Genomic DNA, 60535 nt, shown 5'->3' with positions numbered 1-60535 from the left:
AGATGGAGAGATAAACCATGTTCTTGGATTGGAAGAATCAACAATGTGAAAATGACTTTACTACCCAAAGCAATCTACAGATTCAATGCAATCCCTATCAAACTACTACTGGCATTTTTCACAGAACTAGAACAAAAAAATTCACAATTTGTATGGAAACACAAAAGACCTCAAATAGCCAAAGCAATCTTGAGAAAGAAAAACGCAGTTAGAGGAATCAGGCTCCCTGACTTCCGACTATACTACAAAGCTACAGTAATCAAGACGGTATGGTACTGGCACAAAAAAAGAAATATAGATCAATGGAACAGGATAGAAAGCCCAGAGTTAAACCCATGCACTTATGGTCACCTTATTTTTGATAAAGGAAGCAAGAATATACAATGGAGAAAAGACAGCCCCTTCAATAAGTGGTGCTGAAAATATTGGACAGCTACATGCAAAAGAATGAAATTAGAACACTCCCTCACACCATACACAAAAATAAACTCAAAATGGATTAAAGATCTAAATCTAAGGCCAGACACTATAAAACTCTTAGAGGAAAACATAAGCAGAACACTCTACGACATAAATCACAGCCAGATCCTTTTTGACCCACCTCCTAGAGAAGTGGAAATAAAAACAAATTAAACAAATGGGACCTAATGAAACTTAAAAGCTTTTGCACAGCAAAGGAAACCATAAACAAGACCAAAACACAATCCTCAGAATGGGAGAAAATATTTGCAAACGAAGCAACTGACAAAGCATTAATCTCCAAAATATACAAGCAGCTCATGCAGCTCAATATCAAAAATACAAACAACCCTATCCAAAAATGGGCAGAAGACCTAAATGGACATTTCTCCAAAGAAGATATACAGATTGCCAACAAACACATGAAAGGATGCTCAACATCACTAATCATTAAAGAAATGCAAAGCAAAACTACAATGAGGTATCACCTCACACCAGCCAGAATGGCCATCATCAAAAAATCTACAAACAGTAAATGTTCGAGAGGGTGTGGAGAAAAGGGAACCCTCTGGCACTGTTGGTGGGAATGTAAACTGATACAGCCACTATGGAGAACAGTATGGAGGTTCCTTAAAAAACTAAAAATAGAACTACCATATGACCCAGCAATCACACTGCTGGGCATATACCCTTAGAAAACCATAATTCAAAAAGAGTCATGTACCACAATGTTCACTGCAGCACAACTATCCAGGACATGGAAAAACCTAAGTATCCATAGACGGATTAATGGATAAAGATGTGGCACATATACACAAGGGAATATTACTCAGCCATAAAAAGAAAGAAAATTGAACTATTTGTAGTGAGGTGGATGGGCCTAGAGTCTGTCATACAGAGTGAAGTAAGTCAGAAACAGGAAAACAAATACCGTATGCTAACACACATATATGGAATCTAAAAAAAAAATGGTTCTAATGAATCTAGGGGTAGGTCAGGAATAAAGATGCAGACGTAGAGAATCTATTTCAGGACACGGGGAGGGGGAAGGGTAAGCTGGAACGAAGTGAGAGAGTAGCATGGACATATATACACTACCAAATATAAAACAGATAGCTAGTGGGAAGCAGTTGCATAGCACAGGGAGATCAGCTCGGTGCTTTGTGACCATCTAGAGGGGTGGGATAGGGAGGGTGGGAGGGAGACACAAGAGGGAGGGATATGGGGATATATGTATACATATAGCTGATTCACTTTGTTATACAGCAGAAACTAACACAACATTGTAAAGCAATTAAACTCCAGTAAAGACGTTTTTTAAAAAAAGGTTCAACTGACAGATGTATGCATTCTAAACTTGTATTCACCTAATTAAATAGGTTCAAAATACAAAAATGAAGTTGATAGAACTAAAAGGAAAAATTTATAAATCTGCACTTCCCTGGTGGTGCAGTGGTTAAGAATTCACCTGCCAGTGCAGGGGACACGGGTTCAAGCCTTGGTCAGGGAAGATTCCACATGCCGTGGAGCAACTAAGCCCGTGTGACACAACTACTGAGCCTGCGTGCCTAGAGCCCATGCTCCACAACTACTGAGCCCGCGTGCCACAACTACTGAAGCCCGTGCACCTAGAGCCCATGCTCCACAACTAAGGTAAGCCGCCGCAATAAGAAGCCCGCGCACTGCAAGCAAGAGTAGCTCCTGCTCTCCACAACTAGAGAAAAGCCCGCATGCAGCAATGAAGACCCAATGCAGCCAAAAATAAATTAATTTAAAAAAATTTATAAATCCACTATCAGACTATATTTTAACACATATCCAGTCATTCCTCAATTATTCCTAGACCAAGGAGACAAAGATATCAGCAAAGACATAAAAGATTTGAATGACACAATTAAAAAGTTTGATATATCTTGGATATATCTAGAACCCAGCACCTCCAAATTAGAGCATACCCATTCTTATCAAGCGTGGATAAAATATTTTTTTAAGATGGACCTTGAGTTAGTTAACACATTTCAAATCATAGGTATGATTCAGATTATAGGGGTATCCAGTTAGAATAGCCCAACAATAAATTTTAAGAACCAAATTTGTTTGAAAGCCTAAAAACACATATTAAGCAACTCATGAATCAAGGAAGAACTTATAGTGGAAACTTAGAAATACTTAGAACTAGATGGGAATGAAAATATTGCCTATCACAACTTGTGGGGTTCAGCTAAATGATACATAGAGGGAAATTTATCATCTTAAATGAGCATCTTGGAAAAGGAGAGAGGTCGGAAATGAACAACCTAATGGTCTAACATAAAAAGTTTCAAAAAGAACAAAAAAAGAAAGTAGGGAGGTAATAAAGGTAAGAGCAGAAATTAATGAAATAGAAAAGTAAGACTTCACACATAACCCACGCCTTCCACGTTATCAGGAGACCGAAAATACAATGAACTTCTCCTAGTAGAGAAGTAGACAACAAATACTAACAGAGCTCTTGCTGTCAGCCTGTGGGAACAGTATGAGCCTGTAGGAGGGGAAGCTTAAGAGACTATATGCAAAAGAGTGCTGGGGAGCAGAAGACCTAGATTAAGTAAAGATAATATAACTCCTAGAACGACAAAATGTAATACTACTAAGAATCAAAACAAGGAAGACAGGCCAGGGACTTGGTAGTTTACAGTACTGGCTGGGTTTTGAAAGAAAGCAGGACCAATAGTGGTGGCAGCCTTAAAGAAACATTGCTTCTGGTGATAAGAGGTGGCACCTGGGACTTTCCTGGTGGTCCAGTGGGTAAGACTCTGTGCTCCCAATGCAGGGGGCCGGGGTTTGATCCCTGGTTGGAGAACTAGATCCCACATGCATGCCACAACTAAGAGTTTGCATGCTGCAACTAAGAAGCCCTCATGCCGCAACTAAGAAGCCCGCATGCTGCAAGGAAGATCCTTCATGCTGCAACTAAGACCTGCAGCAACCAAAATAAACACATAAATATAAATAAATAATATAAATATTAGGGAAAAAAAGAAGTGGTGTGTCTTGGAGCTATGAGAAAGAAAGACAAGAGGAAAAATTAAAGGTCCTGCAAAAACAAAAGTGAAACAAGACACATCAACTTATCCTCCTCACCCCAACTCCATTACTGCTTAAAAAAAACTGCACTTCATTATACTGACAGAAGAAGGTGCTCTTGAACTAGAAACCCTGTCCACAAAATGCTGAGAAATTGGGGGGCGAAGGGGGAGAATCAATCTAACTCCGAAGGAAGGAAGGAAGGAAGGAAAGAAGAGACAGGCATAGGGGAAATACCTGTTAATGCAGAATTTAAAAAATCAAAGGAGACTACTGTATACATCTCTATGCAGGTAAGTTTATAAAACTAAATGAAATAGAGAATTCCTTAGAAAAAACAGTTTACTATAGTTGACCCCAATAGAGACAAATGCTTAAAAAGACAAATTTCTACAGAAGAAAGTTAAAAATCAAGAACACTATCAATAGAACTACTATACCGGGCTTCCCTGGTGGCGCAGTGGTTGAGAGTCCGCCTGCCGATGCAGGGGACGCGGGTTCGTGCCCCGGTCCATGAGGATCCCACGTGCCGCGGAGCGGCTGGGCCCGTGAGCCATGGCCGCTGGGCCTGCGCGTCTGGAGCCTGTGTTCCGCAACAGGAGAGGCCCGCATACCACAAAAAAAAAAAAAAAAAAAAAAGAACTACTATACGACCCAGCAATCCCACTACCGGGCATATACCCTAAGAAAACCATAATTCAAAAAGCCATGCACCGCAATGTTCACTGCAGCACTATTTACAATAGCCAGGACATGGAAGCAACCTAAGTGTCCACTGACAGATGAATGGATAAAGTAGATGTGGCACATATATACAATGGAATATTACTTAGCCATAAAAAGAAACGAAACTGAGTTATTTGTGTTATGCTAACACATATATGTGGAATCTGAAAAAAAGAAGGTTCTGAAGAACCTAGGGGCAGGACAGGAATAAAGACACAAAGATAGAGAATGGACTTGAAGACACGGGGAGGGGGAAGGGTAAAATGGGACGAAGTGAGACAGTGGCATGGACATATATACACTACCAAATGTAAAACAGATAACTAGTGGGAAACAGCCACATAGCATAGGGAGAATCAGCTCGGTGCTTTGTGACCACCTAGAGGGGTGGGATAGGGAGGGAGGGAGGGAGGCACAAGAGGGAGGGGATATGGGGATATATGTATAGCTGATTCACTTTGTTATAAAGCAGAAACTAACACACCATTGTAAAGCAATTATACTCCAATAAAGATGTTAAAAAATAAAGATAAAAAAGAAAACTTTCAAGGAACTGCTCCAATGATGTCACTAGGTTCAGATAGTTTCACAAAAGAATCTCAAACATTTGGGGTTAAGTAAATGATCAAATTACATACAACAGAAAGCAGTAAGTGGTAGGAAAAAGGTAGCTGGGGAAGGAGACTAGGGAAAGAAGAGAAATAAAGGTGCTGAGTTCACAATTACAATATCTAAAAATGGAGGCACAGAAGGCCTCATTGAGATGAACAGTGACATTTGAGCAAAGACTTGAAGAGGGAGCAAGCCATGTGCATAGCCTTGATTACAAACCAGATAAGGACAGTAGGCTAAGAGAAAATTACAAGCCAATCTCAGTCATGAAAATGGACACAAAAAGCTGAACAACCCAAACACAGCAATGTGCTTAAAAAGTTAGTACATCGTGATCAACTTGGGTTTGTCACAGGAATGTAGATTTGGTTTAACATTAGGAGATGATATACATTTTTTTCACTACATTAAGAAATTTAAAAGATCGTTTCAATAGATACAGAAAAGAATTTAACAAAATGCAACACTTATTCATGATTTAAAAAAATAATAAAACAAACAAGCAAACAAAAAACTCTTAGAAAACTAAAAATAGAAGTTAAGCTTTCAAAAAGGGCAACTACCAAAATCACACACAGGGTATATGTTACCGAACCAGGTTTGTCTCGCCTGACGCCCAGCAAGATGAAACACTGAGATGCCGAGGTTTGCAGCAAAGAGGGTATTTATTCAGAAGACAGCCAAGCGAGGAGACAGGAGAACCAATCTGAGCTCTGCCTCCCAAGGCAAGGGGCTCGGGGTATTTATGGGATAAAGAATAAAGAAGAAGGGCGGTCCAAGGCCTGGGGAGTGCGGGGAAAGGTGATTGGAAAAAGGTGTGGTAACTGACATTCTGAGCAGGTTTAACTAGGCTCCAGGCCTCTGCATGTTCTGAGGGTAGAGTTTTTAGCCCTTTGATGTCAAAAGATCAGCAAGCAGACACTCTGGAATGCCCAGCTGAAGGGTGGGTGGTCCTATCCAGACTTACCCAGCTCAGCTCAAACTATAGCAACTGACTCCAAGTTCCTGGAAAACAACTTGGGCAAACACCTTATTGTCTAGGCTAAGTGCAGCCTGGAGGTCAGGCAAATCTTAAAACGACCTTGATTAGTGACGGCAGGTGAAATGGATTTAACGCACGGTTTCAGTATCATCACTGTTAATAGAAACTTTAGAAACATGCCCTTTAAAATTAGGAAAAATGTCTAGTATCCATGCTTTTATTCATCTTCGTACTAAAAATCCTAATCAGTGCAGGCGGAAAATGAAAAAAAGCCTATGAACTACAAAGACACGAGAATGTCATTATTTACAGATGATATTATTATAAGATCCCAGACTCTACAAATTATTGGAAGTAATAAAAGTGTTTAGCAAGTTGCCGGAGAGAAGAAGACCCAGGTCCCTGCTTCCGGGTCCATCCTCCCAACACACTTTACGGGGAAGTCCTCCTCACTGCTGACTCACCGTGACCCCCCATCCAGCAGACTTCTTCCACCGAGGTGGAGGCCGCCGTCAGCCGGCTGATCAACCTGCACCTCGGGCCTCGTCCACTTACCTCTCTCTGAGCTTCTACTTCGAAGGCGTGGGGCGTGGGCCGCTTCTTCCGGGAGCTGTCTATGGAGAAGCGCAAGGGCGCCCAGCGCTGTCCCCGGAGGAGTGGGGCGCCAGCGTGGGCGCCACGGAGGCCGCCACGGCCCTGGAGAGGAGCCTGGACCGGGCGCTCTTGGATCTGCAGGCCCTGGGTTCTGCGAGCGCAGGCGCCCAGCTCTGCGAGCTCCTGGAGAGCCACTTCCTGAGGGAGGAGCTCATCAAGAAGCTCCTCAAGAAGAAGGGCGTGCACCTGACAGACCTGCGCAGTCTGGCCGGGCCCCCAGGCCGAACTGGGCGAGTATCTCTTCGAAAGGCTCTCCTGTCAGCGCAACTAGGAGCCTCCAGAGCCCGGCGGCCTCTGCGAGACCCCCCTGCCTTCCCCCGCCTCGAGATCTCTGCCCGAGCCCCTTCCTCCAGCCAGGAGGCAACCTTTTTTAACCACCCTGAACCCTTCACCCAAGCCGTGGTACCACATGGAAATAAAAAAGTTCTTTTTGCAGAGGAAAAATAAGCTAGGCTATAAGAAGAAAACATAAGTGTCTGAATAGCATGAATGATTTGTAGTCTAATTCTGTAGATTTTCTAAAGAAATGGTTCCTAATTTATGTGTATCACCTGGGTACGCTGAGTGCAGTGTATCTGATAAACTATGTTTTCTCTGGCAAGAAGAATAAAGGCACCTATTCAGACAATGTTGCATAGAATTTTAAGGGTTTCAGGACTTCTCCGGAGACATTCTGGGTACTGGATTCAACTCTGTTGTTCCAAAATGTATCTTTGGTTTTGTTGAGCAGAGCAAAGAGCTGAGTACCTTGACCATATCATATTGTGTTCCCCCCATCAACCCCCAAACTCATGATAAAATTGCTTTTCCTGATTTTCAAGTTGATGTGATGCCATCTGCCTGTATTGAAGAAAGAGCCCTGTGAAATTCATCTTTGTGTCTCCCATTAGGTTGCTACTGAGAACACTGATTATTAATTACATCATACACTGACCTCTTTATGAAGCCTCTCAAGAGAAATTTCTTTCTGGTCTTAATATTAGGAATAACAGTGCTTCGCTTGGGTAACTGGTTTGGTTTTGCTTTATGAACACTGTAAATGATGTAACTAAGTTTCCTTTTCTGACTGCCTGCTGAAAACTTAGAGCCAAATTTGTGGTCCACCCAGAGTAAACGAGTAGGATTATATAAGCATTTTGCATACGTTTCATTCCTGGTTCTTCTATTACTAATTCCTTGGTGTATTTTATGGAGTCTTTTAAGCCACCTTAAACCCTGTCTGGAACAATGTTGTGTATAAGCAGATAAATAAACTTTTAAAATGTGGATTTAAAAAGAAATAAGACCCATATCGAAATCAATTGGATATTTATATACCAATTAGAACAAAATTATATAACAATTTGAAAAAAATAGAGACAAAATATAAGTTATTTATAAATAAATCTAATAAAAGTGCAAACTCTACACAGAGAAAAAAATGAACTTTATTGAATTATATTAAAGAAGTTCTAAATAAATGGAAAATATGCTACGTTCAAGAATCGGAAGACTCAGTTCTCTCCAAATTGATGTATAGATTTATTGCCATTCCAATTAAAATCCAGTAGGTTGTTTTGTTTTTTTTCCTGGAACTTGGAAAAGTGATTCTAAAATTTACTAGAAAAGCAAAAGTTCAAGAATACACAGGATACTCCTGAAGAAAAAATAAGGTGTGACTTGCCCTCTTAGATGCCAAACCTTTAATAAAGCTGGAATGATGAAAACTGACTTTGCCACAGGAATAGGCAAACTGACCAGTGGAACAGGCTAGGGAAGCAGACTCAAGAACATACAGAAACATGACAGATGACGTAGCTGTTAAAGGGAAAGCATGCACTATTCAATAAACTGGTTTCCACAGTGAGGGGCGGGGGCGGGGAGTAATTGGACCCTACCTGTCACCAGGCACAAAAATAAATTCTAGATGAACAAAGGCTTAAAAATGAAAACTAAAGCCTTAAAACTTTTGTAGGGCTTCCCTGGTGGCACAGTGGTTGAGAGTCCGCCTGCCGATGCAGGGGACACGGGTTCGTGCCCCGGTCCGGGAAGATCCCACATGCCGCGGAGCAGCTGGGCCCGTGAGCCATGGCCACTGAGCCTGCGCATCCGGAGCCTGTGCTCCGCAACGGGAGAGGCCACAACAGTGAGAGGCCCGCGTACCACAAAAAAAAGAAAAAAAGAAAAAAAGAAAAAAAAAATTTTGTATTTTTATGACTTCAGGATAAAAATAAATTCATTTAAAAAGATACAGAAAGCAGTCATAAATATTAACACCACTCCCATATATAAAGAGCTACAAATCAATAAGAAACACATAACCCAACTGAAAAATGAGCCAGAAACCCAAATAGATATTTTAAGGAAAAGGAAATGCAAATGGCCAATAAGCATAACAAGAGCTTAATCTTATGAGTGATTGGAGAAATACAAAAGCAGACCCTAAAGAAATATCATTTTACACCCACTAGAATGGCAAAATTAAGAAATCTGACTATACGAAGTGATGATGAGTGCATTGAACAATGGGAACTCACTGTTGGTGGGAGTATAAATTTGAAACCAATTTGGCTTTTACATCATCTAGCCTATGACTGAGAAACTTCACACCCAGATACTCTGTAAAAACTTTAGCATATATGCAGGAGATTAGAATATTCATAGGATCATTGTTTATACAGGCTGTAATCTGAAAATAACCCACATGTCCACAGACAAGAAAATAAATGAATAAATGGTGGAATAGAGGCACAATGGGATATTTTGCAGCAGTGAAAATGAAAGAACTATGGCTACATGTAATCTAGATTCTCTTAGTGACATAATGTTAAGTTTAAAAAGCGAATGACGGAATACTACATAGAATATGGTACAACTTTCTATACTACCCAAACACAAACAGAACTAAGCAGAGTTGTTTCAGGGCACATACATGCGGTAACAAAACTTAGAAAATGGGAGGGTCCAATGATTAACACACAATTCAAGATAATTAAAAAAAAAAATCTCTGAGTAGGGAATGAGGGGATGGGAGGGAAAGGACTCCCTGAGGAGATGCAACAGGCTCTGGTAAAACAGTACTTCACAAATTAAGTTGTGTGTTCTTTATATTCTTTTGCAACATTATTATTAAAATATTGTAAAAATTTTAAACTTAAATTACAAAAAGAAACTGGAAAGTGCCTCGTTTCCGGTGTACTAGCCATAGATGCCGCCCGCAAGGTGCTCTGGGTCAACACTCTCGTTGGGCGTGGCGTGCGAGGGAGCGGAGCCCCCAGGGTCGCTGCACGCATGTGCCCTCCTGCCAGCCAATCAGAGACGCTCCCGGACGAGGCGAGGTCGGCTTTTCTTCCGCGAGAATTCTGACCTGCTTCGGAGTAGCTTCGAGGCTGTGAAGAGGTTAAGTCTGAGGGGTTGGGGCAGGGGAGGCGGGAGCGGCGGGGACTCCTGTACTGAGGCGTAAAACTGTGGTCGTCGGCCATAGGGGTGTTTTTCAGGTGTGAGGAGGGGAGCGTTTGTCCCGTGCGGGAATGTGAGCCAGGGGTTATTCTTGACCTGTGAGGTAAATCTTACCCGCTGGGTCTCCCTGGGGCGCCTGACAGGAATTTGAAGGCAGTACAGCTCCCTGCGGGCAGGGCCGCGAGTGGGCGGAAAGGCGCTAGCTGCGCTGCCTCGGGACTGGACGCGACGCTGGGCGGGTGGACAGGTTGACAGCAGGCGAGGACGGTGGGCCCACACCCCGCAGAAACCATTTAGATGGAGCCAGGTCTCCCCTTCACTGGTCCTCGAGGCCTGGGTCGTGGAAATCTTACGGGACGTTATTTTCTGCGGCCCAGAACGCAGAACGTTTTATGTTGTATTTCTGTTGCTGGCAACTTCTTTGGGACGGGCTCGTGATCCATCCTGTCAGTAATTACGATTTTCACATTGTGACTGAAATCAGCTGGATCTAGATTTGCCCCGATTTAGCCAGAACCTGGCCGGGCTAGGATTCCGCCGCCCTCCCGGTCCTCAGAGGCGAACCACCGCCGGCGCCAGGGGCGGCGCAGTCATTATCTTCTTCTGTTAACTTTTGGTCCAACAGAATAAATGAAAAGACTCCTAAAGTGGTATTCGACTAAAATCATCTTTATTTGATATCTCTCATTTTGAAATTTGCCAGTTCATTTAAATGGTGTCTTTGGATTCAGCAGGTTTGATTTTTTTTTTTTTTTAATCAGAAAACATCGAAAAATGGTGCCCTCAGGAAGAAAACATACCGGGAAATCTGGGAGGACATTCATGGAGGATCAGGTTATAAGAGCCTGTGACTTTGAGAAAGTAGATAAAAAACATCTGATTGGTTCAGAGGATGTCATCGAAGGTACCGTATAGCTAATGTTGGGCGGTGACTATGTCCTGCATTTATTTTCATGTACTTCATGTTTCTTATGTGGACTTAGTGAAGCTCCTGTAGCATCTTTCGCCTGATGTCTGATAAACAGTACATAGATTATTATGACATGAACACAGGAAGACTTGCAAAATTGTTCCCATAAAATGGTCTTGGATCCTGATTTAATTCCATCTAACCTGCAGAGAAAGTAGTGCATTTATATGTCTGTTTTAAAAACTTGTCTTGGCACAAAGCCTCAAAAAACCTCGAAATTAAGATATTACTCCATTTAAAAATTACCAAAATAGCATACTTAATTTCAACTTTTTCTTTTTTTATTGTCAATTCAGGGAAGACTCCAGTACTTGATAAACATGGGAAGAAAAGGACTTCTGCAGGAAAAGTTGAAGACGTGGGGTAATATGCTTAAACAATTTTCACCTCTTAGACTTTAAGAAAAGTCTATTTGGTTGTCCAATGAGTATTGCACGTAAAATACTGGGCATGTGATATTTCTTCCAAAACAAGAATGATATTTTATGGATCCTTAATTAAAAGTTTTTTGATGTATTTTTTTTTCACAGGGGTGAAGTGCAGAATATGCTGGAAAGATTTGGAGGTATGTTTTAGGAGATATTTGTATTCAAAATTGTTTTAAACCATATAATTTGTATAATAGTAATAATCAGTGGAATATAAGACTGTTATTTAATGCTTTGTTCTCATATGTAAGATTTTGCACAAGTATATGTGGTTCGGCTTCATAGATTTCCTTACTAACTTTTTCCAGTTGTTGACGTGAAAAGAGATGGTGCTAACGATGGTGAGTTAAGAATGGTCCTGTTACTTTATAGGTGTGTGAGTTTAATGGACTATGAAATTTTAGAGCAAAAATGGATGGGAAAAGTGTCTATCCCTCTGTTTGGACTTTCACGGACTAAGTGATACAAACACACGCACATATCTGTATATGTCAGTTTTTCATTTTCTCAATTTAGTTATTTTCTATGGCATTCCTGTGTTCTTTAGGAAGGGCAGTGTAAATTAAAGCCTTTAAAATAACTTTATTTTTATGTTTACATTATTAAACTATGTAGTTGAGAATTAAAGACCACCTTGCTAGTAAGCAAGAGATCAGATAAAAAGTTCATAAACTTTAAATTGTATGTCAAATATCAGTTACGTGAACTGTGTTAGGGGATAGTATTCTTATAAAAGAGTCAATATTTGGCTCCTCTCTAGTATTATTCATATAATCAAGTCTTTTTTGAAAGCTTTGCCCTATTTGGTAGTAACAAAATGCTTGTTTTATAATCTGTCTTATAAGTTTATTATTATAGATGGATATTGGAAATACAAAATATTTATGTAATAGTGTAGGTCACCTCATCGTGATTACTGAAAAGTAACTATTGATGGTAGATCCCTATGCACGTGCCTAGCAAAGGATTACCTGAAGTATTAAAAAGTTTATGAAACGCAGTACTTATATTATTGGTAAAATGTCCCATAAAAATGTATTTAAAAGGGTTCTTTTTTCTTTTTCTTTTTTTTCTTTTTGGCTGTGTTGGGTCCTCGTTGCAGTGCGCAGGCTTCTCATTGCGGTGGCCTCTCCCGCCGCGGAGCACGGGCTCCGGGCGCATGGGCTTAGCAGCTGTGGCTCGCGGGGCTCCAGAGAGCAGGCTCAGGAGTTGTGGTGCACTGGCCCAGGTGCTCCACGGCATGTGGGATCCCCCCAGACCAGGGCTCGAACCCGTGTCCCCCGCACCGGCAGGCGGACTCCCAACCACTGCGCCACCAGGCCTAAAAGGATTCTTGAATGAATTTATTTAGATATTTACTTAAAATAAGATTTTCCTATGCTTGGTTGGTCTTTGTCTCTTTTAGTAAAAATATTTTTTAAAGTATCACTGACTATATTTTAAAAAAGTATTTTCTTTAACTATTTTTATTCTTTTTAGACTCTTAAAATAGTTTTGCATTTCATATAATGAGTTCTAAATTTAGCCTTTATTAGTGTTTTCTTATGAAGAAATTAAAGTCTGTCCTTCAGACCCTTTCTTTCAATTATTAGCTCTTTTTAATCACCTCTAAATTAAAAAATTATCTCTAGTTAGGAAAATCAGAATTGGGATACCAATAACTAAAAGTTTTCTCAGAAAAAAAAAAGCAAGGAAATAATCTTGCTTTTTGATATTATGTGTATTTTTAAAGATCTTTTCAAAACTCTTGAACCAGCTTTATCGATGTTTATTTGAATATGTGGGAACAAAGTAACTTTCTTCCACATTAAATTTAATGAGTATTTATTTTCAATATAGCTGATATTAACAAGGCTCTTCTTGCCAAGAGAAAAAGACTAGAAATGTATACCAAGGCTTCTCTCAAAACCAGTAACCAGAAAATTGAAAACATTTGGAAAACCCAACAAGAGCAAAGGTAGGATGTTGTTTTTTTCACTGCCACAACATTTGCATCATTTCTTAGTATTCATCGGTGCAAATTATGAGAAGTACTATCATCTTCTACTTATTGGGATCTCTAGTAAAAAAGTATATTTGGCTTGATTTTCCTCTAAGTCCTTTAGTCCTATAACTTCATTCCTTCACAGACTTGAGATATATTTCCTAGAAATCAATAAAGATGTCCTTTTTCCCCTTTTAAATAATGTTTGAGGGTTTTTTTTAACAATAAAGGTAATTTATATTCATTCTAAAAATACACTAGCTGAATAAAAAGTAAATGTCATATAAACCATTAGTCTTATGATAGTTAACTGTTTAACAGTGTAGAAAAAGATCAACCTTATGTATTATAAATAATTTGTATATTTTAGCTGAATTAACTATTCTTTTGTACAAAATCATTGTACCAAAATGAGGAAAAATTAAGTGAAATATTTCTATTTGGAAATGTTATATGATAAATATAATAACTTCAGTGAATCTATTTATCATATCACAACCTATATTCAGTAGGAGAAAATGAAAAATAAATTGCTTGGAGATAAAATGGACTTTTCTGGAAAATGTATATGTACAATAAAACTCCCTTAGTTTTCAAGAGCTTAAAGTACATGAGAGGGTTTTTCTGTTAGTTGGTTAGGAAAATAAATACTTCTGAATCATGATAAATCATAACTTTACTTCTTGGCTTCACATCTGAAAATTTGATATTATTTTCTTTTTTATTATAGTATAATTAGTCAAATCAGTTTTGTCTTGAAAGTCTTTCCATATTGATGTGAAATATGACAATATTCATTATGTTTTACAGGCAGAAGCTTAACCAAGAATATTCTCAGCAGTTTCTGACTTTGTTCCAGCAGTGGGATATAGATGTGCAGAAAGCTGATGAACAAGAAGAAAAACTAACTGTTAGTATTATGCTTAGCTTTATAGCTTTATAATTAATCTACTATTACCAAGTGTCAAGTAGGAAGGGAGAGGCCGGCCTTGCAGTACATCCATGGACCTTAGCCAGGTTCCATTGCCCATTGCTGGCTATATGAGTTTGGTTCTGCTGAATGCAGAAGTACAGGCACATACCATACTCATAAAAGCTGTTGGTCTTTGCTTCGTAACATATTGTTAATATCAAGTTTGCTATTATTAATACTATGCAGAGGTTATAGTTTTTGGTAATGACAAAATCTAGGGTATGCGTATGTAAGTGGATGGCTAAAGTAGGGTGAAGAACAAAAATCATTGGTGGAAAACAGGCCAAGAAACTGAAAGACCAGCAATATTGTAAGGATCATCTGTGTTGACACTGAAAGCACCAAGAATTAAAATATGTTTTGAGTACTGTTGAGATTTCCTACTCAATGACCGGTAGGGTTATTATATTATTGTATATAAGTGGTGAACACAAATTATGTAAACTCAGTCATAGTAAATGCTAAAATCTTAAAAATATTGATTTAAAAACTATTCTTTTTAAGTGTAATGTAGAATTAATTTTTGCTAAATTTTACCCAAATTGTTATTTCATAATTTTTTCTTTTACATTTGTAGAATATGTTTCGACAGCAACAGAAAGTTTTTCAACAGTCTAGAATTGTTCAGAACCAGAGACTGAAAACAATTAAACAATTATATGAGCAGTTCATAAAGGTTTGTTGTATTTGGTAACATAATACATTCTTATAAAATATAATTCATTTGTGGAAGTAGAAGATAAATTTTTTCTCAGTTTAAGGGAAGAACATTTTGCTTATACATTTTAAATTCTTAACAGTTTTCCATTTTGAATGCATTGTTTTCGATTTAATTTAAGTGCTAAATGCTATCACTAAGTATTACCACTTGGTGTAGGAACTTTAGTACTATATTTGACTCCTCCATCTCTCTTATTCTTCACATCCACTGCTACTGCCCTAGTTCAGAACCTCATTATTCTTTGCTTATACTATGAAAACTCTTAACTGATTTCTGTTTTCCAACCCATCCTTCGTGGGTCTGCCATATTATCTTTCTATAACATTACCTTTTCCCTCCTGAAAAACTGTCAGTAGCTTCTCATGCTAAATTCTTAGGTATTCAAGATTCACCCCCAAAAAATATGATTCTTTTTTTAATGCTCCAATTACTACATTCATCCATTACTTCCACCCCCTCCACATAACGGCTTTCTCTGAACTCACTCACTTTGCACTTTCATGCTTTTGTTTATGCTCTTGCCCTAGAATACTTTTAACCCCTTTTCCTAACCTTCCTTTCAGTCTTATTCTTTTGCCAACTAAATTGGAATTAAGTCCCCATTTTCTACTATATAGCTACGGGAAGTTGTGCTTCTATTCCTTTTATAAAATTTTGTGTGATTTTTGTTTGTTTCTTCCAGTGAGAAGGTACACTACTATTGTACCTCCTTTAATAATATTTGATTTATGTCTGACATTTTCTATTCCTTCAGTGGATATTTTGGTTTTCATGTATTAGAATATTTTTATTTGAGATAAATAATGTGCATTGATGAATATTAAAAAGTTCCTGCTTTTGAAAATTAATTGTATAAGTTTTGAACCTGAGATGAAAAGTGGTGGTTTGTAACTGAACTAGCCTTTTGTGTTTTAGAGTATGGAGGACTTGGAGAAGAATCACGATTATCTACTTACTGGTGCACAAAACGAACTTAGAAAAGAAATGGCTATGTTGCAAAAAAAAATTATGATGGAAACGGTAAGTTATTATATTTAAAATTGAAAAAATAAGGATTATTGTAAGCATTGAAATATTTTATTTGCTGAAATATGTATAACACTTATCTAAAAATTAAACAAATGTTTAATATCTCCTTTCATTTGACAGCAGCAGCAAGAGATGGCAAATGTTCGAAAGTCTCTTCAGTCCATGTTATTCTGATGACTCTTTGAAGGAATAACTTGAACCTAAGTAATATGATACAATTATAACATTAGCTAAGAGGCATGTAAGTTTTTAGAGTGGTTGAAAATTCTGGTTTAAAATATTACATCATATTAATCATTAGCTTAAGTGCAAGACCCTTCTTCTTCACCTCCAAATAAAATAATGAAGTTATGTGAGTAGCAGCAATTCCTAAATTATATGTACCACTGTGCTTTCAGCTCTTTAATACTAATAGTGATTTTTTCTAACATTTGTCAATTAACTCTTAGCAATAAATATGATTTAATTTCAAGTTTTGGCTTCAGTGTATTTGTATCACTTCCAAAAGGTAGAAAGCACAGGTATAGATGGTTAATTATTTTGTTCTTAAGGGAAAAAAACCCACAAAATCTGTTTTATACGTACACCCTTTCATGCATATTCATTAAGTTACACTACCAATTCTAATGAAAATAAGATTTCAAAAGAAAATACATTCTATTGACTTACAAAATTTATTAAACGCAACTTAAGTTTCCGTTCTGGAATAAATTAAACTGCTAAAAACCATTAACACAACCGAACAAGATATATAAATAATCCATTTTAAGACATGGATTTGTGAATGTCATTTCCACAACATCAAAATGCCATTTAATTTGGCTCAGTCCACAATTAAATGACACATGCCCTTAGTAATGACAAATTGCATCCTGCAATCTGTCTTTAACTATAAATTACACAGAATGTCTTTAACCATCTGTCTTTAACTATAAATTACACAGAATGTCTTATTTTTCAGTTTTAATATTCAGTAAGTATATGGATGTTTTTACATTCATTTCCAAATTTGAACAGTTAATTCCTACATCCTGTATTTTAAAATGTGCATTTTTAACATAGAAAAACATGAAACTCTTGATTTAATAAATATTAAATTGTTTCAGCATTTGTTTGAAATATTTGAGTTAAACTTACTATTTTTTGCTGAAACTACTTTCACTGAATCATTCAAAAACAAAAAATATGCCCAAAAGATGGAGAAAGGAGTGACTTTGTCCTGTTTTTCCATATTTTAAATTCTAATTTTTGCTGCATAACCCACACTTATCTTAGTTTTAGGTTTTCCAAGTTTTTAAAAATGAATCCATACTGATTCTCTTTTTCTAACTGTGCTAACTTATGTAGGAAGAAATTAGTCCTCCACCATTAACAAATATCTGACATTAAGGGGACAGTTTACTTCCTAAATTTTTGCATTTTGTAAAGCCTTTTAAGCCAAAGTACATGCTGGAATGTAAATTTTAAGTATTATAAAATTTAAGTTTTAAGTACTATTCAAATTAAGAAGGTCCTTATTGAATTTACCAGTTGTTTCAGAGGCAAAATAAGTCCTCCAGAGTATTTTCTGTGTACTTAATTCACATAAGTATATATTTTTTCCTTTTTTTAAAAAAAAATATTTATTTGTCTGCACCAGGTCTCAGTTGTAGCATGTGGGATCTAGTTCCCTGACCAAGGATCGAACCCGGGCCCCCCACATTGGGAGCATGTAGTTGTAGCCACTAGACCACCAGGGAAATCCCTATTTTTTCCTTTTAAGGAATATCAACTTTCACTCTTTTTCAATATGCCTTTTTCTTGCATATTAAGATATAGTACATGTTCATTACTCCTTTTTTAAAAAAAATTATTTCACCATATGGCTTATGGTCTACAGAACTGTTGGATAAAATTACAAACAGGTAAGATGGGAGTCCGAGGATTTGGATCACCAAAGACCCATGTGATAGTTCTATTATTCATAATGAGCAAGGTAAACACTTTTAAGTGGGAGTGGAAAGATGAGAATCAGTACATAATGTAGTTAGTTGTTGAATAACAGATACTTATTTTATCCCCATTTTACCTCAAATGAGTAAAAGTGTACTTGAAGTAGCTTTAGCTGATATTCTAAAGGGAAGATAGTTTTGCTATGTTTTCATAAATTACTAATTTTCTTACACGTCAGTTGTGCTTTAGCTATTGTTTTGTTTTTCACAAAGGGAAATGTTTAATGTCTCCTTTTTTTGTGACAATGAAGTTTAAACTCAGAATATCAAGGAACAAGTTGCCCTCACTGTAAAGATTCATTTGTTTTTCTGAACTGGTAAGATAAATTCCTCTTACTGACTACAAATTACAGAAGTTGGTACACTAAAGCAAGTATTTCGTTTTATACAATAGTAATTAATGTACCTTTTTTGAAAATGGCTAATAAAAAATACCTATAACATCATTTGACTCGATAATTACACTATTACAATTCATGCACTTATGCAATATTATGAACGCACTTGTCAATTTTTAGCGAAGTAAGCATCACCCTCAAGATGGATAAAATCCTTTAAGTCCTGAATTTTTATGTAATCCTTTGGCAGAGAAAACCCCAATTGTCTGATAAGGATTTCTGAGACAAAGAGATTGCTCTTTAGAACTACAGTGGTTCACTTTCTTATACTCAGAAAATTGAAATTTCTTTCTTTGGTTTTGTTTCTAATTAATTTACAGATTGTATTACTCTGATAATACCTTGATAAAAAATGTTGCTACACAACGAGGGCTTTGCCACTGAAACAGACATAATGGAATCTACAGGACTTAATGTTTATATTAAAATATAACCTTATTTGATAGTATACTAGCCTCCTGAAAAAGGGGATTCCCTTCACTCCTAGGTTCCCCTAACTGCTTCTCCTCTTTTCCTTGGGCTATTAGTCAATATGCTTGTGAACCTGTTCAGGTGCTTGATGACATGAAGTCTTGAAGATACTTAGATGAAGGTGTCTTGAAATTTGCAGGCACAAAGCACTAAAGTACCTCATCATATCAAATGAAGAAATGACCTTTAGAAGCAAAAAAGAAAACATAAAATGGATTATGGTCTATCTTTTCTAAAGCAGCAGCTATTTTTCTGTCCCCTCACCCCCTAAACTCAAACCTTAACCAAAAATTCTTCACCGAAAATATTACATTTTATAGTTCATATTTGGACCTCACTGTAGTCCTCTAGAATATGCAGGCTATTTCACAGTTACAGAAACTGAGGCTCAGAGTGGTAAAAGGTATAAATTACAAAAGCTGGAAAACAACAGAACTCAAGTCTTCTGACTCCATATCCTTTCAATTTTCTACTGTACAACAAAGCCTCAAATTTTCTACTAGAAGGGGCTATCAGTCATTATCATGAAATCACTTCACCATATACTTTTCTTATTCCTTTGAGAGTAGCTGTAAGAAAGTAAAGGCCTGGAAGAGACATCATAGTTGAGGGAAGGCATATACAAAATTGTGTTCTTTACAAAATTAAGCGGGAGGCACACTATTTAAGAACTTTCCCAGAGGCTGGGGGGAAATGCTTCCTTTTAGAAAAAGGAGCCTCACAGCTCTGCCGGTGGAGAGGGAATTCTCACCAATGGGGGGAAAAAATCTCCTTATCAGTTACTTGAAAAACTCCGTCTGACTCTTTTCTCTCTGAAGCAAGAACCTTTTCCCTAAGGATGCCAAAGGGCACAATACGCTTAATTTGGTACACATAGTGGTTTTTTGTTTGTTTTTAATTGTGGTCCACAAAGTGTTTTAAAGAAAAATTGAATTCGACTTTCTCACCACAATCTCCACCACTGATGTAAAACCAGGCCAACTCACTCATTACAAATGAGGTGCTCAAATTTTTAACACCTGATATTTTAATTCTGTTAATTCCATTTGGTAATACTTAACGTTCACTAAAAGAAACCCTACATTGAATTTTCAGACATTTTGAAAAATCACCACCTATTTCTTACATTTAGATTGTTTTGGAGCCCTAATAATATTTATAGTGGATAGCAAATTAAAAGAAATTATTCTGATTTTCAGATATTTTTTAGCATATTGCCTGAGAAACTTTCAAGGACTAAGATTTACATCTCACCACTATTTGAAGAATGGAAGACTTCTGAATGGATATTAAGTTATTAACTTACTCTAAAAAAAAGTATAATACTATAGAACCTAGTATAAAGGATGATCAGATGTACCCCAGGGGTCCATGCACAGAACAGACAGGCTTTGTTTTAATACCTCTATCTAACAAATAGTGTGAGATCATTTAAATTATCAAAAGGTTCAGTGTTTCTTTTAGCTCACTTTAATATTAGTTTTTGTATATCAATAACAATTTGGTGAAGTCCAGTGAGGTCTGAGGTAGCAAAATTGTCCAGAACTACCATTAATTGAAGACCAACCATAAAGATAATGTCTTAGTAAAATAAAAAATTTAGCAATGCCTCCTTTATCCACTTGTGTGATTAAAATGTTACCAACAATGATTTTCTTTTCCTCAGATGGCTAAAGCTTCTCTCTTATGCACCATAATTCTATTTTATAATCATTTTGAATAGAAATTAATATATGTATTATCCAAATCACTTTTTAAGCAGGATGCAATTAATGAGAATTTAATTTGCTTGATAAGAGGCATCATTATTAATATAAATTTTGCACTATCCTCAAGGGCCATACAGATACATAGCATTGCTTACTTCTAGCATAAAATGGTCCCAGAACCTTGTACTGGGTAGTCCTGTCTGTTCTGTTTTGTTTTGTTTCCTCAGTATTAGCTGACAGTTCTTGATACAATAGTGCCCACCTCTGCTAACACCAACTACATTTAATTTACCTGTTATCTGCTATAAGCTCATAATAATTCTAACAAGCTGGATTAAATAAGTCAGACACTAATACATGTCTGTAGTCCTTTGCCAGAGAGTTGAAGTGATTTTTGACATCTTAGTACTGGTTTTTTGGTACTATTTCTTTTAAGGTACACAGTTGTGTTGTTAAGGATTTAGGTTGTTGGAACCCTGATCTCCAGATATGTGGGCCGTTTTCAAACACAATATAAAGCAAGCTTTAAAGAAGTAATTTTAAATGTTCAGAAACAGTTACTGTATAGATTAGAAAGTAAGGCTACCTGATGTCTCACTGAAATGACTCATTTAAGCATAGTATTATCTGATATTTGTTAAAAATAAATAAAAATCTTACCAAGAAAGCACTTACCATTGCTATCCATAGAACAACATATTCGTCTACAAAATTGTTAAAGTACTGGTCTAAAAATAAAAGACCTGGGCCAAGAAAGACAGTGTCTTGAAGATACAGTTCACTTTTGGCCATGTGAGCTATCTATAAAAAAGTAAACAAAATAATTTCACCATTAAATTTTAAATGTTTTAGCTTTTAGTTTCAGGATAGAATTACCTAGAACTTTAATTTACTATTAAGACAAATAAGGATAAAGAGACCATTTATTTAACCTCACATTTGATATGGGAATACTGAATCTAAAATTTCTCAAATTCATGACTGGGTAGCTTATTAAAGTTTCTAATATTTAAATTCCTTGATATCAGAAAGTTATAATTGATAATCATTGCTAAACAAATAATTAAAAGAACTTACTATACTAAGGAGTCTGTCTCTGAATCTAACATTCATTTACAGTATTACTTGGAGCACAAAGAGCTAACTATTTATTGTGATGATAACACCATAAAAAACCTACCCATTGTATGAAATAGTTTCCAGCTTTGTGTTTGAGGAACAAGTACATATTTATACCATGAATCATAAATTAAAAGAAGTTCTTACCACCAATTTCTGTGAGATTTTAGCAAAGACACATCCAAACATTAGGGTATAAAGACAAGGATGCTTTTCAAACAGATTAGTTGCTGACTTTTTATAGATCATTATTGCCAGTAAAATAATTATTCCTATGTGGAGTCCAGGTGACAAGACACTGGTACCCTAATGGATAAAGCAGAAAATCAGCACCAAATTTTAAAAATGCATTTATTACAATGCAAATATTTTCTAAGCATCTATTTTGTGTTAGGAACTAGAGACCTAGAGAAGAGTATGATAATGTATGGCCTAAAGGAGTATACAGACCTTAGCCATGCTTTTCAAACTTCCACAGAAATCTAGGGTTACACAGAGGTAATACAGTGCTTAGATGTTTGGTTCCAATTTTATATGAACACACATTTTAAACTAATAACCACTAAAAAAATAACATGATTTATTCCATACCAAATTTTACCATGCTGAAGGCCATCAACACTCCAATTGCCAAGTTAACATATTTTTGTGCAGATATTGAAATAAAGCTTAACCTGCCACTTTTTCACAATCTTAATCACTGATTAGGAGGAGTTTAATTCTGCCCTGGTCTCTCTCTATACCAATATCCCACCCCTGCCCCTGCCTTTTGCATTTAGACTACAAATGCCCTCTTACGTAACATTGTACAACCCGACCCATTACATTTTTATCTATGCGAATCAGGATGCTCTCAGCACTGCTTATCCTAAACAAAATATTGAAATAAATTTGATTTTAAGGCTTACTAAATATATAACCACCAATTTAAATGTATCCATTAAAGCAGGCTTATTCTTGTTTATTAAGTCTATATGTTATAAATTAGAACTTACTATAAAATTACATGAATATTATAAATATTACAAAATTGTATCTTAATAAAACACTATACTATATAGTAATGTTATAAATATTTAGATTATTAAAACAGTGCTTTTACCTGTACTTTGGTTCTGTAAATTTTATTCAAGGAAATCTGCTGCTAAAAAAGTTGGAAAACGACCAGTTTAAGAGTTTGAAATCAACCACTCCTTAGACATAGTGTTTGATTTCTTGGCTTCCTTCAAACATTTAATGAATTATGTCTTAGTAAAATATTCTAAAGTGGACACTGATTATCACTAGATCTCATCATCTTTAGTGGAGCTCATGTTCCTACAAGTATTCTATTTTATCATCCATGGTCAAGCAAAAAGTATTCTTAAGCATCTTATGCAGAATACTTTAACATTTCTAAAGCAATTCTGAGGTTAACTGACAAAACACCTCAAAACACAACAAATTAAAATTTCCAAATATATCAGAACTTATGTATCTAAGTGAGTTTTATACTTTGCCTTTGAATTATGTATATAAAATATATTCATAAAGATAATTTATGAATTATGTGGATTCCTTTGAAATAGGCTTAAGAGCCAATTTATAAGTCATTTAAGAGAATGAGTCTTTTTTAAAACTAAAAATGCTATATTTCATGTTTTTACTCCTCTTATTTATTAGACCTAGCTTCAAATGACTTTTTCTCAAAATCAAACCCACCCTTAAAAGATAGAAATTTTGAACTACAGCACTGAAGAAATTAGAGAGAATTAACTATAGCTTAAAGGCATTCCAAGAAGGTTTTGACAGAAGATGGCATCACTGGAATAAGTACTTATCTTCTTGTGATCAACTACCTTGAAGATGACAATATGTTTTTTTAAACACATGGATATTATGTTATATTTGTTAAAAACCAGGCAGAATTCCTTTCTGCCTCTTTCCTGTGTAAAAGTATTGAAGAAGTTTTAAAAAACAAATATGAATAAATACAAAAGAATTATAGATGAGCAAAGTGTAAAGAACACAAATACAAGTTGTACCGACTCCAGAACTGAGGATAAAATATTTACCTTTTAAAATATTGGGATAGTTTTAAAAATACATTTCAGTGAAATTTCAATAAAATTTACATCATGACTAATAAATTGCCCCTTATGTGAAACCATGACCTTTGGCAGCTTTCCTGACATTCAACCAGGAACTCATTCCCTCCTCCTCCTCCTCTCCTATATCAGGGCCAGGCACAACGAGCAAGAAGACAAATGGCAACTCTTGACTATGTACAGTAATGAAACAGCAGATGATTAAATCGCATGTCACAAAAGTCTACTCTGAGAAAGGCTGTAGAAAGAGGAAAAATTCTTTAACATCAGTCTAAACTGTTTTAAAAATGCTTTTGTGTTATGTGCCTAAAAAGAATTCTTTTAAGATATTTAGTTTCCTTCCCTATTCTTGAACTTTGCCATATTTTTAGTATCTCTGTAGCTGGGTGAAAAGAAAATTGATCATAAAATTAATACTGAATGATGATGAAATTAATGTCTTACTGCTATAGTGGATCCATTCTTGCCAACACCACCATGGAGGATAACATGGAAATAATTTGAACAGGAAAATATTGCTCCACCTACTACTCCGAGAACTGGTAAGATCTTCAATTTTATTTCTAGGACAGGTATCTTTAGGGGTAGAGGAAAGAAACACATCATTAAGAAAACAGAATTTCTTTTCCTATTAAAAAGTAAAGAAACATTATGGTACAGCCCTGTACAATAAGCTATTCTTTTTCTTATAATCAAACCTTAACTTCTGGAATGTAACCTGAAGTGGTAACTTTTCTTTTAATGGTTTTATCTCTTAAAGTGAAAAATCCAGCTAAGTCTATTTAAATAAGTGGGATGAAGTATTTCATCTCACAAGCCTTCATCTGACTTAAAGAAACATGAAAAAGGATAGTTCACTTGACTTTAGTACGTCTAAAAGGCAGCATCACAGGACAGTCAGACACCAGGGTCTGCATCATGAATGTGACAAACGTGTATGCATGCAAAAGTTTTGTGTAGTTAATATCCAGGATTAAATCTCTAGCAATATATATTTACCTGTTGGTCAACTGCTGTTCAAGAAAACTTCCAAAGGCAGCAAAGGATTTAAAAGACAGTAACAATGAATTGCCAAAAGCTGTAGGCTATTGTGTACTGAAAATATATTCTGAAATACTGCACCAAAATTTGTGGAAACTACAGATCAACAATTAAATTTAGAAGATCTATATCTAAATTAAGTATTCTTATTGATGAGAATAAGTAGGTATGCTTTCTTCCTATGGTATTGCCAAAACACTGAATGAAATGATTTTAAGATTAAATTCTTCCCCAGTATAACCAAATCAGAATTCCAAATTTAAAACACCACATCTGACAATGACCAGAGTTGCCTAACTGCCTCTAAGTCCACATGCCCCTTCTAATGGGTACTGGCTGAACAGGTACCATGAAAGACACATCACATCCCTCTAGCATATTTTAGAGGCCTATGTATCCTTGATTCTATTATTTATTCTTACATGATAAGAAGGAATATGAGTATCTCAGGGAATGTTCCTCTACTTAAAAATATGCTCCAAGTCTATTTCTGAGCCTAGTGATATGAACTGTGATTGGCAATTCTGAAACTAAATGCCACAGGGAAATCTCTTACAATTTTTAAAAAACAGACTTAATTTTTAAAGCAATTTTAGGTTCACAGCAAAACTGTACGGAAAGTACACACAGTTCCCATATACTCCCTGCACTCATACACACATGCTTCCCCACCTATCAACATCCTCCACCAGAGTGATACAATCCATGCGTTACAATCCATGAACCTACACTGACACATCATTATCACCTAACGTCCATAGTATATATTAGGGTTCACTCTTGGTGTTGTACGTTCTATGACAATGCATAATGCATAAATGACAAATGCATAATGACAGGTGGACAGGTATCCACCATTATAGTATCACACAGAATAGTTTCACTGCCCTAAAAATCCCCTGGACTTTGTCCATTTATCCCTCCTTAACCCCATAACTTCTGGCAATAGCAGATCTTTTCACTGTCTCCATCATTTTGCCTTTTCCAGAATATCATATGATTGGAATCATACAATATGGAGCCTTTGCACAGTGGCTTCTTTCACTAAATAACATGCATTTACATTTCCTCCATGTCTTTTCATGGCTTGATAGCTCTTTCTTTTTAACACTGAATACAATTCCATTGCCTGGAGGTACCATAGTTTACCCATTCACCCACTGGAGGACATCTACTGAAGGACTTGCTTCCAAGTTCTGGCAATTATGAATAAAGCTGCTATAAATACCTGTATTCAGGTTTTTGCAAAGATATAATTTTTTTTTTTTTGGCTGTGTCATGCAGCTTGTGGGATTTTAGTTCCCTGACCAGGGATTGAACCTGGGCCCACGGCAGTGAAAGCACAGAGTCCTAACCGCTGGACTGCCAGGGAATTCCCTGCATAGACATAATTTTTAACTTATTTGGGTAAATACCAAGAAGCATAGTCGCTGGATCCTATGGTAAGAGTATGTTTAGTTTTGTATCTCTTACTATTTTTACCAGGGTAAATATACCAGGGTTTTAGCTTAGTGACTAAAAACAGAGTCTGGAATCAGCTCCAGTACTTACTTACTAGCTATGTGTCATTGGACAAATTACTTAATCATTCTAAGACTTATTTATAAAACACAAAAATGACAGTATCAATTTCACAGGGTTGTTCTGAGGGTCAGATGAAAACAGTGATAGTAAAATATTTAGGAACATAGTAAATGTTGAGTAAGTATTAGTTGTTTACTATTGATATTATCCTTATTACTCTTCTTAACTCTCTGGGCATGAAGTGTTAGTCAGCCAATACTGTAAACTTAGGTTGTAGAGACAGAATAGTTTCTTCATAAATTTTCTGCCTATACAAAGCATGAATTTACAACAGTGGCCTCCTGAGAGTCAGATTTTATCAAAATACTGAGGTCTCCAACCACGCAGAAAATAAAAACACTCCTTAACATGGGAAACTTCACTATAGTAGGTTATAAAAAAATGCAAATTAGCAACTTTTCTTTCCTAATTTTGAGGGACAAGTTTCAAGCATAAAATATTTTACTGAATTTACGTTTTATGTATCTATTTTATGAAATAAATTTTGGCCTGAAAAGGTAGTTCAACTAGTCTGTTTAATTTTATATTAGGGAAATGGGGTCGTTTTCTTTTATGTGGTAGTACATTCATGCATAAGGTAGTATATTCATGCTGTAATAAGGTATATAGAATAGTAAAATTATAAAATGAAAAAAAAGGTTAAGAAATGGAATGACTATTAAATACAACTCCAAGGATTTCTGAAGAAAATTAACAATGCAATCTTTTTCCTAAATATTTTAAAGTACTTAAATATAAATTTAAATCCTCAGATTTACCGTATAGTCCCACATTGTTGCTCCTCCAAATGTAGACAACACAAAGACGATCACTAAAGCTACCTGAATTTCAGTTACATCCACTCTAAAGAGGAAAGATAAAGAACAGATGTTTGTAAATCAAATTCCTAAATACGAAGCTTAATTAACCTTATATTAAAATCAAAAGATGTAAAAATCTCTATAGGCTTACTTTATTTTTACCTTTAGTTTCATCACTGAATTATCAATTAACTACACTATTAAGTGAAAAAGCCTACAGAACAATGCACTTACATATAGGTAAAAAACTTGTATATCATATATAAAATTGCTAATAACAGTTATCACGGAGATTACAGAAGGCTTTTATCTTCTACTTTACATACTTCTGCAAAGTTTGAATTTTTTAATAACAATCATGTATTACTCTTGTAATCAGGAAAAATTATGATAATATAAAAACCACCAGATGATTTAAGGCAAATTCTTAAACACTCTCAAGTCAATTTCATTTAAAAAGTAGGGAAAATTCCAAGTTTTTCTCATTATGTTACTAATAATCATTATAGTTTTTTGGTTTCCACAGACATTTTCCCCCTATATATAAACAAACTTCTTTCAAAAACCCACTAAACCAACATCAGTCTCTAATCTGCATCCCCTGCAGCTATCAACTCCTCTCTCCTTTGCTCCAAAAACAGGCTGAGAAGTAGTCCACATTTGTAATTTCCTCCTCTCTTCATATTTGCTGCTTAATCCATTATAGTCCAGTTTTTGGCCCCATTCTATTAAAACTGTTTAAGGTAAACAGTGACTTTCAATTTGTTGAATGCAAGGGATACATTTCAGTTACTATCTCGCATAACTCCTCTCAATATTTAAAATGCTGATCACTCCCTTTTTCTTGAAATGCTTTGCTATGTTTTTATTGCCATGTTCTCTCGTGATTCTCCTAGCTTGCTGGAAGCTCTTCCCAGGCTCCTTCCTCCACATCTTAAATGCTGTTTCCAGAATTCCTCTTTTCTCTTTTTAGATTCTCTGAGTATTACATGTATACCTAAGACTACCATCTATATGCTAATGACCTCTAAATCCGTTTCTCCTAATCCACATCTTTTTTTTCCAAGCTCCAAATTTTTATATCTGTCTACCTACTTTGCATCTCCATTTGGATGCCCTGGAGTTTTTAGATGCTAGAGGAATACTTATTGTTCTGCAAATATAAGAAATGTAGGGAACAGATCCAGATATAGAAGAAAAGACTTCTCAACTGAGTTATTTTGGGGGCATTTAGAAGGAGAAGGTGAATGGAACATTAATGCATAAATAAAAGGAAAATAATAACATCCAGGATTTGTAAGATCAGTGCTGGGCAAACCAAGGCCTCCAGGCTGCATGGAGAAATAGTCAAGTTAGTTGAAAAAGGTAAATGTAATAAATATAATGTACGGTATTTTGTGGAGAAAAAGGAGGAAAAGTAATAACATTTACTAAGATCAGTTATGAGTCTTATGAACTATAAATTATGCCTGTTTTTTGGGAAGGGGAAATTGAAATGATTTTTCATGCCTGTATTGAAACAGGGGATATAACTATAGGATATTACTATACTCCAGAGCCAACATTCTTGCTACTACACCTGTGATTTATTATTAGAATTGTGCACTCTTTTTCCAGTAACAGTGGTAGAATTACATTAAGTTGATCCATAATTTTTCCAGGATATGATTAGTGACCAGAAGCAACTAGAAAAGCTGACAGAAATTATAGAACAAACTTTCTCTGAACTAAATGACACATACAGGGATTGAGCTAGGAACCTTGGTTTCACATATGCATCATTCACACCACAGATTTTAAATTAAACTGAAAGCTTCATTCTTCCTCTCTGCCTTTTAAGGATAAACTAAATAAATGACAATTTTTTTGGGAAATTTTTTATTGTTTATTTTTTCTCAGTAATTTTTTTCTTTACAATGAAGAATGTTGGTGTTCATGCATGTATGTTAAATGACAATTCTTGAGTCTGGAAAAAAGAAAGCTGAAAGGATATGGTAAAAAGGGTGGAATCACTAACAAAATCCTTAAATATCTGAAATATGAAGAGCCAGTTGAAGCTTGAAAGATGTATTAGACAAGTAAAAGAATAATCTGCATAACAATTCACAAACTTACAGAACTCATTAGGGGGTCCAAGATTTTAAAAAGTAAATCCAAAGACATAAAAACTCCAAGAAAGACGGATACTGGGGATATGGTGCAGGTACATTCTCAAACTATTATAGAGAACAATCTACAACAGTGCTCTTCAAAGTGTGGTCTAGGGTTTGTTACAGTCCGCAATAAGTATAGAAATTGAGAGTAAGCATTTAGAAACTTTCATCATAGTTTGATAGAGTAATTTTGTATCTCTTGAATTGAATGAAATATTGGGGACTGCATTTTGTAAGTCTGTTTTTTAATTTTTTAATTGCATGTTATCTCTCCATGATGGATTTGGGGGGCGGGCAGGGTAGAAATTAGTTCTTTACCACAAATATGTGGAAAAATGGACATAATACCATATGGAAATTCTAAGGATTTTGAAAGAAGAGAAAATTAACACCGAGTCTAAATATTCACATGTAAATAACAAAGTACCACATAATACAAGTCAACATTGGACTTGGTTTAGATTTTTTAATTAAACTTTAAGTATTGTTTGCTGTGTTGAATTGCATGGAAGCAGACCCTTGATACATGGGAGCAAATATGCTATAAATAAGATATGCCTTATCTCACATGGCAAGTATTAATATAGGGACAGATTTTAACTGTTATCCTGTAAATTATTTCACTAACTATACTAAGGAAAATACTAATATATCACTGATTAACTTTTAAAAATCCTTAATTAAAAGTTGAAAATTATAGTTTGAGATAGTTATTAATGTTTTGTCATTTAAATTATCTTATTCAAGATAACAAATTCATATTTGTACTAAAATCTACATATTTTCAGGAGATAAAACATACAACAAAATATCTACAAGTAAAATAGAATAGTATTTCTTTTTCTGTTCTATGAAACAGTATAAAACAGTATTTTTATGTTCATAAGAAAAACAGAATAGTATTTCATAACTCTCTTCCTTCTCTGTTTAATTCTTCTTCATACAATTAGGAGAGGCACTCTGCCATGGACCCTGAGCATCCCTGCACGTTCCTGTGGGGTGTGCAAGGAATCCAAGATCCTGAGCACCCTTTACCCGGGCCATTTCTCAGGGCTGTGTATGCAGTGAGCAACCTTGAAGGATGAGGTTACATCTCCCCGCAAAGAGCAGGCTTGCTTCCACTTACTATAAAAGCAACAGATCCCTCAGTGTTCCTCTCCCATAATGCCACCCACCACATGTGCAGGCATTCATCCAGTCCCACCGCATGACCCCATGGGGCTCGGGAGTGGAGCAAGGGAACCTGGCATGAACCTGAAGCTCAGGCTACTGCTTTTGCCCTGAGTTATAAAGTTGTCCTCTGCCTCTGACCCAGGAGTTTTGTGTCTTCTCTCAGCATTCAGGAAACATTAACCGGCTCGCTCGGTAGCTTGTAAGGGTAAAATCCCAGACTCTTTACAGTTCATGACACAGAGCGCTTACCACTCACTAGCTAATGTGTTATGTGCAGTATTTACTTGTTTGGCTTGCTTTATTGTCTGTCTCCCATATTAGAACATAAACTCCAAGGGGGGCAGGGATTTTTGTCTGTTTTGTTTACTCATATTTTGTTTACTCATGTTACCCTAGAACCTAGAACAAGGCCTGGCATATACCAGATGCTTAATAAATATTTGTATGAATACTGCAAAAATATTTATTAAAATTCATTGTAAAAATATTACATCAGTATTCAATAAAATCACTCAAATTATATTGACCTTCCATCCTCAAATTTATTTTAACTCAGTTTCTTCTGTATGCTTATTTCCTTATGAAATTAGTTCCTTATCAGTAACTTACTGATTAATACATGACACCTGATTTTCTTTTAGTAAGAGTTACTTTTTAATGTCACTCAAAGTAAACATACAAAAGAAATTGAATTAAATTAAAGGATATGTCATGATAATGCTAACCTTATTACTGAGTACTTCTGTCCTCCAGATTCTGTACTAAGTCCTTTATATACATTATTATTTAATCTTTACAATAACCTTTTAAACACAATTATGATTATTCTCATTTTACAGATGAAGAAACTGAAGAAAATGAGGTTAAATAATTTATTTGTGGTCAAACAACTGGTATCTTGGAGACAGAATTTGATTCTACCCAATCTGATTCTAGAGCCTATGCTTTTCACTAGTAAACTTAAAACAGGAGCAATAGTAATAAATAACTTAAAGGTCTTTGAAAATTGGAAAAAAATTAAACAGCAAAATGTAGTAAGTTTTTTAGTCCAATTAAGCTCTCATTTGGCATATTTTTCTTCAGTCTTTCAGAACAAGGGAAACCACGTTAAGTAGGCTTAAACCAAGAATACATTCATAAAACGAATTTCCACAGTAGATTCTGAGATTGTTTAGCCTGGTTTCATATATCTGTATCCTAACAACATAAACACCATAAAAATTAAACCTCTCAAAAATTGACAGGTTTTCAGGAAATACGTCCTAGTCAACAATTGATACTGACTGAGTTTGTAAGCATTTCCAGAGGCTTGGTTGATGTCCTACATACAGATCCTTCTTATAGTGTTAAGCTGGAACCAATGTATGCTACTCAATGCTCAATGGCATCTTTACTTTGGTAAAGTGAAAAAATACACAGACTAGGATCTGTGCCATACAGAGTGAGTATTTTACATGGTTGACCCCTGGGCACTGCAGGATCTCCTCCAGTCCCTGACATGCATGGTGCTCAACCATAACAGCCATTCCCCGAATGTTCTGAGTACTTCCTTTCCTCATGCTCCTGCCTAGAATGCTTTTACCCCAATCTGTCTGGCATATTCCATCGGCAAGTGACTCATCTTTGTATGTGCAGTTCTAGGCACACGTTAGGCTCTCAGTCAATAGCAAATGAGTATAAAATATACAACTGGGCCAGGAGTGTGAACTGATTCATTTCAGAAAGATTTTGAATGAAGTTATAAGCCAGAAAGGTAAAGTCTAAGTCATTAAATAACAACAACAATTAACCAGAACATTGCATTTGTCATTAAATAACAATTAACCAGAACATTGCATTGTTATATGACTCCAGTTTACCATAGCAAGTTCACCATATTAACTAAAATGCATTAGACTTTGCAAAGCTATGTTTCTGTTTTAGCCTATTTTAATCTATACATAGGTACAGATTCTTAATTTTACATTCTTGCCTTGAATTTTTAGCCTGGCTTTTTTGTTTTTTGGCTGCTCGACTTGCAGGATCTTAGGTCTCTGACCAGGGATTGAACACAGGCCCCAGCGGTGAAAGCGCCAAGCCCTAACCACTGGACCGCCAGGGAATTCCCTAGCCTGGGAATTTGATCCTTGGGTTCTTGACCAGTGGGTAAAGAATCAGCTGAAGACTCACATTTTCCATAAAAGCTTTCCTAAACGAACTCAGCCTACAGCCAGCTTCTCCTTACTTAGGATTTCTTCAGTGCTATGGAAACCTAAAGCAGGTCATTTTCCACATGGTTATGGACTGTATTAGCAGTGTCACAGAAGTATTATCCTATCCCTTTATTACAGTATACTATATAGTTCCTAAAACGGATTTTTTAAAAATGCATTTTGTATCCTTCCACAGTACCTAATACATTGATAATCCCACAGTACTGAGCAGCAGTCGTTAAGAGTGTGGGAGACTTGAGTTTTAACCCTGGCTCTACACTTTTTAGCAGTATAAGGAAGTTACAGAACCTCTCTGCCTCATTGGTACAGTGGCGGTAATACCCTTACAGGATTAATGTGAGGAATAAATGAGATAGGGCATGTAAAGCGCTGAGTACAATGCCAGAACCATGCAAGTGCTCAGAGGTGATAGCTGTGAGTATTCCCTAATTTAGAGTCAATGTGGAAAATTGCCAAAGGCCTTCACTCTGCTAACGATCCGTAGTTTTGAGCTTCTTTCATTTATCATCATCAGAGATTTTTTTCAGAGCTACTGTTTTTCCCATGCAGCAATAAAGTGTGGCTAAAAAGAATCAGTAGACGGGGAAGCCAAAGCAGAGAATGAGCCAATGGCAGACAGCTATTAAAGGACCAGGCAGAAAGGGAGCTGATGGAAAGAGGGATAGAGAACAGAGTTCCTGCCTTGTGCACTATTTCCTGGTGTCTAAGAATGAGGCATCGGGGCAAATATTACAATGTTATTACATCATCTCATCAACTGTCTACCACAGCTGAGAGTCTCATGATTACTGTTGTTGGTGACTGCTGTAAAGGGATTACCCTTTCTGGACACACAAAAATTTGACCAAAAAGGACCTTTAGATTCCATATCTCATTATTTTATCACATAAGCCAAATGCTTTTTTTTCTTTTTAACATCTTTATTGGAGTATAATTGCTTTACAATGTTGTGTTAGTTTTTGCTATATAACAAAGTGAATCAGTTGTACGTATACTTATATCCCCATATCCCCTCCCCCTTGCATCTCCCTAGCACCCTCCCTATCCCACCCCTCTAGGTGGTCACAAAGCACAGAGCTGATCTCCCTGTGCTATGCAGCTGCTTCCCACTAGCTATCTATTTTACGTTTGGTAGTGTATATATGTCAATGCCACTCTCTCACTTTGTCCCAGCTTACCCTTCCCCCTCCCCATGTCCTTAAGTTCATTCCCTATATCTGTGTCTTTATTCCTTTCCTGGCCCTAGGTTCGCCAGTACCATTTTTTCTTTTTTTAGATTCCATATATATGTGTTAGCATATGGTATTTGTTTTTCTCTTTCTGACTTACTTCACTCTGTACAGCAGATTCTAGGTCCATCCACCTCACTACAAATAACTCAATTTTGTTTCTTTCTATGGCTGAGTAATATTCCATTGTATATATGTGCCACATCTTCTTTATCCATTCATCCGATGATGGACACTTAGGTTGTTTCCATCTCTGGACTATTGTAAATAGAGCTGCAATGAACATTTTGGTACATGACTCTTTTTGAATTATGGTTTTCTCAGGGTATATGCCCAGTAGTGGGATTGCTGGGTCATATGGTAGTTCTATTCGTAGTTTTTTAAGGAACCTCCATACTGTTCTCCACAGTGGTTGTATCAATTTACATTTCCACCAACAGTGCAAGAGGGTTCCCTTTTCTCCACACCCTCTCCAGCATTTACTGTTTCTAGATTTTTTTATGATGGCCATTCTGACCGGTGTGAGATGATATCTCATTGTAGTTTTGATTTGCATTTCTCTAATGATTAATGATGTTGAGCATTCTTCCATGTGTTTGTTGGCAGTCTGCATATCTTCTTTGGAGAAATGTCTATTTAGGTTTTCTGCCCATTTTTGGATTGGATTGTTTGTTTTTTTGATACTGAGCTACATGAGCTGCTTGTATATTTTGGAGATTAATCCTTTGTCAGTTGCTTCATTTGCAAATATTTTCTTCCATTCTGAGGGTTGTCTTTTCGTCTTGTTTATTCTTTCCTTTGCTGCAAATGCTACTTTTTTAAGTACTGCATATCCTTTTTCTATATTATTCAGGTCCCTTATTTTTCTCTTTCTCCTGTCTAATGTACTTGGGTTAGTAAGTTGGAGAAGAGGGAAAAAAATACAATTATCATCAAATATGTAACTATAACATGAAGAATACCTGAAAGATTAAAATTAAGGTGTAGCATTTATGGATGCTTCAATAAGTTAAAAGGTAACTTGAATTCCTGATTGACACTTTGTCCCCCTTACTATGGATAAATGAAGTATGACAGATAGTGAAAATGAATTTGATTATATTTTTAAATGTACAACTTAAAATACATACTTACTTTCCAAACCTCAACACGCCTGAAACATAAGTCTGCCAGTGAGCACAATAAAACATGAACATCCCAATAAAACAGCAGAAAAACAACCAGTCAGGATACGTTCCTAAGCGAACAGCAATTGAAGCTCCAACTGCCATAAAAACTGAAAGAAACAAGAACCATTAAGAATTTAAAATAATTAATTAAATGATTGCCACTGACTGTTTAGAAATACAGAATTTTAAGGTGCATAATCTTGGCATGAAAATAAGGCACACTAAGCAAAATAAATTCCTGAACAGACTTTCAAAACACACTGTGCAAAACTGCTTCCAACTGTAAACCAAAACAAACCAAACAGCTCAGTTTTTAAGCCATCATTAAAAGACCAACAAACAAAAAAAAACAACTATAGGAAAAAAACCTCCACTAAAACCTTACCTGTGGAAAGAGAGTCACAGCCATGGTCAAAAAGTTCCCCTAAAGGAGAACAAGAATTTGTTCTTCTGGCTTGTTTCCCATCAATAGCATCCAGTGACTGGTAGATAAAGAGTCCTAATGCACATAAAAGGTATGTCCAGTACGGTGCCTGAAAAGAAATGTAGACAATGAAGACTGGTGAGTGACAATAAGCCAGCTTCTGCTTGAAAATAGCTCAACCCAAGCCAAGTGACACATTTTCTTATGTTCGCACTTTGTATCACCTCAGTGTGTTACAAGGAACATTTATAACCCTCCTTCTACAGGTGAGAATTAAATTGAGAAGTGAATTGCTCTAGGTCATCTGCGTAGAGTGTCACAAAAGTCCGTACTGTGAGAAGCCGAAAGTTAAATGACCAAGCAAGGATTAGGACCCTGATTTTGATTCTTAGTCCACAGCTCTTTTAATATAATACTATTCATATATGGCACGGATTTGAAATTATTCAGTAAGTCTCTGCTATGAAAGAAGATCTTATAGACAAACCACAGACCCCAGCTTCCTTTCATGATGGAGTATCAGGGGCTGGATTTACTCTCCCATCTTGTATAACTAGAAAAGCAATAAAATAAATAAAACAACCATTTTCAGACACTGCAGGCAGCGCAGCACTGTGATCCCTGACAGAAGGGAAACAAATGACCGGAGCCCTGTGACTGCTCCAGCTTAGTGCCTATAGGCAGTCTCCAGGCCACAGTACAGGAGTGGGGAACCGGAACAGAGGCCAGCAATCCTGCTGTGCTGAGAAGAAACGCAGCAGAGGTCAGGAAGGTCAAGGCAGCTAGAATCTGTGTGGCAGAGCACTGGAGAGGAGAGAGGCACAAACTGTGGAGATCTGGAGTCTTTGGCTGAGAAGTGACCTGTGCCTAATGAGACAAAACTACTAACCAAGGCCAGGGAAAAAACCACTGGACAAACAATTCTTGAAGCCCACACAAAGCTGGGAATGGTTTATGTTCCCACCAGGCACAGCATGTAAGACCATGTAATACTTAGGGCACTGGGTAGAGTTCTCAGCAGTGTATTCCCTTAGCAGTGGGCATTAATTAGCCCTAGAGCAAAGGCCCTAACAGATGTAAAATCTAGCCTCAGAAGGATCTGACTGATTCCAGGTAACTTAACTAAAGCCAACACAAAGTACAACATCTTAAAGGAATACCCCACCAAACCTAGTACCCCAAAATGTAAAATTCACAATGTTTGGCATCCAATAAAAATTACTAGTCATTCAAAGAAGCGGGGAAATATGCTCTACAACTAGGAGTAACATCAATCAATAGAACCAGACCCAGGAATGACAGAGATAATGAAATCTGCAGATGAGGACATTAAAAGTTCTTATAAATATGCCTCATGTGTTCAAGAAGGTGGAGGAAAACATGGAAGACTACAGAGTAACCTCTAGAAATGGAGAGTACAATATTTCAATGTAAAATATACTAGATGAGATTAACAGAGTATTAGTGCAGAAGAAAAGATCAGTGAACTTGCAGAGTACCGATAGAAACTACCCAAAATCATGCACAGAAATAAAAAGACTAAAAATAATTGAACTGGGCATCAGTGACCTGTGAGACAACAGTAGTCTAACATATATGTAATTGAAATCTCAGAAGGAGAGAAGAAAGAGGGTTGGACATGAAACATATAAGAAAAAATGATGGCTGGAAATTTCCAAATTTGATAAAAATCTATAAACTTACATATCCAAGAAGCTCAACAAACCCCAAGCAGAATAAGTTTTTTTTTTAAAAAACCCACCAAGGCACATCATAATCAAATCACTGAAGACCAGTGATAAAGAGAAAATCATTAAAGAAGCCAGAGGAAAAAGACACATTACATACAGAAGCATAGATAATAATGACAGACGAAAGAGTAAACTTGAAGGTAGATCAATAGAAATGATGCAATTTAAACAAGAGAGAGAAAAAAGATTTTAAAATGACCATTCTTTTCTTTCAGCACTTTATAAATGTACTCCACTTCCTCAGGGACCTGTGTGATGATAGCAATGGTCAACCCAGAATTCTATGTCTCAGAGAGGAAGTACAGCAAAATTGTTGACTAGGGTTTTAAAGTTAGATCTGTGTTTGAGTTCTTGGCTCTGTTATTTAATAGCCAAGTGACCCTGGGAAAGTCATTTAAACTCTCTAAACTTTGGTTATCTCATTTGTAAGATGTGAATAATACTTGCAGTTGTATCTGATGAAAAATATTCTTAGATGGCTCTTTACACAGAGCCTGGCACATAGTAAGTGCTCAATAAGGTTAGCTATTGTAGGGAGTTCCCTGGTGGCCTACTGGTTAGGATTTGGGCTTTCACTGCTGTGGCCCGGGTTCAATCCCTAGTTGGGGAACTGAGATCCTGTAAGCTGCACACAGTGGCCAAAAAAAAAAAAAAAAAAGTTAGCTATTGTCATTAAATTGTGTTTTGCATATTTTTAGTGGCAAATATAGTTTTTAAAATATCAATGTATGTATGGTCTATGTGGTAATTCTGCAAATACCAATCAACCTGCTACCTCATTCTTCAATCTAAGTAAGTAGAAGTTTACTTTGAACTTCAATAAACATTTCATCATTTGTTAATATTACATGCCCAGTATTAATGACTACACTATTAATTGCTTTAAAAGACTTATGAAAGGCTTCCCTGGTGGCACAGTAGTTAAGCATCTGCCTGCCAATGCAGGGGACACGGGTTCGAGCCCTGGTCCGGGAAGATCCCACATGCTGCAGAGCCACTAAGCCCGTGTGCCACAGCTACTGAGCTTGCGCTCTAGAGCCCACGAACCACAACTACTGAGCCCATGCACCACAACTACTGAAGCCCATGCACCTAGAGCCCGTGCTCCGCAACAAGAGAAGCCACCGCAACGAGAGGCCCACGCACCCCAAAGAAGAGTAGCCCCGCTCGTCGCAACTAGAGAAAGCCTGCGCACAGCAACGAAGACCCAACACAGCCAAAAATAAACAAATAAATAATATATTTTAAAAATGCATTATTGTATTTGATACAGCAATCCACAGAGACAAGGCAGACAAGGCATTATCATGTTCTTTGCATTACAGATAAAAGAGAAACTTAGGGAGGGGTGATAAAGTTCCATTGAGAAGAGCAGCTAGACTGGGTCTAGGCATCAAACCCAGGTTTTCTGATCCGCCCTATGGTAGATCTATCAGATTGGTCATGCTGCAGGCTACACAGACTGGATGCAGCTTCCCACCTGGACTCTTACCTATTCTTTCAAACCTGCTGAGAAGCACTTTCCTGCCCCCACAATACAATTCCAGGTGCAGTGAACCAGACGGGCGGGAAAGCGCTGCAGCTGAGAGAGATTTCTTTCCTCTTAAGCCCAGAAAGGCATACCAGTCCACCAGCTACTCGTTCGCTACCTTTCCAGTCTTCCCAAGGCCACAGGAGCTGGACCTATCTTCTCTTTACTCTGTTGTCATCACCTCCATTCCCACCTGGGAGCTATGAAACAGTCTGCAAATTTTCAACTTCTTTTCTCACCTGTTATCTCTGCAAAACAGGCCCCAGCCCGGAGATCCACTTGCCGGGAGCAGCATGCCCCTTCCTTCCAGGAGTCTGCTTAACGTGGTGTCACTACAGAAGACACTCTGGGTGGAAGCAGGATCTACAGGGCCACCCCAACGCAATTCTAGTTTTCATGTTAACTTATTTTTAAAAATTTTAAATGTAAGCATGGGAAAGTCAGGTGTGGATTACAAAGTCTTAAGCAATATATCAGAATACTTCTGCAGAAGGAGACTATATAAAAAGTGGAACTTCTCCAGATCATATTAGATTCTTAATATTTAAAGTTCTTAATTATATAATTTTTATAGTATCTACTGTATCCTTTAAGATCGGAATTTTATACTACATCATAGAAACCTTTCCAGGTCAAGCATAAAGATCTACATCATTCTTTTACATGACTGCATGGTATTCAATTATGTGGCTATATCACAATTTAAGTAATAACTCACTAATGATGAATCTTACATGATTGTGTGAAAGACTATTATATAAGTTTATTCTAGAAAACAAAATAATTACTAAGAATCAATCATAAGCCCTAGTCATTAAAAAAAAAACACTAATACATTTAAATTGCTTTTCAGTTACATCACTGAAAAAGAACTGTATACAACTAGCTATTTGGGATATTTTACTTTTTCCAGTTACTTGAAATAAAGGATTAGAGAAACCAGAGATTTGAACCAGACCGTATGGTAACTGTTCTCATTCAAAATAACTCTGGATCAGAGAGAACACTCATATATAGATCAATTATTTATCCTGGGTATTATACCCCTTTTTATACGTGTTTGAATGAGCACACACATCAGGAAAAGGACGAAAAGATTTAGAAAGTGATCAATGAACACATTTCTTTTTTTTTTATTAATGAATTTATTTATATTCTTTTGGCTGTGTTGGGTCTTCGTTGCTGCACGCGGGCTTTCTCTAGTTGCGGCGAGCGGGGGCTACTCTTTGTTGCGGTGCGCGGGCTTCTCATTGCGGTGGCTTCTCGTTGCGGAGCACGGGCTCTAGGCACCCAGGCTTCAGTAGTTGTGGCTTGCGGGCTCTAGAGCGCAGCCTCAGTAGTTGTGGCGCACGGGCTTAGCTGCTCCGTGGCATGTGGGATCTTCCTGGACCAGGGCTCAAACCTGTGTCCCCTGCATTGGCAGGTGGGTACTTAACCACTGTGCCACCAGTGCCAGTGAACACATTTCTGCTCACTGGACAAATTTTACTTACAGCTCAGAACTTAGAATACTGGATTTGGGGGAATACATTCTTAGGTTTTCTGTAAATGAAGATGCTAGACTAGGTAGTCTCTAAGGCCCCATCTTTAATATGGAACTAGAATCCTCTCAAGAGTAGGAGGTATGTTCTCTGTTTTTAAAATCTGCTGTTTATACCATGAGAGCTAAATAACTAGATGATTAAAATCAACTGATCAGGTTAACAGGTTACCTGGTAACCTATCAGGTAAAATGGTTTCCAAAAGGAATAATACATGTCCTGGGTTTTTCTTGCAGAGTGGTTAGGAGTATAGACTCTGCATTCCACCTGCACCTGATCCTTGAATGAGCTGGATGAGCTACTTAACCTCTCAGTGCCTTAGTTTCCCTTTATGAAAAATGGGAGTAATCACTGTGAGAATTAAATGAATTATTACATGTCAAGGGCTTAGAAAAGTGCCTGGCATATGGGAAGAGCTCAGTATATTTTAGTTATTATTTCTGATACTATATAAGAAAATTTTAGGTGATTCATAGATAAATTTTCATTTTAATACTTATATCTTTATTTAATGTATTTTGGAAAATATTAATTTAAAAATTATCTAGCATAGCTACCAAATCTATGATTGTAGATATTAAGGCTTCAAGTGTAAGTCTTTAAAAAGGAGTAGATTTAAAGTTGATGTAAAGAAAAACAGTAAATAAAAAATAGCACAGGTAATACACAAAAGCAAAAATCTTCCTCAATTAAAATTTAGGAAATACTGAAACTATACAATGCCTATTTATATGAATTTTCATACTTAAAAAGTGTCTCTTTGCTTTAAATAGCTTTGGATATAAGTTGATACAGATGCAAAAGGTATTACATAATCAGTAACGACTGGGTCACCTTGTAACAGGGAGATTTCAATTATCCAAACATCAGTTGACTTCTCTCTCCATAAAAAATAGAAACTGCATTTATAAGAGGTAGGAAGTAAGAAAATCAGAAGACAGGTCAGGCATATGTGAAAAAATGTAACGCTGGTGTGGCGTTAGAGGTGGACTTTGTACCCAGTCAAGTGATTCTAGTGATTTCTAAGCTAAACTCGTGGAATTTTAATAGGCTGCTAATCTGACACGACTCTAACTCGTATTATGTGCCTGTGACACAGCTGAACCTGTGGCCAGGGGCACTTCCTTGTTTACAGAAGGAGGGTTCCCGTTGGAACCGAGGCTGGGGAGGCTCCAAAGACTTGGTGGTCACAAAGGGTAGGGTCATTCTCAGTCCTGCCCAGCAGGAAGACCCTAGCCGCTTACTGCTTCACCACGAGCTTTGGCTTCAGCTCGGGTGCAGGCCAGCATTTGAGAGGCACACCCACCTTCAGGAAATGAGGCGGGTTACAAGCTGGGGGGCTGGGCACCAACACCAGGCAACCAGCATCTCAGGGCCGGAGGGGCTTTCTCAGGACATTAGAAATCTTTACTTTGAAAGGCATTCTTCTTGCTTTGTAAATTTCCTGTGAATAGTTGTATTCTTTTTAAAAACCTCTTTTAGTACTTACTAGAATCCTTGTTGAAAATGCCAGCCTCTCACTGGGCCAAGGGAAACAGGCAGGGAGAGGGGAATGAAGAGAATCCCCTGGGCAGATCTATCATCATCAACTGTGCTGGGTGCTTTCACATCTGTTCTGCTCTTTAACTTCACAGAAACCAAGTGGTCGGACCCTCACCCAGGTCAAACCGACCAGGAGTGGGATTTAAAGCTCCTTCTATACACCACAATGCCATGTTTTATCCACGCTTGAACCAGAATTCTAAAGGAGAAACAGCTTGTTTCTTGGGAATCAAGTATAGGAAAGCCACAGGAATCAAAGGGATGATCCCCAAAGCAAAGCTACTTCTACATTACCTGCAGAAGCTCCTTCTAGACAGGGCTGGATTTAGGGTGAGGCGAGCAAGGCACCGTGGCTGCAGAATTTAAGGTGGCATTTACTACTCTCAGGGTCGTGCACATGCCTGCTTGCCTCACTCTACTCTGTGCCCTGCTTCTAGAACGTTCACCTCCTGCAAGTTATTTTGCTTTAGTAAGAGAGGCCACTCTCTTACAAGAGTCCTGCCTTAATAAGCGATGCTTGTTAAGTTATTGAACTGGTTAAAAAAAAAATAGAGGGAGATAGGTGATTTTTAAAAAAGAGGAAATATTCTAGATTTCAAAGAAACCAAACCTATAAAAGAATTTGACTAGGTTATTGCCTTTTCTTATTATTCCCCCAACAAATAACTCTTTATTTTATAGTCCAAAATCCAATCGAATCTGAATTATTTAGACAGGGAATAAACCATTTCTTAAGGTCATTCTAATTTCCACAGATACACTTGCTTTTCGATTCAACTTTCTATCATCATGAAGGAAAGAAATTATTCAATGCCCTTTGACCCACCCTAGGCTGGGCACCTATCTCCTACAAACACTCTCTTAACAGACACTGACATGGATTTATATACATAGATCAAGAGGGCAGAGCAACAATTAGAGAAAGAAGAACAAAAACACCCCAAGTTAGCAGAAGGAAAGAAATCATAAAGATCAGAGGAGAAATAAATGAAAAAGAAAGGAAGGAAACAATAGCAAAGATCAATAAAACTAAAAGCTGGTTCTTTGAGAAGATAAACAAAATTGATAAACCATTAAGAAAAAAAAGGGAGAAGACTCAAATCAACAGAATTAGAATGAAAATGGAGAAGTAACAGCTGACACTGCAGAAATACAAAAGATCATCAGAGATTACTACAAGCACCTATATGCCAATAAAACAGACAACCTGGAAGAAATGGACAAATTCTTGGGAAAGCACAACCTTCCGAGAATGAACCAAGAAGAAATAGAAAATATAAACAGACCAGGGCTTCCCTGGTGGGGCAGTGGTTGAGAGTCCACCTGCCGATTCAGGGGACGCGGGTTCGTGCCCCGGTCCGGGAAGATCCCACATGCCGCAGAGCGGCTGGACCCGTGAGCCATGGCCACTGAGCCTGCACGTCCGGAGCCTGTGCTCCACAATGGGAGAGTCCACAACAGTGAGAGGCCTGTATACTGCCAAATAAATAAATAAATAAATAAACAAACAAACAAACAAAAAGACCAATCACAAGCGCTGAAATTGAAAATGTGATTAAAAATCTTCCAACAAACAAAAGCTCAGGACCAGATGGCTTCACAGGCAAATTCTATCAAACATTTAGAGAAGAGCTAACACCTGTCCTTCTCAAATTCTTCCAAACTATAGCAGAGGAAGGAACACTCCCAAACTCATTCTACGAGTCCACCATCACCCTGATACCAAAACCAGACAAAGATGTCACAAAAAAAGAAAACTACAGGCCAGTATCACTGATGAACATAGATGCAAAAACCTCAACAAAATAATAGCAAACAGAATCCAACAGCACATTAAAAGGATCATACACCATGATCAAGTGGGGTTTATCCCAGGAATGCAAGGATTCTTCAATACATGCAAATATCAATGTGATACACATTAAGCAACTGAAGGATAAAAACCAGATGATAATCTCAATAGATGCAGAAAAAGCTTTAGACAAAATTCAACACCATTTATGATAAAAATTCTCCAGAAAGTAGGCATAGCGGGAACTTACCTCAACATAATAAAGGCCATATATGACAAACCCACAGCCAACATCGTTCTCAATGGTGAAAAACTGAAACCATTTCCACTGAGATCAGGAACAAGACAAGGTTGCCAACTCTCACCACTATTATTCAACATAGTTTTGGAAGTTTTAGCCACAGCAATCAGAGAAGAAAAAGAAATAAAAGGAATCCAAACTGGAAAAGAAGAAGTAAAACTGTCACTGTTTGCAGATGACATGATACTATACACAGAGAATCCTAAAGATGCTACCAGAAAACTACTAGAGCTAATCAATGAATTTGATAAAGTAGCAGGATACAAAATTAAGACACAGATACCTCTTGTATTCCTATACACTAACGATGAAAAATCTGAAAGAGAAATTAAGGAAACACTCCCATTCACCACTGCAACAAAAAGAATAAAATATCTAGGAATAAACCTACGTAAAGAGACGAAAGAGTTGTATGCAGAAAACTATAAGACACTGATGAAAGAAATTAAAGATGATACAAACAGATGGAGAGATATATCATGTTCTTGGATCGGAAGAATCAACATTGTGAAAATGACTAGAGTACTGAAAGCAATCTACAGAGTCAATTCAACTACCACTGGCATTTTTCACAACCAGAACAAAAAATTTCACAATTTGTATGGAAACACAAAAGACGCTGAATAGCCAAAGCAATCTTGAGGGAAAAAAATGGAGTTGGAGGAATCAGGCTCCCTGAGTTCAGACTATACTACAAAGCTATGGTAATCAGACAGTATGGTACTGGCACAAAAACAGAAATATAGATCAATGGAACAGGACAGAAAGCCCAGAGATAAACCCACACACATATGGTCACCCTTTCTTTGATAAAGGAGGCAAGAATATACAATGGAGAAAAGAAGCCTCTTTGATAAGTGGTACTGGGAAAACTGGTACGTGTGAAAGAATGAAAATTAGAACACTCCCTAACACCATACACAAAAATAAACTCAAAATGGATTAGAGACCTAATGTAAGAGAGACACTATAAAACTCTTAGAGGAAAACATAAGCAGAACACTCTATGACATAAATCACAGCCAGATCCTTTTTGACCCACCTCCTAGAGAAATGGAAATAAAAACAAAAATAAACAAATGGGACCTAATGAAACTTAAAAGCTTTTGCACAGCAAAGGAAACCATAAACAAGACCAAAACACAACCCTCAGAATGGGAGAAAATATTTGCAAATGAAGCAAATGACAAAGGATTAATTTCCAAAATATACAAGCAGCTCATGCAGCTCAATATCAAAAAAAAAACAAACAACCCAATCCAAAATGGGCAGAAGACCTAAATAGACATTTCCCCAAGGAAGATATACAGACTGCCAACAAACACATGAAAGGATGCTCAACATCACTAATCATTAGAGAGATGCAAATCAAAACTACAATCACCTCACAACAGTCAGAATGGCCATCATCAAAAAATCTACAAACAATAAATGCTGGAGAGGGTGTGGAGAAAAGGGAACCCTCTTGCACTGTTGGTGGGAATGTAAATTGATACAACCACTACGGAGAATAGTATGGAGGTTCCTTAAAAAACTAAAAACAGAACTACCATATGACCCAGCAATCCCACTACTGGGCATGTACCCTGAGAAAACCATAATTCAAAAAGTGTCATGTACCACAATGTTCATTGCAGCTCTATTTACAATAGCTAGGACATGGAAGCAACCTAAGTGTCCATCAACAGATGAATGGATAAAGAAGATGTGACACATATAAACAATGGAATATTATTCAGCCATAAAAAGTAACAAAGTTGAGTTATTTGTAGTGAGGTGGATGGACCTAGAATCTGTCATACAGAGTGAAGTAAGTCAGAAAGAGAAAAACAAATACCATATGCTAACACATATATATGGAATCTAAAAAAAAAAATCTTTCCAAAGAACCTAGGGACAGGACAGGAATAAAGATGCAGACGTAGAGGGGCTTCCCTGGTGGCGCAGTGGTTGAGAGTCCTCCTGCCGATGCAGGGGACACGGGTTCGTGCCCTGCTCAGGGAAGATCCCACATGTCGCGGAGCGGCTGGGCCCATGAGCCACGGCCGCTGAGCCTACGCGTCCGGAGTCTGTGCTCCGCAATGGGAGAGGCCACAACAGTGAGAGGCCCGCGTACTGCAAAAAAAAAAAAAAAAAAAGATGCAGACGTAGAGAATGGACTTAAGGACATGGGGAGGGGCAAGGGTAAGCTGGGATGAAGTGAGAGAGTGGCATGGACATATATACACTACCAAATGTAAAACAGATAGCTAGTGAGAAGCAGCCGCATAGCACAGGGAGATCAGCTCAGTGCTTTGTGACCACCTAGAGGGGTGGGATAGGGAGGGTGGGAGGGAGACACAAGAGGGAGGGAATATGGGGATATAAGTATACATACAGCTGATTCACTTTGTTATACACGAGAAACTAACACAACAATGTAAAGCAATTATACTCTAATAAAGATGTTAAAAGAAAAAAAAGAGGGCAGAGCAAAAATATTTACTCAAATAAGCTGAAAAGGGAATGGAGCCACAGTTTATTCCAGCCGGAAACAAGCATATGAGTGTCCTGTGGTAGAGAACGCTACTAAGCTGAAGCCAGAAGAACCAGATTCGAATCACCAAGTTTTCTCATCTACAAATGTAGTAATTGTATTAAAGAGGCTCTCAGGTCCTTCAAGCAGTCAGAGTCTGTGATTCTATTTTAGGATTAAGGAGCCAAGGAATGGGGGCCAAGGACTATATACAGAGCAGCATTCAGACAGAACTGCTTCATCAAGGTGAGGGGGATGCAATTCAGTTCTTGTTTTCTGTTTGCCCCAACTTTTGCTTACTCGTGTTAAAATTCCCCCGGGCCAAATTGATTAAGTATTTAATCTAAGACCAGCTAAAACTGAATAACGGTGGAAAAACATCATCTCCCAAGATTACAATTTGTTATTTCATGCATGCAGGCAATAATTTAGCAAATATTTACCAAGCACCTGCTTTACGCAAGGCACTATGCTGTGGAGAACGTGCAAATGGGCAACTGCTGTCTGAACTTAAAATATGGTAGACTGTCTTGCTCAGTAAGGACATACATAACCAAAATCACATCACACACATAACCAAAACAAAATGGAGATGTTCCACAAGAGAGCTACAAAGACCTGTGGTGGAAGTATAGCTTTCTGGCTTGGAATCCTGGTATCAGCTTAAAGAGGTTAATTTATTTCCCTTCAGTTTCCTCATCTATGATATGGGGATAATAATAATACCTAAAGTTGTTCAGAAGATTAAATGAGATAATAGACAAAAGCAGCTTAAATTAATGCCTGGTACATAAGTAAAACCCGGTAAATGTTAGTAATCATTGTCATTATTATGGGAGCTTATAGGATTAAGTGGTTGATTTGACTCCAGAGAAGAAAAAAAAATTTCCTAAAGATGTAGCATTAGGACTGGACACTGAGAGATGAAGTTGGACAGGAAAAAGGAAGAGGAAGGAGAAAAGAGAGGGAAAAGAAGGAGAGAAATCTTTGCCATAAGAAGTAGTTCAGGGCTTCCCTGGTAGCGCAGTGGTTAAGAATTCGCCTGCCAACGCAGAGGATACGGGTTCGAGCCCTGGTCGGGGAAGATCCCACATGCCGTGGAGCAACTAAGCCTGCGCACCACAACTACTGAGCCTGAGCTCTAGAGCCTGCGAGCCACAACTACTGAGGCCTACGCGCCTAGAGCCTGTGCTCTGCAACAAGAGAAGCCACCGCAATGAGAAGCCGGTGCATCGCAACGAAGAGTAGTCCCGGCTCACCACAACTAGAGAAAGCCTGCACGCAGCAAGGAAGACCCAACACAGTCAAAAAAAAAAAAAAAAAAGAAGAAGAAGTAGTTCAATTTGGCTGGAGCGGAAAGTTCCTTAACGAAATAGTGGTGTGAAATACAGTTCAGAACACCACTGTAGAAGTTTAATATAAATCATTTAACTTTTTTCCTATTAATTTCCCTTCATCCCGTCATGTCCTAGAAATATCAACAGTTAAAAAATAGATCAAATGTTATTATTAATATAGATATGTAGTCAGCATTACGTCCTCAATGGGTAGATAAATCCAAGCATCAGAGTCCAAAAACCATATGGGTTTTCCCTGACCCTTTCTGGAAGCAATTTGTCAAGTCTGTAAAAGCACTAAGAATTCTTAAGTCTAAGAATCAGAAAACAAGTTTCAGGCCAAGTTAAAGTCACTTAACCCTCCAGCCCTCAATTTCCTCAATAAAAATGTATGCTACTATTACTTCAGGATGGATGGATAGAAGAAATACTAAAATGGTGGGATGGCCATTCTAGGAAGGGAAAAAACTTGCCAGCCTCGAGTTGATACAAGACACAAATGCAATAATGGATGTGAACGTACGTTACATACCTAATAAGCATTACATAGAACCCAAGGTATTTTGCCTACACATCACAAAGAAAGGCAAGAACTGCAGATGAGATGGTGGTGGTATGTGGTAAAAAAAGAGTCCGGCTTTGTAGTCAGACCAACTTGGGTCTGAACCCTACCAGGTCCTGTCATTTACTAGCTCTGCGGCCTGAAAGCCAAATAGCCTGAACTGCTATGCTTCTTTTGTGCTATTGCTGGGATTTTATCAGACAGGCAATGTGAATCCTGTAATGGTGCTTCCCCTCACTGCTTCAGCCACCTGGAAGCAGTGCAGGATCTAATTACATTTCAGAAGCTCTTCTCAGTTTCATTTTATTATTTCAACCCTTACTTCCCATTTTTGGATCATTGCGATACATTTTTTTTTGAAAAGTGCCTCAGATTCTTCCCACCTGCCACCTTTTTTTTTTAAATGAAGCATAGCCTAAAAATTAATTTAATCATAATTTTACCTTTTCCATCAGCCCCCCACCCGCACCCCGACATCCCTAAACAGATTATCTTGGACTTCTTGGTATGTCCTGCTTTTGGAGGTGCTCAACAAATGGTTCTTAAATTAATAATAACATTGAAAAGTTCACAGTTTAACTGGCAAATATCAGAAATATCCAAATGCTGTTAGACAAATCTAGGCCCAGTAAAAACTAAATTTTATTATGGGTTTTCAGGACATTTTTAATACCAGTAATATTTTTAACATGCTGAACAAATTCTTATTTTCTACATTTATCTGCATGTAAGATATCATGTAGTCCTCACTGCACTCTTGTGAAGTTGGTTTGGCAGGTATTATTTCTATTTTACACAGGGAAAGCAAGACCCACATGTCACTCCATGTTGTGGCAGGGCCACATTAGAACCAAGCCTTCACTTCTAACCCAGCGCACTTTTCATTCTGGCGCACTGCCTCTGGGGAATTCTGCAAACAGGCTGCAACTTACTTTTTTAAAAACAACATGTAAATGAATTAACAACGGGAACGTCTGCTGAAAAATCATATATAATAACATATCCATCAATCAGCAAGATATTCAATACGTTTAAAATGTAGGTTTCATCAAATACTTTAAAAAATGGATCCATGTATGGAGGGCATGAAATATTTCCACTGTATTCCTGCTATCCAACCTCATCTCGAATTAGTTCTCCACAGGACCTATCCCAAAATATGATTATAAACGGAGTTCTCTATTTGAGGGAAAAGAAAGCAATGTCACAAAACGTGCAATGTAATATTTATTCCATGTACTCTAAAAAGCTATATATGGGAGTAGCTCCCTCTGCCCCCTGTCCCCCATCACACTCAGCCCAAGGGATGTTCCTGATTACCAAGTATAGAAAGCCCACATTATTTACTCGTCTTATTTTGGACATAGGTCAAATATTCATTGCTAATAAAATCCGATGGCTTTTACGATCCCTGGGTCGTGAAGATAAGGATTAACACCTTGCTAATACTTTTGTTTTCCACGAGAAAGTCAACGAAGCAACGAGGAAGTAACCTCTTAAAAGTAACTTATCTCTGATCAGTGCTACCAGTAATTACAGGATCACTAGCGCAACCTTTGAGAAACGGACGGCTGAGTATAAAAGTGTTCAATGGGCATCTCGGGCTTGGCCAACCCAACCACAATCCCCGGAGCCAGGCGGGACGGAGCTGGGGGTGTTCAGTGCCCAGTGCGCCAAGGAACCGACTGCTTGTCCACCCCCCACTTGGCGCGGGATGGGGCGGCGGCCAGGCAGGCAGGCGCTCCCCGCTCCCAGTGGCCGAGACCGCCCGTCCGCCGCCCGAAGGAGAGTGGGGGTGGACACGGGACTGGACAGTGACCTTGACAGCCCCTCCGCCGTCCGGGGGAGGCTCGGAGTGGACATGGGACCGGGTAGCGGCGTGACAGCCTCAGGGCGGGCCGGGGAACGCTCGGGGCGACTGCGGCGCTGGGGCAGAGGCGGCGTTAGTCCCTCCGCGGCCCCGAGAGGCTCGGCCGCGCGGGGGGCTCTCCGGGCGCCTCCAGAGGCGCACCCGGGGCGGGGCGAGCTCGGCTCGGGCCGGGGACGCGGGGCTCCGGGGGAGAGCAGTTGGGGGTCCGCGGGCGGGCGGCTGGCCCTACCTCCTCGGTGACCGTGGGGCAGTAAGAGATGAGCAGGAGCGTGGTAAGCAGGTTGATGGCGAGGCCCAGGAGGGTGATGGAGTTGGGGGCCATCCACAGAGGGATCCACTGGAGCAGCCAGGTCCAGTAGAGCTGCAGCGGCGGCTCAAGCAACGAGACGCCCGCGACGCTGTAGCGGTGTTCCTCCAGCCGCCGCAGCTGCGCCGCGCTCAGCGGCTCGCCCAGCGCCTTCAGCCAGCGCGGCGCCGGCCTGGCCCAGGCGCCCGCCGCCATGGCCGCCTGCGGGCCCCGCCGCTGCGAGCGAGCGCAGCCCGAGCCGGGCGCCCGGACGGGGACAGGTGGAGGGAGGGGCTCGCGGGACCGGCCCTGCGCCGGCCCGGTGGGACTCGCCGGTCGGGCCCGCGGCGGAGGTCGAGATCAGGCCAGGCCGCCCCTGGTCCCGGGGCCTCCGCCCCCAGAGCCGCCGGCCGCGGGGGGCGGGGCCTCGGGGAGGGCTCCGGGAGAGGGGGAGGGGCCGCCTCCGCCCCGCGAGGTGTCGGGGCAGGTGGGACGGGCCCGCACTGGCCACCGGGTCACCGTGGTGGCTCCGCCGATCGTCACTTTCTAATTGGCGCGAAAAGGGCCCAGATTTCCCCAAGAGCCTGATGCTTCTAAGTCCCGATTCTTCTCCGGGGACGGCTGGTGACGCTCCCCAGAGGGAAGTCTCGACGGCTGGACAGTTAGAAGCGGGTTGCTCTAACTCATGCGGTGTGCACAGCTCAGATCTCCTAGTGTGCGAACGCCCTGGCCTTTAGCCGCAGCCTGCAGAGCCGGGGGGTGGGGAGCGAAGTATTGTGTGAGAACATGATTTTTGCACGTCTTGGGTCACCGGCATGAGGTCTCCATCCGTCGGCCCGAAGAGAGGTCCTGCCTGATAAACACACGGGCACAGTTCTTTCTTCCAACCCCGAGGACTGGGGCCCTGGCTGTGTATTAGCTCTAGAGAAACCTCACTTGCAGGTTCAGGGATCAATGTTCAGGGTTCAGATTCCAAGGTATAGGACCTACCACTCAGGACTTAGAAACACCGTCTAACAAGGGGACTGAATGGTTGAAAGCCAAATAAATGCCTATTTCTCAGAGCATCTGATACCAATAATAATGGATATTTTTACACACACCCTTCCTCCCAAAGACACGGATCCAGGTGGTATCTTCCACTGGCCTGAGAGCAAGTATGCTTGCCACACAATGGCAGTTCACTTACCTCACAGCTCCTTACCTCACAATGCACCCATTTAGACAGGGGATAGCCTGTCATAAACATGTCATTTTGCACAACCTTTGCCACTTGCCTTTTTCTTCACCTCCTGGTTCTTATCATTATGCACTTCTCTAAGGCATAGAACAAGCTCAGAAACTGCTTTCGTGATAGTTCAGTAGGGCAGCGGCTGTCGGCAGGTGCAGTTTGTCCCACAGATTCCACCACAACACATTGGAGACGGGCCAACAAACTACTACCCAGCCCACCACCTGCTTCCATACAGCCCATAAGCTAAGTACAGCTTTTTAGACTTCCTTTTTGGCTGCCATTGGGTCTTCTTTGCTGTGTGTGGGCTTTCCTCTAGTTGCAGCGAGCGGGGCCTGCTCTTCGTTGCAGTGCGCGGGCTTCTCACTGCTGTGGCTTCTCTTGCTGCAGAGCATGGGCTCTAGGTGCATGGGCTTTGGTAGTTGTGGCACGTGGGCTCAGGAGTTGTGACACCTGTGCTCTACAGCGCAGGCTCGGTAGTTCTGGAGCCCAGGCTTAATTGCTACCCGGTATGTAGGATCTTCCCTGACCAGGGATCGAACCTGTGTCCCCTGCATTGGCAGGCGGATTTTTAACCACTGTGCCACCAGGGAAGTCCCTAGACTTTTAAATGACTGAAAAAAAAGATTTTTTTCTGTGATGCAAAATTACATGAAATTCATATTTCTGTGCCAAGAATAAAGCCATATCTACTCCTTACATATTGTTTATGACTGCTTTCGTGCTCCAAGGGCAAAGTTCAGCGGTGTGACGAGAGCATATGGCTCGCAAGTCCTACAATACTGACTGTCTGGCGTTTTACTGTAAAAAAGATTAGCAGTCCCTTCCTTAGAGCAATATGAGGGTATCTGCAGACCAAACCATGCATTGAATATACATCTCCTAATCTTTAATGTGAAAAACGATGCTGACAAATGCCGGAAAGAAATCAGAACGACAGAGACCCACTTTTAACTATGTTGGGTTTTTGTACAGTAAACTTGGAAATACCTATCTTTTAACTTAGTGCCATGAGTAAGCCAAGGAAAAGTCCTTTTCCAGGTAAATAAATTTAACTATATTACAGATAATTTCTAATATACATGAAAAACATCAGAAGGAATGAAAGGGCAAAATACCTTTTTCCCATAAATGGGAAAAAGGTATTTCCCTCAAATAAAATCCATATTGAACAGTACCCAGATCATATAAAGAATTCCTAAAAATCCACAAGAAATAGAAAAACAATAAACTAGATTTATGTTCCGATATCTATAACAAAACCCCCCAAACGTGGTGACATAAGCAAATAGAAGTTTATATCTCTCACACGTAAATTTAGAATTGACAGCCCAGGACTGGGATGGTGGGTCCATGGTCATCAGGAACCCAAGCTCTTCTGTCTTTCTGCTCCAACATCCTCACTCTGACTTCCACCTACAAGGTCATCTCTTGGTTCTGAACAGGCTACTGTAGTGCCAGCCATCCTATTCGTATTACAAGCAGCAGGAAAGTGGAAGAGGGTAGGAAAAAAGCTGGATGCCACTCAACTCAGCCAGCAAAGTAGAATGCTTTTTCAGAAGTCCCAAACAACAGCTGTACATACCTCCCACTGGCCAGAACTTAATCACCAGCCTACCTAAGTTCAAGTGTAATCAAGGGAGAATAGATGGGTACAATCATTTGGTCAAACAGTCTGGCATTATCTGGTAAAGTTAACATGCACATACTCTGTAACATCACAATTCTGATCCAGGAGTGTATCCCAGAGAAATTCTTTCATGTGTCCTAGGAAACACATATAAGACCATTCATAGCATCTTTGCACAGTAACCAAAAGCTGTAAATAACCTAAATGTCTACCAATTCTGAATGGATAAAACTGTGGTATTTTCACATAATTTAATAGTATTTAGCAAGTTTAATAAGCTATGCTTATTAACATAGATAAATTGCACAAGCATAATACTGAGTGGCAAAAAAGCTTACAGAAAAAATGCACAGTATGATTTCATTCATATACAGTTCAAAGATAGGCAAGATTTTGTGTTTAGGAATACGTACATATGTGGCAAAGCTATGAAGAAAAGGAAAAAATGATGAATACAATTCCAGAGAGTCGTTACTCCTGGTAGAGAGGAAGTAAGATGGGATTGTGGAAGGGCACACAGATGGCTTCAAAAGTATTGGTAATTGTATGAGTTAGGATACAAAACTACAGAGGCTGAAACAGGATAGCTGTTAATTTTTTTCTCACCTAATTGGGTAGACAATCCAGGGCTGGTATGGCAGCTCCAAGGTGACAGGGACACAGATTTCTTCCATTTTATTAGTCTGACAACTTAGTGTGTTGCCCTTGTCCTTGTGGTCAGAAATGGCTGGCCACAACTTCCAATCAATTGGAAGGGGGAAAAGAGGGGAGACCCTGTGTTCCTCTCCTTTTAAGGGCATGGCCTAAAGATGCACACATCACCCTGCTCTCATCCCATTGGCCAGAACTTGGTCACATGGTTACATTTAGCTGCAAAAGAGGCTGGAAATGAAGTCTTTAGCAGGCCAACCGTTATTCCAGCTAAGACATTTCTATTGAAAAGTGGGGGAATGGATACTGGAGTGTCATCTAGCTGTCTCAACCACAGTTTTTAAACGAGGTAATAGGAACATGGTATTCATTTTATTATTATTTATGCTATATGTATATGTAATCCTTTTCTTTTGCAAATATGGAATAGTTAAAAAGTAGTAAAGGTAATAAAAATTTAAAAAGCACATCTTCTTTAACACTCATGCTTCTAAGCTGCTTTTCACCTTTCCCCTGGTTTTTGTTTTTTGGGGGGCGGGGGGGAGCGGTTGGTGAATTTTTGGAAATTTCAAATTAATTCAAGGCGTATCTGTCTAATGTCAAAGAAAAGTAGATTAGAGATTTCCTATTATTTTGCCTCTTGCATCATGGCTTCCTTTGATTATCATGGTTTATTACATACTGATTGATATATATATAATTATCATGGTTTATTACATACTGATTGATATATATATAATTTTTCCTTTTCCTGAACAAACATGGCAGCTTACATTTAGGCGTTACTATCCTATGCCAGGAACTGTTCTGAGCATCAGGAGTTATTTCATTTAATCCTCACAAAAATCCTAGAAAGCTGGTACCATTATTAGTCCCCATTTTGCAGATGAGGAAATTGGAACACAGTGAGGTTCAATAACTTGCCCATGATTGCTAGAATAGAGATACAGCCAAGATTCCAGCCAATGTAGTCAGAGTCCAGAGCCTGCACTCCTATCTATGGCTAAATGTCACCTAATAAGTTACATATATTAAATAGCAGACTTAGGTGAGTATTTTTGTCAATATTAAGCAGTCCTTTTTCTATATATCATCTTACTAAATTTACTAAAACTAATGATACATTCCCTTGCTCAGAGGACTTTGGTAAAGTCCAACCTCCCTAGCTTGGCATTCTAAGGTCCACTCTTCTTTTCCAGTCTTATCTCCCAAGTGTCTCTTCCCTCACTTCCCTCCCTAACTCTGATGCTCCAGCTTCATGGGTCCATTAGCTGTTCCCGAACATACCAAGCGCTTCCTCATGCCCCCCCCCAACTTTGCTCCCTGGGCTTGGGGAGTACCTTCCATCCTTCATCACCCCTAAAACACTGCTTATCAGTCAAGGCTCAGCTTAAATTCCTCCTTCTCTGAGATGGCCTCTCATATTCTTCCAGTTGACCTCTCCTGCTTCCACACAGAGTACTTTGTACCTTGTGATCCAGTCTGTCTTGGGGCACTTATTTATGTACTGATCTGCTTCTTGTCCAGCCTCAGAGTATCAGGACCACATCCCTGCACTGAGTGTGTTCTTGAGTTCTTGGCACCCAGCAGACATCCATACTTTTAAAAACTCTTTGTTTTGAAACAGTAGATTCACAGAAAGTTGCAAAAATTGTACACAGAGATCCCGTGTACTCATCCCCCAGCCTTTCCCAATGTCTTACGTATCCACAGTACAAGAGGCATCCACAAGTTTTTAGTTGATGGCTTATCTTGGTTTTACTACTGGTTCTTTTTGTGTAACTTGCACTCACATTTCAAATCTTCTTCCTCAGCATCTTCAACATCTAGACCAACTTCCCACAAAATGTTATAGTCTCATATAGCCACATTAGTCTAGGTGTAAAATAACTACTTCAAAAAGCCCCTGAATTTCATTGGTTTGGAAAAAGGCATGGATTGCAATCAAGAAATCACCTGGCTAGATTTGCAGTCTAGCAGAATTTTATCATTCAGGGAGTCACGCTATCTGTGTAAGGGTTTAGAGCTTTGGACCCACAGGCTGGAGTATTTAGGAAGATTAGTATAGTTCTGTGGTATATACTTGCCTTTTCTCATTTACTTGCTTTGGTTTATTTTGTTTTTATAGTTTTGTACTTTGTGACTCTAAAGTCTAAATTTTATAGAACCATGGAACCTTACAAAATACACGAGCAGAATACAGTTTTCAATAACAGACTGACAAAAACCTTTGCTCTCTTCTCTAGAAATGCTTAATTTCTGGAACAAGGTCAGAAAAGCAAATTTCACAACAGAATCCCTCAGATGTTGTAACTGTGCTTTTTATCTGAAATTGCAAAAGTGATTTAGGGTTGGAAATTGATTTCCCTCAGAGACATGGTTCTTAGCATTCTGCCCTATTTATATCCTTTAACTGTCTTTTATTTATTATCCTTTTCTGAGTTCACATCCTACTGCTTTAAAATGTTTTCCATGGTATGATCTGAGGAGCACTAGAGGGAATCTCCTTCCTCAAAAATTCCTTCTTCAGCAATCTGAGGTGCGTAAAGCCCCACGATGAGTTATTCCTATTTTGGAGTTGGGGCTTTTAGGATAAGCAGAGTAGGTCAGACTTCCATGTTAGGTTAGGTCATTATCAAAAACACCTTAGGAGGGCTTCCCTGGTGGCACAGTGGTTAAGAATCTGCCTGCCAATGCAGGGGACGGGTTTGAGCCCTGGTCCGGGAAGATCCCACATGCCGTAGAGCAACTAAGCCCGTGCGCCACAACTACTGAGCCTAAGCTCTACAGCCCGCGCTCCGCAACAAGAGACGCCACCGCAATGAGAAGTCCACGCACCACAACGAAGAGTAGCCCCACTCATGGCAGCTAGAGAAAGCCCGCGTGCAGCAACGAAGACCCAACGCAGCCAAAAGTAAATAAATACATTTATATTAAAAAAAATAACACCACCTTAGGAGTGATGCTTTTATCAGAATGTCTTTCCTCTGAGACACCTGAGAGAGAATGGCTCCAAATAAATAGCCATGCAAGGACCTTGCGAGAAAGAGGGCTGAAGCTGCGCTCCCAACATGGTCGAGCACAGGAATCACCTGGAGATTCTGTGATAATTCAGGTTCTGAGTTAGCGGATCTGGAGAGAGAGCGGAGGGAAGCGTTTTCATTCCTAACAAGCTCCCAGGTGATGCTGATGCCGCTGGGAAGCGACCACATTTTGACTGATGAGGGACTGAAGCATATTCAGTCTTAGGAGGCTTGGGTGGAGGCACAGCTCTGAGCAGGCCCCAGGCGGAAGGGGGATGGGGCAGAACGAGGAGCCACAGGGCTGAGGACAATTAAAGGATAAGAAAGACCAGGCTGGCTCACTTAATTTTGGTTCAACCTGTCCTTTCCAGGGCAAAGAAGGGATATATAGATAGATATTAAATTTTCTGTTTTATTTATATATATATATATATATATATATATATATATATATATATATATATATATATATATATATATATAGGAATTGAGATCTACTTGTTGGTCCTCAGTGAGGGTGTTTGTTGTTCATAGTTGATGAGTCTTTTCTAACATTCTGCTGTGCTTCCCAGACTGGGATACCTTTAGCTCCCTGACAGTATGCTTGGAACAACATCCCTTTGAAGATCTGGGAAGGAAAAAATTACTTTTCTATTAAATAAACTCATGTGTCATGGAGAAGAAGGTAGCATGTGGATAATCTTTAATGAGTAGCATGTGAGGGGTGGTGGCAGTGACTTCACGCTGGGCTCTCACATCCTGTCCAAAGTTGTTCTTTCTTCTGCAGAGAGGAGGGCTGTCGAGGCAGACAGGGTGAAGAGCCTGTGACGGAGGTAATGCCCGCGAAGCACAGAAGCAAGAGCTCTTTTCTTTCTAGTGTTGATCTTCTCATTGCCGTTTCCTTTCTTTAGTTCCTTGTCTGGTGAGGTTGTTTCTGGCTTCATTTCTGTCTCGCTGCTCTTGACTGCCCTTCCCTCTGTACAAATAATAATGTGTTGGTCTGTCCTCCTTTCCTCCCTCCTACTTGATGTTGACCTTGGTCTTAGCCTTCACTGAGCCCTTTCTTGCCACGCCCTCCCTCTCTGTCCATCACTGTTGCTTAACTTCTTCAGGGAGTGGAGTTACTAAAGGCAGACTTTGGGTCAAAGTCCATGCTGGGCACTATGAAGACCCGACAGTCATGGAAAGACCCAGGAAACAATTTGTCTCACCGATGAACTCCCGCTTCTACTGCTAGATAACGTTTCTTGAGCCTTAGCTAGGAGCTATGAAGAAGCACATAAAAATAACCCCACATATAGAGGCTCTGTCCCTTCTTGGCAACCTCCACTATTACCCTACCTGCCTCTAGCTCAGTGGTACTGCCCAGGGCAGGAATGAGAACTGAGTTTACAGTGAGCCCCCTTGGACACTCAGGAATGAGGCTGGGGTGACCAGTCCAATGGCGCTTTATCCCATAGCTCGCAGGGGATACATCATTTGGCTCTCTAGTGCTTGGAATCTTCCAAATGACCACATGACTTCAAATCAGCTTTGGTTTATTTTGAAACGTGGCTCCCTTCCAATTATTCCTCATTCCAATTGCTCAAGACGGATGCATTACAAAGTCTGAATAGTGGCTCCTTTCTTTGCCAGTGTTGCTGGTAACGCCTAGTTATTTTTTCTTTCTTTCTTCTTTTTTTTAATTAACTTAAAAAAATTTTAAGCCAATGTTTTACTTTTTTTTTTTTTTTTTTGTGGTACGCGGGCCCCTCCCGTTGCGGAGCACAGGCTCCGGACGCGCAGGCTCAGCGGCCATGGCTCACGGGCCCAGCCTCTCCGTGGCATGTGGGATCTTCCCGGACCGGGGCACGAACCCGCGTCCCCTGCATCGGCAGGCGGACTCTCAACCACTGCACAACCAGGGAAGCCCAAGCCAATGTTTTTAAATTAGTGTATAATATCTTTAATGTATTTTCTTGGTCTCCAAGACTAGGATGAAGGTGAGAGAAGAAGGCTGGAAGGATGAAATCCCTTGCCTGTGGATAGCTGTGTAAGTGCTTATCTATGAAAAAGAGAGACATTCTCTCTAAAGCTATCCCTTGGGAGAAGAAGAAGTTATGGTCAATTATGCACTTGAGTGCAAGGTTTTTGCCTTTAAAGATGTGAGTCTGCCAGTACCCCCAAGCCACACTCCGAGTGACCCCCACTGGGAGTGTTTAACTGCCCTGTCACCTCCCTGGTGTTTTGTCCCTAGTAATCAACTCCAGATAGAAGAAAAATATTTATCTAGGCCAGAGGCTACTCCAGCCAGTGCATCTGGGGACAGAGAGAGATCATCAGGTGAGTTTAAGAGGGTGATGACAGCCCTTAGAATCAGGAGAATTGGTCATTCCATTAGTGTGTTTGTTTCTCTCGTCCATTCTATCAAAATTTAATTACAAAGGATTACATAAATACCTACACGTAGCAATCAGCTAAATCTTTGGTACAAGGATGGTAATTAATGACCCAGCTAAAATAAGCAAATAAAGATAGAGTTCAATTTAGAATCAAGTAATATTACAGGGAGAGTTGGTGAGGAGACTGTCTGGTTGTCTTATTCCTTATGCTACTCCTACTCCTAGGAAAAGAAGGCCAAATTTGCATTTCTAGAATTCCATTCAAAGGAACTGAAATGAGGAAGGAGATGGAGGGTTAGGCCCGGAGTCAGGGGAGAAGTGGTGATAGTGGAGAGGTGAGAGAGATCTTGGTAAAGGGGAGTGAGGAGGGGACCAGGAAAGGGAACAGAGGTAGTTGGGGGCTGGCTGACCCCCTCATTTTTATAGCTCACGTACATAAATGTTTACAAGTTATAAATCAAGCTAACCAATGGTTCATAAAATAGTTGTATCCTCCAGTTTTTTGGGGGGATACCCTCATAATGACCTGGAAGGCTAGATTTGAATGTAGAATTATCAAAGTCTTCAGAGATACTTGCCAAGATATTGTGGCCCACCGAGGCTCAGGTCTCCCTGTGCTTTCCACCCTGCTCCCTCCTGCACCATGAGGGGTGGCAGGTGCACACAGGCAGATGCCCTGCCTCATGCACAAGCTCAGTCACATCCTCCACACCCCAACTCCCTGACAAACAGGTGCCTCTAGGCCACCCATTGGGCCTCGGGGTATATATTCTGGCCACTTGGTTCTTCCTTGGGGGTTTGAACTCCAGGAAAAGGCCCACAAAGTCTTTAAAAGTGGACTTGGGTGCAGTATGCAAGAAGGGGGGGCGGTTCATAAGAGTTCTAAGTATGCACGTCCCCTTGGTTCCATGGCCTCCCTACTTTGTGGAGGGAGATATGGCTAGAGGAGGGCCAGAGTGAGGCTCTTGAAAATATAGAGGTCCCTCTT

At 38.9% G+C, this 60535-nt stretch overlaps 2 protein-coding genes across 3 annotated transcripts; one reads left to right on the top strand and one right to left on the bottom strand.

Annotated features, from left to right (window-relative positions):
• The first annotated feature begins 9699 nt into the window (after positions 1-9699).
• Positions 9700-16194, top strand: SYCP3 (synaptonemal complex protein 3). Its single transcript, XM_082666890.1, has 8 exons — positions 9700-9877; positions 10699-10841; positions 11204-11270; positions 11438-11472; positions 13175-13292; positions 14130-14229; positions 14870-14968; positions 15929-16194. Exons 2-8 carry the CDS (start codon positions 10712-10714, stop codon positions 16049-16051), a joined length of 672 nt encoding a protein of 223 aa, XP_082523016.1. The 5' UTR covers positions 9700-9877; positions 10699-10711; the 3' UTR covers positions 16052-16194.
• On the bottom strand, positions 16063-51041 carry CHPT1 (choline phosphotransferase 1). Of its 2 annotated transcripts, none has more exons than XM_082666889.1 (9): positions 50575-51038; positions 35565-35712; positions 35145-35286; positions 27201-27285; positions 24262-24393; positions 21878-22036; positions 21287-21412; positions 18976-19086; positions 16063-16242 (listed from the first exon to the last, which is right to left on the bottom strand). In XM_082666889.1, the coding sequence occupies exons 1-9, from the start codon at positions 50845-50847 to the stop codon at positions 16198-16200; spliced, it is 1221 nt and encodes a 406-aa protein (XP_082523015.1). In that variant the 5' UTR covers positions 50848-51038; the 3' UTR covers positions 16063-16197. The 2 variants fall into 2 exon arrangements, 1 of the variants encoding a protein (XP_082523015.1); XR_014297477.1 differs by having other exon boundaries at positions 16114-16242; positions 18887-19086; positions 50575-51041.
• Between the last annotated feature and the right edge of the window lie 9494 nt (positions 51042-60535).

The sequence above is a fragment of the Grampus griseus genome, assembly GCF_964374135.1.
Source record: "Grampus griseus genome assembly, chromosome: 11".
NCBI classification, from domain to species: Eukaryota; Metazoa; Chordata; class Mammalia; order Artiodactyla; family Delphinidae; genus Grampus; species Grampus griseus.
The sequence above is the reverse complement of the archived record's forward strand: the minus strand, read 5'-3'. Positions and strand labels throughout refer to the sequence as shown.

Bases quoted from the DNA above. Each gene is read 5' to 3' on its own strand.
- SYCP3 (XM_082666890.1), top strand. From the start codon at position 10,712: ATGGTGCCCTCAGGAAGAAAACATACCGGGAAATCTGGGAGGACATTC. The intron at 11,473-13,174 runs GTATGTTTTAGG...TTTTCAATATAG, and splicing joins TATGCTGGAAAGATTTGGAG to CTGATATTAACAAGGCTCTT. The intron at 14,969-15,928 runs GTTTGTTGTATT...TTTGTGTTTTAG, and splicing joins TATATGAGCAGTTCATAAAG to AGTATGGAGGACTTGGAGAA.
- CHPT1 (XM_082666889.1), bottom strand. From the start codon at position 50,847: ATGGCGGCGGGCGCCTGGGCCAGGCCGGCGCCGCGCTGGCTGAAGGCG. The intron at 35,287-35,564 runs GTAAGGTTTTAG...TGTTTCTTTCAG, and splicing joins CTGTGACTCTCTTTCCACAG to TTTTTATGGCAGTTGGAGCT. The intron at 19,087-21,286 runs GTAAGTGCTTTC...TTGCTTCTAAAG, and splicing joins TTGTTCTATGGATAGCAATG to GTCATTTCTTCATTTGATAT.